Genomic DNA, 72,089 nt, shown 5'->3' on the forward strand with positions numbered 1-72,089 from the left:
GTGATCAGTTACAGCACCAGACGGACAGCTGTGATCAGTTAAAGCACCAGACGGACAGCTGTGATTAGTTACAGCACCAGACGGACAGCGGTGATCAGTTACAGCACCAGACGGACAGCCGTGATCAGTTACAGCACCAGACGGACAGCCGTGATCAGTTATAGCACCAGACGGACAGCTGTGATCAGTTACAGCACCAGACGGATAGTCGTGATCAGTCACAGCACCAGATGGATAGCCGTGATCAGTTACAGCACCAGACGGACAGCCGTGATCAGGCACAGCACCAGACGGACAGCTGTGATCAGATACAGCACCAGACGGACAGCTGTGATCAGTTACAGCACCAGACGAACAGCCGTGATCAGTTACAGCACCAGACCAACAGACGTGATCAGTTACAGCACCAGACCAACAGACGTGATCAGTTACAGCACCAGACGGACAGCTGTGATCAGTTACAGCACCAGACGGATAGCCGTGATCAGTTACAGCACCAAACGGACAGCCTGATCAGGCACAGCACCAGACGGACAGCTGTGATTAGTTATATCACCAGACGGACAACTGTGATCAGTTACAGCACCAGACGGATAGCCGTGATCAGTTACAGCACCAGATGGATAGCCGTGATCAGTTACAGCACCAGACGGACAGCCGTGATCAGGCACAGCACCAGACGGACAGCTGTGATTAGTTACAGCACCACACGGACAGCCGTGATCAGTTACAGCACCAGACGGACAGCCGTGATCAGTTACAGCACCAGACGGACAGCCGTGATCAGTCACAGCACCAGACGGACAGCCGTGATCAGTTACAGCACCAGACGGACAGCCGTGATCAGTTACAGCACCAGACGGACAGCCGTGATCAATTACACATGTACGGTTGTTGTTGTTGTTGCTGTTGTTGTTGTTGTTTTTGTTGTTGTTGTTGTTTCTGCTGCTGCCTTTGTGAAACAAAACAAAAACAAATGAAAAAATTATATCAAGACGAAACAAAACATGGTTCTCAGAGTTTTTAAGACAGTATGTGACTGATTCATGATAAAGAGTTTTCTCCGAGGACAATTGTAAACTGTGTGGTATTAGCTAGTCTTCGCTATCGTAACTGGGAAAGGACATTGTCAAAAAAATTGCATAACTAATTCGAAAAATAACATATCTAGATCTATACGATATCTTTAAAAACATAAATGAGGAATTTGTTAATTATACAGTTATACGATAAATAGTAGTACTATCATTTAGTTTACAAATATTTTATTCAATATTCAACCTTTTAACACATATACATGATACGTATGGAATTGAGTTAGGAGCGGCACAGCAGTTGACAAAATGGGAAGACAGCCACGGTTGATCTCGAGCATTTCCGTCCCTGCCTGCACAAATTTCATTCCTATTTTCGTAAAATGAAGAGCTGGAAACGCATTACTTTTGTGTGTGATATAACACACGTGTATGAATGCGATAGAGATAAACTCAGATCCTGACAACATTGAAGGAAGTGATGGATGTTATCGAACCGTACGGAATTATATTCCGTCTTTTACAAAGTCTCACACAAAGTAACCTGGTATGATAAGCAATACATGTAGCTCTGTATAACGATAAGACAGTATTATTGCCTGATAGCGGTATATATATATTAATAGATATATTCTCTTATTGTATATTTTCTTCGTCTACGAGTCTTTCCAATTGGTTTCATTAAAGTTTGTTTTAATTAAATCTAAAACAGTAAACAACGTAATACAGACATAAAAAAATGGTTTCTCTTTTTAAATTGTAAACGATTATTGATGGAATAAAAAAGGCTAATTTGTTTTACCTTAATATTCATGCTTTGGGAATTGTCGAAATAAATTGACTCAAGAGTTGGCAAAACTATATCACCAATAGGGGGAAAACCAGTCAACACAGCAGCGTTTTTTTGTGGTGAATGAAAACTGTGAAGTGAGGGTACGTGATTTCGCACACTTTTTGTACGTATTGATATATGATTTGATCTTTTTCGAAACGGTAAAGATTGTCTGGCAAGGTTAGATGTACATACACTCGGTAATATTTAAATACATAACCTGGTATACCATCGCATATCACTGTGTAAGTGTTATCAACCGGTGTTTACTTCATGGTATGAAGACAAGAGGCAACGTAATCTAGTACACCCATCTAGCCTCCTTATTTTTGTTGCTAAGCACAGTTTTCAAACTTTTTGTACTAAAAAAATTACATCCCAAACTTAGATTGAACAAAAAAGGCTTTTGAAACGTTAAAAGCCGATTTATTCCGTCGAATTTTAAAAAGTAATTTCACCGCCATTGCACTTTCTTTCATTAATGAAAACTAAAATTCATTCAAAATCTGTATTAATCTTATTTTATGTAGTTATATGGTATATATGCTATTGAAAATATAACGGTGAAAATGCTTAATGGCCCGTATTCTTTAATACTGACTGTTACCGAAGGAAGTATATGTGAAGCAGACGACAGGTCATGGGGCCTCGCCGTAATTAATTGTATTCAACTAATTTAAAATATTTTTTATAATGATCTGAGGAAACGACATATTCCCTTAATATTTGGAAATGTATAATCTAAAAGGTCTGTGAGATTATTTTTTGTTAAGGTCCATTTTCATTGCGGTTTCGTTTTCAAAACGAGGTTCTTTGAAAGTGCTATATTTAGAACAGCAAAAGCACGGCATAAATCTCGCCTAAATCGGCAAATAAACGGAAAAAACATAATCTACTGCTAGTGGAAGAAAAGGGACGAAAAATCACCGAGTGTGCAAAATTACGTACTGTGCGAAATTACATACCCTTGCTCTTCCACTGTAGCACATTGCAGGCCCATTTCAAGCATACTTCCTGCACAATATCACTACTAGATCTTTATCAATTTACAAAGTTTGCTCAAAAGCTGGTGAGATAGGAGAAATCCATTTTTTATGTGGAACAATTACGAGTAATAATTTCAGAAGCTCGGAGTAACAGTAATCAAGTAAAATTAATAGAAAACGTAAGTACATATAATGAGAGATCACATCATACACATGGTTGAAAATATAAGACGATAAACATACAAGGTAATTTACATCAGGATAGTTATAGTAACAAAACCCAAAGCTACAGGTATATTTCTTCGATATCGTTCCCTGATTTCTCGCATAATTTCTCACAGTCACCGTCTTTTTTTTTTAATTTTTATTAGAAGAGTCGTGATTTTTTAACGTGTTGTCTTCCAATCTGAGCATATTATCTCCCTTCAATCGTCAGAAAGAAAAAAAGGATGAAGTTACCTCCCTTGTTACATTCTGACACAAAAAAAAGAAATTAATTTATGTAACACAAAATTGCTATAAGATAGAAATATAAATGTAATTTATAATTATTTTAAATTGAAGTTTTATATATAGTAATATAATTTAAATCAAATATAATTTCTTTTACGTAATATAATTGAATATTATTTTCTGATATGTTAATTTTTAAATACCTGTATTTAGTAATCTTACTTTTAATTCATATATTGAACCCATAGCTCAAAAATTCATACTTACCTGGTACAGGGGATACCGTGATCAGCAAGGCGGTTCCCCCAGGTCGAGGCCCTTCCATTGCACTCCGGTCGGGCTGAACCCTGCGATAATCCCAAATGCGGATTACTCGGGTACGCTATTTTTTAGTGTGGGGGTCTGCGTTCGCGCTAACCCTCGACCATAAACAAAACAAAAATAAGAATTAACTCCACTCACGCTGTTAGATTGTGGATTCGCCATTCCCTTCAGGCCGTTTTAGCTTTATCATTACATGCTATCCCTTCATTCACTGCAGGTTAATTTAAGCATAACATAATCTAACCTTTTCGTAAGTGAATTCAGTGAGACAAGACTGTCTCTGTTTCTATTTAAAGCCCATGCTACATTATGTGCACGCGTAATTATTTATACAGATGAAGTGAGTAGAAACTTGATAATTGGAAGTACAAAATCTTATTTTGCTATAAACATCGCAGACTGATTAACCGTATAATGGAAAATTCAAGCAAGTTACACCATGTAAATACATTTCATTGCATAAATAAAGCAATCATATTGGACACAAGTTGTAACAACATTACAAAGACCCTTTCGTATCTGTAGGTTGATAAGTAGCATGATATTATCATAATTAATAGAACAAGTGTAAACTTGAAGGAAATAATGATACAGATAAATAATAAGAAGACTTAATTCATATGATTTAAAGTAAGCGTTTTGCTGGATAACTCGCAACGAATTTATATCGATTGAAGGGAGGCAACTCGTGTTAGCATACTCATTGAAAGGTACATTTTTGTCCATTCTTTGTGATTGAACCTGATCAAGTACTTAACTGATGTGACTTTTAAAATATTTATTCATCTGAATCTTCACAACTTTATCAGCATTTTCCGTTTGATAAGTTTCTTAAATTCTTAACAAAACTCGGCGCAATAATGCACGTTGGCCATGGATTTACATTGTACATGTGTTTGCGGATTCAAATCTTGTTTTTTTTTTTAATGTAGAAACATTGTGGAAGAATGGATGGGGAGGTGATATCAAATTTGCATCATGTTCATCTAATTGTAGGGGTATCGCAATTCTGTTTAAAAAATCGTTCGATTACGACGTGAATGGTTAATACAAGGACGCAGACGAGAATATTCTATTATTGTCTATGATGATATCAAATGTTAAATTAACCCTTTGTGTAAATAATGATACGCCGGCGTTTTGTCGTAATCTACGAGATAGAGTAGATATCATTCGCCCGTTATCAACATTGATGCTTGAAGATGATGATGCAAAATATTTTAAAAAGTCCTTATACACTTGTGTATTTGGTCGACATGTATGGGGGATGTTCAGGTCTAATAACAAATTTTGATAAGTCACATGCTGTATGGACTAGGGTAAAACGGGGCTGCGGGCAGGAGACAGAAACAGAGCATACTTACCTTGGAATCATCAAAGGAAATTTTAGCTTTTAGGAGTAAATTATGATTTATCAAAAGATGATATTAATGAAGATGATTTTCTAGAAAAACATAAGTCAGTGCAGTCATTTCTCCAAGACTGGTCTTTCAGGAATCGTTTTATAATTGTAGAGTGACTGTTATCAAGAGGTTAGATGTTCCTATTGTTGTAAAAATACTACCTGTAATCCATAGTCCACATGTTAAGATCATAAAAAAAATCAAATATGATTTTTCATCTTATATTGAATAGTATAATTGATGAATTTAAAACGAAGTTTTTAATTGGTGATTTTAAAGATGGAGGTTTGAAAGTACCAGATATTTTTTCTTATAGTAAATAATTAAAACTAGTGCTGATAAAGAAATGCTTGGATCCAAGTAATCATGCAGACTGGGAAAAATATTAATTAATGATATAGAACGATTGGAAGGAAATGAAATAGGGAGTTTAACAAAATGTGGATTAGAGGAAGTAAGTCGTAAAATGGTACAGTTTGGGAATTTCTGGAAGGAAATTAAGTCTATTTAAGGAAATATTTACGAACGCTACCCGGCAGCGCCCGAAAACTTTCTGTCTCAGTCTCTGTGGTTTAATAAAGGGAATAAAGTTCATAGACAAACTATCTTCTTCAAAAATCTGCAATGAAAGAATCTTTTATGTTAAAGACGTAGTAGACGAGCATGGAAATATTACGTCTTTGAATTGTTTTATTAAGAAATACCAAATAAATATCAATTTCATGTACTTTAATAGTATCATTAATGCAATATCGGTGGACTGGGAGAGAATGATAACTAATTATGGACGAAATACTGAACATGTTTTGCATAATAGTTTGAGGCAACTGAAAAAACATTGAAAAAACTGTCTCAGTATTTCTATCACAAACTATTATCCCTGTATTGACCTATTCTCAACATTCTAATGAAAGGTGGCAAAATGACTCAAACTATTCAGTTTACAATACAGAATTACTCACAGAATATTTTTCACAAATTCAATGTCATTTTAGAACATCAGGAATGTAGCTTTTGTAGTAGGGCACCTGAAATAATATATCACCTTTTTGGGATTGTACACATAGTATGTCACTCTGGACATGCTTTATAAATTCATTCTTTCCCAAATATAATGTTGTTTTGGAAAAGAAATCCGGCCACTTTCCTTTTTGGCATGGTCGAAAATGTTCAACTGTTAGGCTTGAACATATGCATATTGCTTATTAAGAAATACATTTCGCTGGTGCGACAAAGAAATAAAATTCCAAATTGGGAACCATGCGAGATATTTATTGAAAATTGCAGAAACCTTGATATATATTCGACCTATATGTTGACCCAAAATACAATGAACAAGATCCGGCAGTAATGGGAAAGTGTAAAATTTAGAAAGCGCTTATGTTTTACATCATGTTTTCCAGTGTTTTAACTTTTTCTATATTTACTGGGCACATTTCATTTACAATATGACAATTCAATAGATACAATATTTGGTAGATAAATACTTGCCTTTCACACTGCCGTATCCATGTAATCAGAGACATATATGACACATGTATATCTTTATAGTGTGTGCTTTCAGAAAGAACCTTTTGTCTTACCTTTACTTAATTTCCATGTGATTGTTTCAATAAAATTTAAAAAAACAACAACAACAACAAAAAACAAAAAAAAAACAAAAAAAAAAAAAAAAAAAAAAAAAAAAATCATCATATCCAGCCAATAGGCTTGTAAAACCGCATTCGATTCTACCTGTTGACCGCCACAACATGGACGGTGGGATATGTAGTAAAAAAAAATACATTAATTAACAAATTTCATAAACATTCGCATGTTAATTACATCAGAGATGTATATGTGTCATATATGTCTCTGTATACATGGATACGGCAGTACGGAAAAAGTGTGAAAGGCAAGTATTTATCTACCAAATATTGTGTCTATTGAATTGTCTTCTCCCCTTTAGATAATACATGATAACATGGTATTCCCGCGGTCTCTCTTACAGCAATGTAAAAGAGAAGCATCTATTTAACCACAACTGCAGATATAAAGTTCCATAAGCAAGATCGGAGGAATTTTAAGACCTCGTTCTTCCCTCTTTCCAATATCGTCTTGAACTTGCTTGGCGAGAAAACAACCGAGACCATTAAGGTCGGTGAGCTCCAGAAACAATATGAAGCAACAATATGCTTTACAAATACGCATGAGTTTTTTTCTATATTTTACACGTGTAATAATCAGAAAAAGGAAATGAGATCAAAGTCGACGATGACTTTGAATAAGATTTCTTGTCCCTTACACCAACGTATGGATGCAAGCAGGATTTTAACAGGACATGTAAGCTAACCATACAAAATTTTAAGAATAAATCAAGCTTTCAATTCAACAATTCACTGTTTCAGGTGGTAATATTAGATCGATGGCAATGGACTTCTTATTCTTTCAGGTCGGTGGCACAGGATGAAAAACTATGCCCGCATCACCGTCCACGTTATTGATTAAGTCATAAATTGTCGTGTCCCTCGCTGAAACAGAACTTATGTGCACTTAACGTTGTCAACTGTTGTAGCAACAGACCGCGTCACCAGCCGGCATATCCCTCCGCGCATTGAAATCGTAGATTTTCACTTTACATTATTGAATATGTTGAATTAACTGAAATTGTGGTGTTAAGATAAATGCTAGTGTTGAGAAGAACATATTATATTCATATAGAATTTCGATATGTTACCGCAAATGGCGCGCTCGTAGAACAGAACACTTTAAGTCGGCGGACGTGTCAACATCCGGTTCATGTGTTGTTTGGCACCATAACAGACGGGACAAGAGACAATATGAAGTTTTTGAGGAAAAGTTAAAATTGGTTGGTAAAAGTAGTTTGCATAACTTATTATCGATATATTCACTTATAATAACGCAGTATTATGTTCGTAATTCTTAATGACAAACAGATAAAATATGAAAGTACATTCATACGTTGTCACACAACACTGTTTTCAACAGAGAAGTTGACGGTCTTGCGAACGCCTAACTTATGTGCAAAAGCACCTGACATGTATATGAGAATTACATTCTTCTCAAGTCCAATTTTTAACCTGCAAAATATGTAACAGGTGAAACGATCGATTTCATTTCATCAATACGCTTGTTGGAATGCACCTGTAGTAAGCAATGCATTTGATTACATTTGTACATATATGGTACATGTATAATAAGTTATTCAACATGGGAAATACATTTTTAGCAGATTGACATATGCGTTTTCGACCAACAGCTATATCAAAGTGACATGTAATATATTTGACAGTAATTGTGTAATTGAGCATTCTATATTATAAAAAAAACTTATTGTCTCTAACTACAGTGTACACTTGAATTATTTGTTTGCTGTACATACATTTTGCACATCCAAGATAAACAAAAGTTTTACAATCTACAATGAATGTTTTTATTCCTTCAGTTTGTTCCAAATACCTATACATTTGAATTGATTAGATGTACTAATAAAATACATATAAATTAATTTCATCTCTAGTGGAGAGAACTTTGTATAAGTCAGATGGAATGTCAACCTGGTTCATGGATATGTCAGTCCCCAATGGTTGTACTGTCATGCATCTTTATTATGCCCTGCACAAACCTTACGCATGCAAAATTTTGGAAAATTACCTTCTTTCTTTCTTCTTTTGGACTATAGATTGCTCACAATAAATACATAAGTGTTAAAAGAAGAGGGAAAACAGACAACATTGACAGATATAAATGATCTATTTATAAAGCTGATTAGATTGATAGTTTCAAACTGTTATTGATAAAACTATCTAATGTTTCAGTTGAAAGACCATATATGGCAGACACAGAACAGGAGCCACCTGTTGTGGCTGATCCACCTGTTGTGGCTGACCCACCTGTGGCAACAGACTTACCTGTGATGGCAGATGCACCTGTTGTTTCAGAAGAAGGTGGTGCTGGAACTCTGAATGAAGACAGTGAACAGAAAATTAAACAGGATGAAACTGTCACTGAAAAAACAGAAAATGGAAAACCAGCAGAAGTGACAGAAGCAACAGACTCTGTTCCAGATGAACTACCCAACAAGCAATCAGATTCCGAACCAAAAAGTTCAGAAAGACCAAAGAGTAGTGGGTCTGGGGGAGTGTTTGTGTCGGCAAAGGGAAAGAGAAAGAAGAAAATAGTTGTAGATCCAGATGCTCATATTGTCACCATTACAGTGACTATATCAATGGCCGTCCCAACAGGTGAGTCTTATATGTCTATTTACAACATGCAGCATATCACTTGACAGCTAAAATAGCATGGTTTGATTATTTGAAAAAAGTAATTAATCAGCATATTTTAAAAAAAATTAACATCACTCATGGTTATTCAAAAAAGACAGTTTGATAACAAATGTAGGTGTTTAAGATTGAATTATGATAAATATGAAGACCATGATAATTTGTTTTTTCTAAAAGCATGCTTTTTTGAAAAAAAAATGTAAATAACCATAATATAAATAACAAGTAAAGGTTCCTCATTAATTAACCACTGATACGCATCAATGAAGCATGTCTGATATAGTGTTAATCTTCAAGTGTGTCACCAAATCCCATGTTGTGTACATGTTAACTGCATGTGAAAGTTTTATTCATATCTAATAACTAATCACTTTCATTTTTTCTTCATTCATTTTCAGCCATTCTTGTTCATGGTAGGTTTTCTGATATTTAAATTGTTTAAATTTCCTGGTTGTATGTTTCTGTATATTTTGGTGTAAATTCTCAATAGTGAGAATACATCATTACTTATCTTTTCTTACACTACCAGCCTGGATTATATAGATAACACCTTTATTTAGTTATTTACAATTTAGCTTAGTTAAGGCATCTTAAAATGATGTAGCTTATAGCCTTAGTTGATATTAAGTACTATACATGCTTTTAAAATATGTGTGTTTGATTAAGTTTTTTGTTTATTTCTTAATTAACCTTTGTCTATGCATATTAATATAACTAGTATCACCAATATCTATGATAGAGTTTTGTTAACATTTTCTTAGAGAAAATTCTGAAACAACATGCCATTTGGTGCATGCATTTTTTTACTGAATTTATGTGTCTTTGAAACTTTGAAATGAAACAAAATATGAATAAGGTATAAAGTTTTTTGTATTTTCACTCCATCGAATAATATTTTTAAATAGTGTAAGTGTTGATTTTTGGTAATATTTTTCCACTAGTGCCAAACAGTACTTCATTAACATTGATGTAAATACTGATTAGAAACAACAATGAATATAGAAATTACATACCCATGTGGTATACAACCTCAAATCACAAACTACATACCCATGTGGTATACAACCTGAAGTCACGAACTACATACCCATGTGGTATACAACCTGAAGTCACAATCTTCATACCCATGTGGTACACAACCTGAAGTCCCAATCTTCATACCCATGTGGTATACAACCTGAAGTCACAAACTACATACCCATGTGGTATACAACCTGAAGTCACGAACTACATACCCATGTGGTATACAACCTGAAGTCACAATCTTCATACCCATGTGGTATACAACCTGAAGTCACAAACTACATACCCATGTGGTATACAACCTGAAGTCACAAACTACATACCCATGTGGTATACAACCTGAAGTCACAATCTTCATACCCATGTGGTACACAACCTGAAGTCACAATCTTCATACCCATGTGGTATACAACCTGAAGTCACAATCTTCATACCCATGTGGTATACAACCTGAAGTCACAATCTACATACCTTGTGGTATACAACCTGAAGTCACAATCTTCATACCCATGTGGTACACAACCTCAAGTCACAAACTACATACCCATGTTGTATACAACCTCAAGTCACAATTTACACTCCCCCATAGTGTACAACCTGAAGTTACAATCTACATACCCCCATGGTATACAAACTGAAGTCACAATCTACATTCCCCCATGGTCAACCTGAAATCTGAAAATATTAAGTGATCTTCCCTTTAATTTTTCATTTTTGATATATTGTTTACTGTTTAGGAAAATACTTCTATAGTTTAGCAGATTATCCAGTATTTCTATGAGGACACTGACACATTTTGTTAGAATATTGAGGCATGCATCTTCATTTATTTGGTATAAATGGTATAAGTTGGTAGAAACCATTAATATTAGTCATCCTACACAAGGTATCTTCACTAACTAACCTTTATACAGCATGTACTTAGGACTACTTAGATAATCCTTTCCTAATTTATCATGTGACTGTCTTAATTGTTATTTAGTGAATAAGACATTTGATATACCTTGGTAGCCTGTTGTGATGTCAGGTTTAGATAGTGAGATACACATTTACAAATTATATTTTGAGCTAACAATGGAGACCATAGATAAATGGCCAAAATGACCTTAAGTTTGACGTGGAAAGGTCTGTTTTTTTTTACAATATTTGCCTGAATGATTGATCACTTGATAAAAAGGAAATTCAAAAAATTTGTTTCTATTAAATGTGTGAATTATGAAACTCATCACAAATTTTTCGTTTTAATGTGCCTTTAAAAAAATCTTTTGACTCCATTCATAAATCACAAATTGAAACTCGTGTAAGATTCTATGTTCACCAGGTATCCCCAAATTATCCTAGATATGACATTATTTCCCTTACCTGTACTGATCCCTGAGATATGGCATGTGCACTTGATTATTATGTGATATGATAATTGACACCCAATCATTACAGCTATTGCTGGGTATTCCCACCTGTACCACTGTTAACATTTATTGGTAATGATTGCTTGCATGCTGGGTAGGTATTAAAACTACGTCGAGTATCTGTAGGTGATCGACAGTACCAGTGGCTACAGTTCTCTGTAATACACAACATCAGTTTGCATGTCAGACTCCATTGTAATCTCATTAATCATTCATCAGAGAATACTGTTCAATCATTTTCCATTAAATGGCCATTATATTAACACACATATGCTCAGTTCAGCATTCATATTGATCTGCAGGAATTATCTGTAGAAAAAAAACCTGGGGAATGACAGGTACCTTGTGAAAAGTACCATATGATTTAATGTATCATTCTCACAGGATATAACATTTAAATAATTTGTGTTAGGGGTTGGGGCTGGAGTTTAATTTCAGTTGAGAAATGAAGACTGGGGGTAGGGGAGGTGAGAGTTTAATTTCTGTTGAGAGATCAAGACAGGGGGTAGGGGAGGTGAGAGTTTGATTTCAGTTGAGAGATCAAACCCAGAGGTGGGGTTGGGGTTAGGGGTTGGAGAATGGATTGGGAGGTTGGCATGGGAATAGAGTTAAATTTCAGTAGAGAGATGAAGACCAGGATGAGGGTGGTAGGATGAGATGTAGGGGGCTAGAATCTAATTTTGTTAGAGAGACAAAGACCAGGATGAGGGTGGATGGATGAGATGTAGGGGGCTAGAATCTAATTTTGTTAGAGAGACAGGATGGGAATGGAAGGATGGAGGTAGTGGACTAGATTTTAATTTTGTTGGAAAGATCAAGATAGAGACCAGGATGGGGATAGAAGGATAGGGGTAGAGGCTAGTGATGGAATCTAATTTTGTTAGAGAGACAAAGACCAGGATGAGGGTGGTAGGATGAGATGTAGGGGGCTAGAGTTTAATTTCAGTAGAGTGATAGAGACTTGGATGGGTTAATGTGTGGGTGGGTGGGGCTAGAGTTTGTTCAGTAAAGAGATCATGACTAGGACTTGGTTATTAGTAAATACAGTCACACTATTTGCTGATGACAATATAAGAAGATGCATATTGTCCAGTTTGACAGTAAAAGAGGGAACATTGTGTCAGTGAGGAGAGGTATTGGAACATTGTCAGTAAAAAAGGAAATGTTTAAACAGAGAAGTGTTTAGGTATTGTCAGTAAAAGGGGTGACTTAATGTCAGTGGGGAGAGGTGTTTAAACTGAGAGGTGTTAAATTATTGTCAGTAAAAGGGGAACTTGATATTAGTGGGGAGAGGTGTTTAAACTGAGAGGTGTTTAAAGTATTGTCAGTAAAAGGGGTGACTTAATGTCAGTGGGGAGAGGTGTTTAAACTGAGAGGTGTTAAATTATTGTCAGTAAAAGGGGAACTAGTGGGGAGAGGTGTTTAAACTGAGAGGTGTTTAAAGTATTGTCAGTAAAAGGGGTGACTTAATGTCAGTGGGGAGAGGTGTTTAAACTGAGAGGTGTTAAAATATTGTCAGTAAAAGGGGAACTTGATATTAGTGGGGAGAGGTGTTTAAACTGAGAGGTGTTAAAATATTGTCAGTAAAAGGGGAACTTGATATTAGTGGGGAGAGGTGTTTAAACTGAGAGGTGTTAAAATATTGTCAGTAAAAGGGGAACTTGATATTAGTGGGGAGAGGTGTTTAAACTGAGAGGTGTTAAAATATTGTCAGTAAAAGGGGAACTTGATATTAGTGGGGAGAGGTGTTTAAACTGAGAGGTGTTTAAAGTATTGTCAGTAAAAGGGGTGACTTAATGTCAGTGGGGAGAGGTGTTTAAACTGAGAGGTGTTTAAACTGAGAGGTGTTAAAATATTGTCAGTAAAAGGGGAACTTGATAAGTGGGGGAGGTGTTTAAACTGAGAGGTGTTTAAAGTATGTCAGTGGGGAGAGGTGGAGAGGTGTTAAAATATTGTCAGTAAAAGGGGAACTTGATATTAGTGGGGAGAGGTGTTTAAACTGAGAGGTGTTAAAGTATTGTCATTAAAATGGGGTGACTTAATGTCAGTGGGGAGAGGTGTTTAAACTGAGAGGTGTTTAAAGTATTGTCAGTAAAAGGGGTGACTTAATGTCAGTGGGGAGAGGTGTTTAAACTGAGAGGTGTTAAAATATTGTCAGTAAAAGGGGTGACTTAATGTCAGTGGGGAGAGGTGTTTAAACTGAGAGGTGTTAAAGTATTGTCAGTAAAAGGGGTGACTTAATGTCAGTGGGGAGAGGTGTTTAAACTGAGAGGTGTTAAAATATTGTCAGTAAAAGAGGAGGAGTCCTATTCAAATGATGAGGAAATTTCTGTCAGTAGAAGGATGATGTTTGAACTCCTGTGATTATGGTTACATCTAAAACACTTGGGTGTTAAAATGTGTGTGATAGGTGTTAGCTTAGAACTGTGTGTGACAGCCTCATCCAGCATCATGTGCCACATTAGAACAGTGGAAAACACATCAACAGTTTTGGATCTTCCGACATTATTCACAAATCAATACAGTAATTGCATTGGTAGCTTATTTGTATTCATATGGTGATCATGAACATTGATTTTTCTACAAGAACATTTCCTCTCATAGTGACATGCCATGCATATTGATTCCCCGGAATATCATTATCCGAATTGTCTGGGTATTGTCCTCTCTTCCCGGACACTTGTAAGCTATCTGTTACACAACATGACTGTTGCCACTTTCTGGAACATTTGACACCTCTGTCTTGGATTAAGCTGATTCTAACATGTCCTCCTTCTCACCAGGATCTGAGGGTGACCCACACCAAGGATCTTCAGGACTCTAACTATAACTGACTTTTGTGACACAATCATGACATTTCATTAAAGTTGGTAAAATTTTACAAAATCGAAGCAGTCCTTGTGTGACATAAAGTTGGACATGTTTGGATGTTCATTAGTATACACTGTTGTTTACCTTGTTCTTATTCGGGAACATGACATTACTTAACTTGGAGATTGACCAGGATTTACATGGTAGGTGTTGTCAATGAATCAGAAGAAACTTCCTTGTCTTATTCTCTGTGAACTTTTTCAGGAGGTTCGCATGTAAACATTTGCTCATATTTTTCCTCATTTCAGTGAATTTGATTGTGGTTTGTTTATTTGTTTGTATTTTCTTTATCGTTATTGCATAGATTTTGAGATTTTATTAATAGGAATAAGTGTTTTTTTCTATGATTGACATAGATTAATAGGATCTTTTCCTAGCTGGAGGGTAGTGAAATCTCTACCCGAGGAGGAGATTCTTGATTGTCGAACCAGAGGCTTTGCTGAGGGTTAGTCTGTCAAGAATTTCTTCTGAGGGTAGGGATTTCTCTGTCCTACCCTCAAAGTAGGGAATGATCCTTTTTCTACCCTTTTTTCCCCCTTAGAAATGAATAAACATATAAATATACATGTGACATTATAACCATCTGTAAAGTCATTTGTATTTGAGGCCAGAATGGCAGTTGTTTATGTCAATGACCCCAACTGACCCTAACACATCATAAAAATGAATACTAGGAGAGAACTCTTTAAGTTCCATTAGGTATCCATCCTAGGATCTGCCACCATCGAACAAATTGTTTTACAGTTGTCAAAATGATCAGTTTATAGTTATAGATTTGGATACATGCCTTATCAAGTTAATTTTCTTCAGTTTGTTAAATCTTAATCAATGAATTGAACATTTATATATCTATGATTAGATATCAATATTTTAAGGGTGATGTGTGTGACAGATGATATGAAAATGTGTACAAAATCTATTGAGAAATTAGGACACTATAACATTTAGTTTTTTTTTAAATCTTTTCTTTCAGGTTGTGTGATCTAAAACACTGTATTAATCAAAATTTCAACTACAAACTTGAAAAAATATCATTCAAATGTGCATGCCAATATGCGTGTTTCAGATGTAGAGTCTGAGTGCTCCAGTGTGGTGAATCCCACTCCAAGCACTACAGGGCCCTATAGTCGACTTTTACTACTGGCTAACTCTAAAAACACCATTGGTAGGCCTTCACTTCCCGTCTGTTGTCTTCACTGACATAATGTGATTGTCACAAGGAGCTATTTATTTTATTTCAATAGTTGGCTGCAATTGTCACATTTTGGCTGCATGTTCTAGTTGGTTGCATGTTACTTCCACTTGTATTGTCCTATCAGACTAAATTTGATTTTGACATTTTACATAGAAATTCTTTGTTTTCCTGATCATATATTTTTTATATTAGATGTGTTTGATGTGTTTTACATGTAAATTTTACATCATCAGGAAGTTTTTATTGACATTTAAAGTTCTTTTAATGACCAGTGTCAAATGTATTGTTAAACTAATCTCTTCTCTAGTGCCTTGAATTACTTATATCATTAATATCTTAATATCATATCAATATCATCTTAATGTATAGGCTGGTGTACCATTCTGTCCTTAGGCTGAGGTTAATATCAGGGTTTATCAACCCAGTCTCAGGTCAATATGATCTTGTCTTAGATTTAGAAATCTTGTAAGAGCCTTGTAATGGTGTTAACTTCAATTCCTGCGATAAATTCAAAGACTTTATTTTTCCAATGAGTCAGTGCTGTTGCTGTGTCTGTATGCTTGTGTGTTGTATTACTGTGTTATAGGCCGACAGGTTGTGTGTAACAATATCTCACTTACATTGTGTTTTTATCATTTTTGATGGATGTTTTTATCTAAATATCTCACTTGCCTGAGTCTCACCAGTCTAGTACAGATAATGTATAAAGGATGCTCAGTGTACGCTTCATTAGGAAAATATATTTTCTAGTTCTGAATTTTTATGAAACCAAGTCACAAATATATTTGTGAATTATTTGTTCCTAACTCTCTCAAATACTCTGTCCATGGTTAAGTGGTAAATCACCACCATGTTTTGTAAAAAAAGAGTAAAAGAGAATCAGTCTTTTTTGCAGAATTGTTGTAGATATCATCATTAGGTTTATTTGATGTTTTCAAAGGTCAAGGTCAGTGCAATAAGCCAAAGGTCAATACTAAACTAGATGAACTTCATATTTTTAGTAATATTACAATACAGATGCACCTTTATAAATATTTGATGTGTTTTGATACATTTGTTATGTACCCAATATGTCAAGGTCAAGGCAAATAATCAAAGGTCAAACTACATTTCATACTTTCTTGGATCTTCATAATAGTCTGATTACTATTAACTTCTTCAGTGAATTTTTTGCTACAAGTAATGGCTGGCATGATCAGATACAGTACACACATTCATGTGTACATGTGTATATGAAAAGTTCCTACCTTCTTTATTAGTTGGTCTGTATATTTGTATCATGGTAAGTTGAACTTGGTGACAATGGTATAAAACACATAGAAGTAACACATAGAGCAGATACAGTAGAAGTTTCACCATTTTTCACTTTTCTTTTATTTACATAGAAGTTGCTTAAATCCTCACACAGATATATATTTACGGAATGTATATACTTATCATTCAAAATATTAAAATGAGATGAATGACAAATTACTTTGTTTTTTCTAATAAACATTTTTATCATTAGATATCAAACATGTTTATAGATGTATTTATTGAGCTGTCTTTATTGATAAAATTTGAGATCTACGTATACAAGTTAACAGAATATTATACTAGATCTGCTCAGTCCTCAGAATGTGCAAGATGTTGTCAACAGTTTTACCATTATTCAAACTCATTCATATTTCATTAACCCATCTTTTACAAATTGTCGTAATCATCTACCACTACTTACAGAAAAAAAACATGTACCCTGTTATGTTTGTTTGTTCATCAAAAGTTTTCTGTCTCGTTGTTAGATTTTGTTCACCAAATGTTTTCTGTCTCGTTGTTAGATTTTGTTCATCAAATATTTTCTGTCTCGTTGTCAGATTTTGTTCAAATGTTTTCTGTCTCGTTATTAGATTTTGTTCATCAGATGTTTTCTGTCTCGTTATTAGATTTTGTTCATCAAATGTTTTCTGTCTCGTTGTTAGATTTTGTTCATCAAATGTTTTCTGTCTCGTTGTTAGATTTTGTTCATCAAATGTTTTCTTTCTCGTTGTTAGATTTTGTTCATCAAGTGTTTTCTGTCTTGTTGTTAGATTTTGTTCATCAAATGTTTTCTGTCTCGTTATTAGATTTTGTTCATCAAATGTTTTCTGTCTCATTGTTAGATTTTGTTCATCAAGTGTTTTCTGTCTTGTTGTTAGATTTTGTTCATCAAATGTTTTCTGTCTCGTTGTTAGATTTTGTTCATCAAATGTTTTCTGTCTTGTTGTTAGATTTTGTTCATCAAATGTTTTCTGTCTCGTTGTTAGACTTTGTTCATCAAATGTTTTCTGTCTCGTTGTTAGACTTTGTTCATCAATGTTTTTCTGTCTCCTTGTTAGACTTTGTTCATCAATGTTTTTCTGTCTCATTGGTTGATCATTCCATTTTTCTTTGAATTGTGAAAAATTCACTTTAAATTGTGTTCATTATATGTCCAACTTTAACATGAGTGAGTGTAATTCATAAAAAAAATTTGAATACCAGAGATAAATGAAACATTGTGTTAATCAGATGAAGATCAGCCAGACATGAAGGACATGGTAAAGAAGGAGAAGAGGATGATAGAGAAGCCACGTCCACAGAGATGGTACCACATAGAGTACTATCTCCTTCCTGATGAAGAAGAGCTTATCAAATCTGATGTAGTTTCCTATGGGCCTGCTGTAAAGATTTTCACAGAACATGACTCCAGGGTGCTGAGGACCTGGCAGGAAGGTGACCTCACATGGATAAGTTGGATTGAAAAGTATGTACTAGAAATTTTAAAGTTGTTGGGTGTCTGTTTTTGTATAACACTTTTAGAGACGTACAAAAATCATTTTTCATGTATGTTATTATTGGGTAGCAGACATTATAAGTTTTTTGTTACTATTTCAGTATCCATAGCATTAGTCAATGATTCCTGAGACAGCTGTGTAATTGTCGTTACTGTTTTAGTAATTAACACTGTCAATGTTCCTTGAGACAGCAGTGTCATGGATTTGTGACTGTTTAAGTAACACTAAATATTCCCTGAGACAGCAGTGTCATCGCTTTGTTACTGTTTAAGTAACACTGTAGATATTCCCTGAGACAGCAGTGTAACTGTTTTGTGACTGTTTAAGTAACGCTGTAAATATTCCCTGAGACAGCAGTGTCATTGCTTTGTTACTGTTTTAGTAACACTGTAGATATTCTCTAAGACAGCAGTGTAACTGTGTTGTGACTGTTTCAGTATAATCGTTAATGTTTCCTGGGGTAGTGACTGATTTTGTGACTTTTTCAGTATAATCGTTAATGTTTCCTGGGGTAGTGACTGATTTTGTGACTTTTTCAGTATAATCGTTAATGTTTCCTGGGGTAGTGACTGATTTTGTGACTTTTTCAGTATAATCTTTAATGTTTCCTTGGGTAGTGACTGATTTTGTGACTTTTTCAGTATAATCATTAATGTTTCCTGGGGTAGTGACTGATTTTGTGACTTTTTCAGTAACACAGTCAATGTTACTCGTGATCTCTTAATGAAGCTGTTCAACCACACTGTGGAGTTGCGGATTTGGGACGAGACGGATAAGATGAAGACAAACAGTAAAGTGAACACCAAACTCAGCACCAGTGCCAGGTGGGATCGACCTCTGAACTTCAAACTGCCCTCCACAAAACCAGGTAACATACATCACCATTTCCATGAATATCTGTCATCAGTTTACAATAACTAGGTTCCCTTCAGTAAAACCGAGTCATGATAACACTAACCTATATTACTTACAACAGTGATAACTAAAACTGCCGCTAGTGAAAAGTGTATATATCCTATAAAATTACTAGTAATCTCAGGTCAGCTTATATCCTCTCTGACAGAAATTCTCATATTAAGCTTTGGTTCATATCCTCAGTTTTTTTATTTTTAGCCCACCATCATCAGATTGTTCCTAGTGGTGCCCATTTGATTTTAAGACTGATAGAAAAAACAAGATGACCGACATGCAGCCAAGTTTTTTATTGCTATTTCTTGAGAAGTACAGGATGGATCTTTCTTAAATTTCATATGTAGGTTTCCCTTGGTGTCCAGTTGTGCCCATTTGATTTAGGATGTGATGAGAAAAACAAAATGGCCGAAAGGCGGCCAACTTGGATTTCGAGCTTGCAAGTTTGATAGCACTGTTTCTTGAGAAGTCTTTTATAGATCTTCCTCAAATTTCATGTGTATGTTCCTTAAAGTCCTTAGTTGTAGCGGTGTGAGTTTGGGACTGATCAGAAAAACAAAATGGCTGACAGGCAGCCATCTTGAATTTTGCATAGTAAAGATTTTTATTGCTATTTCTTAAGAAGTACTGAAGGATGTCTCTCAAATTTCATATGTATGTTCCTTTTGGTCTCTCCTTGTGCTCATTTGATTTTGGGACTGATCAGGAAAACAAAATGGCCACCAGACGGCTTGTTGCTATTTCTGCAAAGGAATGTTCAAATGTCTTATCAGTAAGAGCAAAAACAAAGAAGAGAGGAGAAAAGAAGGGAAAAGAGTCAACTTTCAAAGAGCATATAAAGATTAAGCAATCGTGGGTGCCAAGATCCCCCTTGGATCTCTTGTTAATAATTTTTGTTAATATTATGTGTATTATTGTGTAAAACTTTTTGTGTTTCCTAACAAACTTATCATAATTCTGTCATTAACATGATTTTATTTCAGAACAAGCAATGAGTTATGACGAAAAAGAAAATTTCTTGAAAATGAGTATGTTACATGTTTAGTTCTTGTGGTTTGTTAATGTTGATACACTACAGAGGAATCACGTGGCTCCTATCTCATTGTGACTATCTTAGCTCAAGTAGTTGTTTGCATGCTGTTTGTCACTCTGTTACATTGCATGTTCATCCTCTCTGGAAAAAAATAATGCACACATTTATTATTGTAGAGTTTTCAGTCACACCTAGAAATATTGAAAAATTGATTTGAATATCTTTTCATGGCTTACGTTTACTTTTTGTGAATAAAGGATTTTGATAAACTAGACACTGAGCCATTACCGATGGTCCAACATAAATTGCAGTCTGTGTGAAATAAAAAAAAAAGAAAAGTTTTTTGAATCAGAGTGACACATGTTAATTTGTACCTTAGTGGTATACTTCAGTTTTCCATTAATAGTAATGTGCCAACAAAAATAGAAATTATCGTTATCAATGTCTTAATGTCTGTTATGTCCTAGGTGAATGTCTGTTATGTCCTAGGTGAATGTCTGTATGACCTAGGTGAATGTCTGTTATGTCCTAGGTGAATGTCTAAGATAATTTTGATGAATATTTTGGATATTCTCAGCAAATGTCTGGGATGTTTTTTGGTGAATGTTTGGGATATCCTTGGTGAATGTCTGAGATATCATTATTGGTGAATGCCAGGGATTATCCTAGTGAATGTCTGGGACGTTCTTGGTGAATATCTGGGATATCATTATTGGTGAATGTCTGGGATATCATTATTGGTGAATGTATGAGATATCATTATTGGTGAATATCTGGGATATCATTATTGGTGAATATCTGGGATATCATTATTGGTGAATATCTGGGATATCATTATTGGTGAATATCTGGGATATCATTATTGGTGAATATCTGGGATATCATTATTGGTGAATGTCTGGGATATCATTATTGGTGAATGTCTGGGATATCATTATTGGTGAATATCTGGGATATCATTATTGGTGAATGTCTGGGATATCATTATTGGTGAATGTCTGGGATATCATTATTGGTGAATATCTGGGATATCATTATTGGTGAATATCTGGGATATCATTATTGGTGAATATCAGGGTTTATTCTAGTGAATGTCTTGGGTTTTGTTTTGTATCAGCTATAGTACATGTAGTAGTGAAACTGCTTGTATTGATTACAGTAGATGGTGATCACTATCAGTTATTTGTGCATGGTAATGTGATGTATTTTGTAGATATTGAGTGATAACATGTCTCTTGTTGTTAATTTATGCACTGTAATATAAAGAGTAAGAAGTCTACCAGCAGTCACTACTGTTATACAAGACAATTTTTCTTTACATTGTACGATATGAAAAGTATTAATGATTGATTCTATTTATAAAATGTTGTGATGCATGAAATCTATTTACATTTATATAATATAAACCAATCATCATGAAATCTATTTACATTTATATAATATAAACCAATCATCATGAAGCTTTTGATCAAGACTGTAGACTGTCTTGATTTTAGAGATGCCTACCAGAGTTTTGCATTTTAAAACCATTCTGCTAAGTTATAAACCCTTTTCCTCCAGAGTTAGAAATCACCTCCCCAAATTCAGAAAACATTTCCCAAAAGTAAAAAAATGCCTCAAGGTTCAGTTAGACAACCCCTTCCTGATTCGGAAAACCTTTCCCAAAAGTAAAAAGATGCCCCCAAGGTTCAGTTAGACAACCCCTTCCTGATTCGGAAAACCTTTCCCAAAAGTAAAAAGATGCCCCCAAGGTTCAGTTAGACAACCCCTTCCAGTCGGTTGCTGGGTCATGCAACACTTTATTGTAACAAAAGATATAATTGTTACATTATGATTTTTATTAGGTGAGGAGGAGAAGAAAGGTGTGAAGGGGATAGTTTTACGTCAGTCCAAGAGCTACACGAAGATGCAGCCCAAGAAGTGCCAAGATACCCGTGCCATTCCAACTCAAGTAACATTTTCCACCAGACGGAAAGAAGGTTTGTATCTGATTTTTTGGAGACTTATATTGCCATAGAGTATGATGTGGAATCATGGTCTATCATGACATGTAGCCCTGTTAAAATACTAGCTGCTATTCACTGTCTATAATGCATGTATAACATGTGTTATTAAGTCCTCCAAAGTTTGCTTGTGTGTCATTCTACAGTTTTTGAGATTGTAAGCGAGACTATCGTGAATTTTAGTCCGGAAGTTTTGCTATAATCTGCATGTCACGTTTTCATTCATTCAAGTGACATTGTTCAGAACATACACTTTTACTTTATATTTTTTTTTATCATTTAATATTGAAGTTGATGAAAATGATAGAATTCCAGGGTTAGTGCCCCTCCTGGATTTTGACATTTCTTATGCCCATGTTTGTTCTTCCTTCTCTCCCCTTGACGGGTGAAACAGCTGTATGATAAAGTTCTAAAGCTGTATGATAAAGTTCTAATTCAACAATTTAGGTTATTAGCATTGCTGATGAATCCTTGACGGGTGAATCAGCTGTATGATAAAGTTCTAAAGCTGTATGATAAAGTTCTAATTCAACAATTTAGGTTATTAGCATTGCTGATGAATCCTTGACGGGTGAATCAGCTGTATGATCAAGTTCTAATTCAACAATTTAGGTTATTAGCATTGCTGATGAGTCCTTGACGGGTGAATCAGCTGTATGATAAAGTTCTAATTCAACAATTTAGGTTATTAGCATTGCTGATGAATCCTTGACGGGTGAATCAGCTGTATGATAAAGTTCTAAAGCTGTATGATAAAGTTCTAATTCAACAATTTAGGTTATTAGCATTGCTGATGAGTCCTTGACGGGTGAATCAGCTGTATGATAAAGTTCTAATTCAACAATTTAGGTTATTAGCATTGCTGATGAGTCCTTGACGGGTGAATCAGCTGTATGATAAAGTTCTAATTCAACAATTTAGGTTATTAGCATTGCTGATGAGTCCTTGACGGGTGAATCAGCTGTATGATAAAGTTCTAATTCAACAATTTAGGTTATTAGCATTGCTGATGAATCCTTGACGGGTGAATCAGCTGTATGATAAAGTTCTAATTCAACAATTTAGGTTATTAGCATTGCTGATGAGTCCTTGACGGGTGAATCAGCTGTATGATAAAGTTCTAATTCAACAATTTAGGTTATTAGCATTGCTGATGAATCCTTGACGGGTGAATCAGCTGTATGATAAAGTTCTAAAGCTGTATGATAAAGTTCTAAAGCTGTATGATAAAGTTCTAAAGCTGTATGATAAAGTTCTAAAGCTGTATGATAAAGTTCTAAAGCTGTATGATAAAGTTCTAAAGCTGTATGATAAAGTTCTAAAGCTGTATGATAAAGTTCTAAAGCTGTATGATAAAGTTCTAATTCAACAGTTTAGGTTATTAGCATTGCTGATGAATCCTTGACGAGTGAATCAGCTGTATGATAAAGTTCTAAAGCTGTATGATAAAGTTCTAAAGCTGTATGATAAAGTTCTAAAGCTGTATGATAAAGTTCTAAAGCTGTATGATAAAGTTCTAATTCAACAGTTTAGGTTATTAGCATTGCTGATGAGTCCTTGACGGGTGAAACAGCTGTATGATAAAGTTCTAAAGCTGTATGATAAAGTTCTAAAGCTGTATGATAAAGTTCTAATTCAACAGTTTAGGTTATTAGCATTGCTGATGAGTCCTTGACGGGTGAAACAGCTGTATGATAAAGTTCTAAAGCTGTATGATAAAGTTCTAAAGCTGTATGATAAAGTTCTAAAGCTGTATGATAAAGTTCTAAAGCTGTATGATAAAGTTCTAAAGCTGTATGATAAAGTTCTAATTCAACAATTTAGGTTATTAGCATTGCTGATGAATCCTTGACGGTTGAATCAGCTGTATGATAAAGTTCTAATTCAACAATTTAGGTTATTAGCATTGCTGATGAATCCTTGACGGTTGAATCAGCTGTATGATAAAGTTCTAAAGCTGTATGATAAAGTTCTAATTCAACAGTTTAGGTTATTAGCATTGCTGATGAATCCTTGACGGGTGAATCAGCTGTATGATCAAGTTCTAAAGCTGTATGATAAAGTTCTAAAGCTGTATGATAAAGTTCTAAAGCTGTATGATAAAGTTCTAAAGCTGTATGATAAAGTTCTAATTCAACAGTTTAGGTTATTAGCATTGCTGATGAATCCTTGACGGGTGAATCAGCTGTATGATAAAGTTCTAATTCAACAATTTAGGTTATTAGCATTGCTGATGAATCCTTGACGGTTGAATCAGCTGTATGATAAAGTTCTAAAGCTGTATGATAAAGTTCTAATTCAACAATTTAGGTTATTAGCATTGCTGATGAATCCTTGACGGGTGAATCAGCTGTATGATCAAGTTCTAATTCTAAATTTGTATTGAAAGGTGCTATTCTCCTGTGTGTATTTTGTACAGTGTTCAAGTTAAGTTTGATTTTCCTCGTAGCACATTATGTTTATTTTCACACTTTGGGTCCTTTTGTACAAACCTTGTCTATAGATTTAAACTCCTAGTAGATAAGTATGCATTTAAAAGAATGGGATATATTTTATTATTTGATATAACTGACAAGCATTCTTTGAAACCATTGAGTACTTAACATTACAAGATGGTCAAAGAAGAAAAAAGCACAAGACACAGCAGGCTGATAACTTGGATCTGAATCTCTCTTGAAATATTTTTGTATTTGTTGCAGAAAAGAAAGAACCCGAGAAGCCAGCATCTCCAAAGGGTAGAGCTGAGTCGCCAACCCCTAAAACTCTAGTGGGTGTATCCAATAAGAAACTTGACTCACAAGATGGCAGGTAGGATTCAGACTTATGTTATTCCGTATATAATGACTTTGGCAAACAATAGAAAGTGTGGTAACTTTGTGTTATTTGAATTTTAGAGGAGCAAGGGATCCATTGCTCAATACCAATATAATGATTTTTTTTCCTTACAGAGGGTCCTTCAGTCGACTAGGGCGACTAGCAGGAGCCGACCCTGCGCCTGCTTCCTCCCCAAGAGGTAGGGACTCAGTGCACAGCAAGATGAGCTCTGACAAGATGAGTCAAAAATCACATTCTTCCAAACAAAAAGCAAAAGAGGAAAAGAATGCATCACCTTCTGGACGAAATGCCAAGTCAGCTGAATCAGTTGGTATGTCATAGGTCAGGGCAGAGATACTACATCATATAAACATATGGTCAGAGGATATTAAGGGTCAGAGTTCAGAGTAGGTGAAAGGTAAAGAAGGAATTGTAATGTTTTCTTTTGGCTATAAATTTAAATACTTTATGGAAATAAACCTTGACTAACTTTTTGGTCAAAAAATTCTACTGTCATTATATACAAGCATGGTACACTACTGATGTCAGTGTTACTGGTGACAATACACCACAGGTCCAGGGACTTTCATGGGTTACCCTTATAACCCAACAAGTACCGCAGAAGTCAAAATAGCTCAGTCAGCAGAGCGTTAGACTGAGACATTCTCAGGTAAAATGTCCAAGGTTTGTGGTGTAATCCATACCAATGAGTTTGTGTTTCTGAGAGAGCTGTTACATCACAGACTGTCCTTTGTTTTTGTGGTTGTACATTACATACATGCATCAACTAGTTGGTATACCTCAACTGTCCAGAATAGCAAGTTATGTGCCTCCCACATGATGTTCAGGGAGATAGCCACCAGCTACTACTATGAGACTCTAATTAATCTAGCTGTTCAGGAGGTGACTGATATCATGTATTTCTCTATCAGTCCAGATGTCCTTATGGTTTACGTACAAAACATAACAGAATCTCATTTTCTGAAGTTCAGTATGATACACCTCAATTTAAACTACAGTGCTTCTAAGGTAAGACTGATTTTCAGTTATTGTGTTACAATTGTTGCTAAAAAACAAAAAATGATGACAAGAAATAAACATTCCTTTTGATTTAAACATATTTTATTATCAGTATTAGATAAGTGGGTCAGAAGCAAGTTCTAGCAACTTACAAAACATTCGTTTTAACATGTTACAGGATCAAAGGTTGAGGCATTGAAGGAAATCCAGAGGCTTAAGCGACAAAAGAAATCCGACGCTGCCCAACTGGCCGCCCAGCAGGCTGCTGACCTCATATTCAAGTTTGGAACATGCATGATTCCTGTCAGAATGGCCAACTTCTTCACAGGTACTTCAGAACAAACACTTCTATTGTATATCAAGAATCCTGAATTTGCATATCATGTAGAATTAACTTCAATCTATGTTAACTGTATCAGTGAGCTGGACATTGTGTTAAACGGTAAAGTTCTGGAACTAACATGCTCATACTGTGTAATCCCAGTACATTTATTTGTCCATCTGTTTGTCCATCTGTCTGCGTAGTCATCTCAGAATCCAGGTGTCTAAAATTCCTGAAATTGGACACATGATGATAAATTGTTACATGTAAGATGTGCAATATCTGTCTAACAAGTGCCCAAGGTCAAGGTCATTAATGTTAACTTTAGAGATACCTTATATGGTGAACTGTGTTTACAGGTGTAAAGAGTCTAACAAGCCGTCTTGCTGAGCCTGTACTAGGAGTAGAAGATTGCTTTATTAGCCTTAAGGTGGATGGACCCATCATGTCGGAGAAACAGAAAATGGAACTGAATCCAATGATAATCAAAATTCATTCATGTACCAACCTCCCCGACTCTCCAATTAGCTATCCTGAACTCAAAATGAGGTGAGCCATGCAACCATGTTATTGCTTTCACTAGTGTCACATCACAAGTTATCACTGTGATGGTGTGTAAGAAATCAGTTTTTTAATTGACATGTCAGAATGTTAGTGGATTACCGAATGAAAATCTGCTGAATTTTCTGTTCAGATGTGTGTGAAACTACAGCAGAAGAGGCTGTTGTATTGCTTCAGCTTTGCTATATGTACACTGGATAAAGATTAGATTCTTTCTATAACTGGTTTTCTGAGCAGTTTTTATCAGATAAAAACATAAAACATTAAAATTGTAATGCCCAGTCATTTAAAATCGTTCTATCAGTCGTTATGTGATAAGATAACAGTGTCAAACATTACCTTATGGATTCCAATGCTTCTGCAAAAAATAATCCTTTTTGGATGGAAAAATATCATTATTCTCAGTAGAATACTTTTGTATATATTTCTCTAACACTACTGATTACTGAATAGTACTGCAGTAAAATTTTCTCCAGTATAAAATTGAGCTGTATTTGGAAATGAGTGAAGGAGAAGTATCAATCAAGGTTTATAGACAGTAGCAAATTCAAACAAAGACATGTCATGACCAATTCTGAGACACTTTGATATAATTCTGAAGTTTTTTTTCCAATAGTCTCTTGAACATTTCATTTGCTTGTTTCCTCAGATAACAACTAGGTCATTTGGAATACTTTGGAAAAAATCAGAACTTATAAACATTAAATTGAATTGCTGTTATTTTCTTTTCAGATGTAAACCTGTTTACTGTAAATACGAATTCTTTAAACAGCCTGTTCATATGAGTGCGGGGCGGGAACATAGCCAGAACATCTACTGGGATGACGTCAATGTTGTACTTACTGGTGGGTTTACTCATCATAACAGGCCTTTGTAGTGGATTTTTTTGTTGTTTTTTTTTTAATTTTTGTGAACTTTTAAATCTTTTTATTTATTTGTGCAATGATAAAATAAACATCATTTTGGACACTTACTTGAAGGAAGCATAGAGGTACAGCTAAACATTTTATTTTGTCACACCTCATGCATCACATTTAAACAGCCATAGATCTCTCCATGATAATATATTTGTGTTCAAAGTATTTCACACTCTTATATCAAATTTAGTTTATCGAATATGCATGTATTTGATCGTAGTAGTATTTTCTACCTTAGATTAAATTTTAAGGTCATCCAAGTCAGGGTTAAAACGTTAGATTGTATGTAGTTTGCAGATGTTGGGACAGGGATATCATTCTGTACCTGTTAAAGGTGATCAAAGTTTGTCAGATTAGGAGTCTATTCTAAACTCACCTGGTTTGATACAGGTACTCTTGATCCATCTGAGCTTCGCCAATACTTGAATGGACCCCCACTTGAGATTGAGGTACATGACCGAGATCGCCGTGAGGAGGATGTCCGTCTCAAACCAACGCTGTTTGGAGATGATTTGGAAGATGAAAAAATAAGCAATGTCGGCACCATTACAAGTAAGTCAAGGGGAGGTTACTCTAACAATCTTTAGAGTCATCGCCTGCATCACATTATGATGTAGAATTTCCAAAATATTGTTTTCAACACTTTTGCTTGTTGAAATTTATAACATTCTTTTTTGAAGCTTTATTTAGATATAATATATTGCCAATTTATGTAACAAATATCACAAGAGGATGCCTTAGCTGTCAGGAAGAAAATTACCAGTAAGCACTGTACTCCCATCAAACACAATCTCAATTCTGGTGGAATAATTTGATAAATAAGACAATAAGAATGATGGTCTCTGTTTCATTAGAAAACAACATTACCTCTGTCAGAGTTGGTTTGTTTAACTGATGTGTACTTTGCTATCAAAGACAATAACATTAAGCTTACATTGATTGCCAGGTCGAAGGACCCTGCACAATCCATTCACGGGTAGGAACAAACCATGGGATCCTTATGGTACAACAAAGGTGGACCTGTCTGAACTCTTACTTGGTCACAAGTATCTTCATATCAAAGTTCCAATACACAACTGTGGTATCCCTGATGTTCTCGGCTCCAAGGAAGGTGGTGACGGCAAGCTGGTCGGCTTCCCAGGAGCTGTAGATGGGCCAGGTATGCAATCTTTATTGTTTGGAGTTCACTTTTTGTATCATAGTAAGCAGTTTCTCTTCAAGACGTTTACCAATGACTAAACTCAAATTGATCATTTTGACAAGTGATATGTATATTTTCAGATAGTCAGTCATAAAGGTTAAAAAATTTGTTGGTGAATGTCTAATTGTGATCTTAATCTAGTTACTACTGTACTTGTAGTGGACAGACCTATATCAGCTGGTCACTATGTTAGCTCCAACACGATGATGAAAATTAAGGTAGAGCTTGCCCATCCCCTCACCAATCCTGACAAAGTGGCTATTCGGGAACCCATCGAGTCTACACGAGAGGTAAAATATCTGATATTGGTTAGATTTTATCAATATAGATGTTTTTTGCTCTATAATTAGTCAATTTATATTCAGGAGTATTTTCATATTTGATCATTGGTAATTTTTACAACAGACATATCATTTGCTGTCAAAGGTTATGCTCTATTATAAGTAAATTAAATACTGCACAAATACAGATATGGACCTTGTTTTAGGCAGATATGAATATTTGCATATCAGGTATGTCATCATTTACAAGAAACATTTTTTGGTTCAGTTTTTCTTTTCTTTCCAGAGATTGCAATTCTGTAATCATATTTTCCTGCACACCTGTAAACATGTTTTCCTTTACACACATGTAGTCATATTTTCCTGCACACCTGTAAACATGTTTTCCTTTACACACATGTAATCATATTTTCCTGCATATCTGTAAACATGTTTTCCTGTACACACATGTAGTCATATTTTCCTGCACACCTGTAAACATGTTTTCCTGTACACACATGTAATCATATTTCCCTGCACGCCTGTAAACATGTTTTCCTACAGACACACATGTAATCAAGTCTTTCTGTACACACCTGTAAACATGTTTTCCTGTACACACACATGTAATCAAGTCTTTCTGTACACACCTGTAAACATGTTTTCCTGTACACACACATGTAATCAAGTCTTTCCGTACACACCTGTAAACATGTTTTCCTGTACACACACATTTTATCTATTCTTTCATCTCACACCTGTAAACATGTTTTCCTGTACACACACATGTAATCAAGTCTTTCCGTACACACCTGTAAACATGTTTTCCTGTACACACACATGTAATCAAGTCTTTCTGTACACACCTGTAAACATGTTTTCACTGTACACACACATGTAATCAAGTACACACTTTCCGTACACACCTGTAAACATGTTTTCCTGTACACACACATGTAATCAAGTCTTTCCGTACACACCTGTAAACATGTTTTCCTGTACACACACATGTAATCAAGTCTTTCTGTACACACCTGTAAACATGTTTTCCTGTACACACACATGTAATCAAGTCTTTCCGTACACACCTGTAAACATGTTTTCCTGTACTCACACATGTAATCAAGTCTTTCTGTACACACATGCACATACATTTTCCTGTACACATGTAATCAAGTCTTTCTGTACACATGTAATCAAGTCTTTCTGTACACACATGTAATCAAGTCTTTCTGTACACACATGTAATCAAGTCTTTCTGTACACACATGTACATACATTTTCCTGTACACATGTAATTAAGTCTTTCTGTACACACATGTAATCAAGTCTTTCTGTACACACATGTAATCAAGTCTTTCTGTACACACATGTAATCAAGTCTTTCTGTACACACATGTAATCAAGTCTTTCTGTACACACATGTAATCAAGTCTTTCTGTACACACATGTACATACATTTTCCTGTACACATGTAATTAAGTCTTTCTGTACACACATGTAATCAAGTCTTTCTGTACACACATGTAATCAAGTCTTTCTGTACACACATGTAATCAAGTCTTTCTGTACACACATGTAATCAAGTCTTTCTGTACACATATGTACATACATTTTTCTGTACTTGATTGTAGTGTCCATTTGGAAGGATTGTATTCATATTTGACTACAAGAACACGACCCTGCTCCACCAGCTACAGAACTTAGTTACTGAGGTCAACGCTCAAGCTTTGGAGCTAGATGACATGCCGCAGCACGTCATTAATGCAGCACTTTCAACTTACAAATTGTCTCTGTAAGTACACTTTGTAATACAATTATATTTCTACTTCTATGGTGTAAAATCAAATTTTTCTGGTTTCTTAGTTACCAGGTTAAGAGAGGGCTGGTGAGGTAACGTACAATATCTTCTGTCCTCAGAGAACAGCAAAAGAGCAGGACACTGAACATTGTGACAGGGTTTCAGGTAATGGATGGCGTGATGCACTTGTTCATGTTAGAGGGCCTTCATCAACGTGCTATTAAGACGCTTTGGAACTCTCTACCGAGGCCAGAGAAATCTGGTAAGTGGTGGGGATGCACAGTGGCAGGGTCAAGTCTGGTCAATAATGAGGTCAAATTAGGTCATGGATACGGTCAGGACGTTAAGAGGGTTGTGGTCAGTGTTGTAGGATAGACCAGAGTATGATAAAAAAAAAAACATCTGATTGGATCAGTTTATAGAGTTAAACAAAATCAAAACAAACAAAGAAAAAAATGGAGCTTTTATTGATCTTCTCTTAAGTCTATTTGAAATTGATTACATATTACTTCAGCTCTTTTCATAGAAAACTTTTTCTCTGTTTATTATTTTTTTACATAATTCCTTTGTTTTGTTGGATCAGATGTTAAAGTACTCTATAACTCGGACATGAACTTCAGTGAGCGACTGTACGGACCATTAGATGTTGATCTATGTCGGGTCAAACTCCATGAATCACTAACTCAGATTATCCAGCAGCCTCTTCTATACGTGAGGGACATGGTCCCAAAGGCATGTTTTGAGGCACTCATCAGGATCTACGAGGTGCGACCATACTCCTAATTTTTACTACTTTAACATTCAATGATTAATGAATTGATCATTTTCTTTTTTATAGATGGTATATGCAAATATCCGTTGTAAATTTAGTTGAGAAATTTGAACTGTTTTACAGTTGACTAAGTTGGACCAGATGAGGAATGTTGTGAGAAATGATCTGTTTCCTAATGCTGACATGATCATCTCTATGAGTAAAGAGTTTGGTGTTCCTCTCACTCAAGCAGACTTTGAAGGTAGGTTCTAACACTAGAGGGAGCCACAAGTTAACCTAGGATTTTTGAAGTGTTTACAAGACTGTATGAAACAAGCCTTAGAAGTTTTTATTTCTGTGAGCTTTGGCGAGACAAGTTCCATGAAATTTCATGTAAAAAATGAAAACAGATTTGAGATACTTTTTATCACCAAACTCAGAAAAGTTATATTTTGACAGATTTTAAATTATTATGATGTATGTCCTTCTGAAAGCTAAGGCAAGAGAATTTTGAGAGTTTCTAGAAAATACTGGAATGTATTGACTGTAAAATGCACAATTGTCACAGATCGAGTCTATGTATGGCACACTTGTATATTTTGCTATTTTTGTTGTATTTGAGATGACTAGCCAATACTTTTCTGATTTGCTTATTTGTTTAAAATGTTGTCTTGTGTACAGAACTTCTGCCAGAAGAAGAGAAACAGCGAGAGCCGGAGGTGCAGGTAACACACTACGACTCGTTCATCAGAGAGACAAGTCGACTCTGGACACCAATTGATAATTACAACAAGGAATATGTGGAGCGTTTGGGAACCCGTGAACAACACCACAACTTTATACATGAAAATAAGGTAAAGTTATACAACACCACAACTTTATACATGAAAATAAGGTAAAGTTATACAACACCACAACTTTATACATGAAAATAAGGTAAAGTTATACAACACCACAACTGTACACATGAAAATAAGGTAAAGTTATACAACACCACAACTTTATACATGAAAATAAGGTAAAGTTATACAACACCACAACTGTACACATGAAAATAAGGTAAAGTTATACAACACCACAACTGTACACATGAAAATAAGGTAAAGTTATACAACACCACAACTTTATACATGAAAATAAGGTAAAGTTATACAACACCACAACTTTATACATGAAAATAAGGTAAAGTTATATAACACCACAACTTTATACATGAAAATAAGGTAAAGTTATATAACACCACAACTTTATACATGAAAATAAGGTAAAGTTATACAACACCACAACTTTATACATGAAAATAAGGTAAAGTTATACAACACCACAACTTTATACATGAAAATAAGGTAAAGTTATATAACACCACAACTTTACACATGAAAATAAGGTAAAGTTATATAACACCACAACTTTATACATGAAAATAAGGTAAAGTTATATAACACCACAACTGTACACATGAAAATAAGGTAAAGTTATACAACACCACAACTTTACACATGAAAATAAGGTAAAGTTATATAACACCACAACTTTACACATGAAAATAAGGTAAAGTTATACAACACCACAACTTTATACATGAAAATAAGGTAAAGTTATACAACACCACAACTTTATACATGAAAATAAGGTAAAGTTATACAACACCACAACTTTATACATGAAAATAAGGTAAAGTTATATAACACCACAACTTTACACATGAAAATAAGGTAAAGTTATATAACACCACAACTTTACACATGAAAATAAGGTAAAGTTATATAACACCACAACTTTACACATGAAAATAAGGTAAAGTTATACAACACCACAACTTTATACATGAAAATAAGGTAAAGTTATACAACACCACAACTGTACACATGAAAATAAGGTAAAGTTATATAACACCACAACTGTACACATGAAAATAAGGTAAAGTTATACAACACCACAACTTTATACATGAAAATAAGGTAAAGTTATACAACATCACAACTTTATACATGAAAATAAGGTAAAGTTATACAACACCACAACTTTATACATGAAAATAAGGTAAAGTTATACAACATCACAACTTTATACATGAAAATAAGGTAAAGTTATACAACACCACAACTTTATACATGAAAATAAGGTAAAGTTATACAACACCACAACTTTACACATGAAAATAAGGTAAAGTTATACAACACCACAACTGTACACATGAAAATAAGGTAAAGTTATATAACACCACAACTTTACACATGAAAATAAGGTAAAGTTATACAACACCACAACTTTATACATGAAAATAAGGTAAAGTTATACAACACCACCACTTTATACATGAAAATAAGGTAAAGTTATATAACACCACAACTTTATACATGAAAATAAGGTAAAGTTATACAACACCACAACTTTATACATGAAAATAAGGTAAAGTTATACAACACCACAACTGTACACATGAAAATAAGGTAAAGTTATACAACACCACAACTGTACACATGAAAATAAGGTAAAGTTATACAACACCACAACTGTACACATGAAAATAAGGTAAAGTTATACAACACCACAACTTTATACATGAAAATAAGGTAAAGTTATACAACACCACAACTTTATACATGAAAATAAGGTAAAGTTATACAACACCACAACTTTATACATGAAAATAAGATAAAGACATTAGGTAGCAGGAAACAGTTAATTTACATTTTTCTTGAAATCTTTGAGATGTACAGGTATGGCAGATTTGTTAATACAAATACATCCTTGCATATATATATATTTATAAACTATATTATTATTACATTAACAGTAGAGGAATAAAATTTGTGTAAATCAAAATTTTCCCTCTGATTTCTGACATGTGATTGCCATGGTTACCAACTCAAGATATGCTAAAAATGCAAAAGTACTACTAATTCCAACCTTACACTACAACTTTATAGAAGAAATTTATTTCTTAACACATATGTAAGGAAGGGAATAGGGAAATGGGTGGAAAGATCATTCACAAGCTCTTAAAATCAACAACACTGTCATGGTAACAAAGTACTTACATTTCAGCAAATTCCGACTTGGGAAATCCTTCACAACATGACCATGTGTAAACACTATGAAAATTTCACTTCTTGCTAGCTTTCGTTGTGTAGACAAAGATTCAAGACAGCCCAAATAGTTTTCTCTAACACAATGCAAAAACATGATACTAAGAAAACACCCACACCCATGACTACACTGAGAAACTCTGGACTACTACCTTCAGATTGTAGAAACAGTAACTAAAACCAAACTTGTAATATCACTGCCTTCTTGCTTTAAATTTTTCTTGCAGTAGGAATCTAAATGACAACAACTTTTGTTTATTGTAACAGGAAGACATCAGAAATGCCAGCGAGATAAATAAAAAGGAGAGAGAAATGAATAAAATTCCAACAATCCATGCAGATGTGAAAGTCGCTCATAACTACAGTTCTCAGACACTCAACTCTACAGAACTGGCCAAGGAGAAGCTACGACAGATGTTGGCAGAGGTAAGGCTTTCTTCCCTTCACTTTTTTAAAAATCTTTGTGAACAAGGATACACCATTTTGTAAATATCTGAACAGAAATCACCATAAATGATGCTTTAAACATTTTAATTTTAACATTCATAATATCATTTTATCAGTGATATAAGAAGTATATATGAAGAGGGTATGAATCAAAATATACACACGTGTTACCGATAAGGTGGGTGTTTACTTATTTGTTGACTAGTTTCATCTTTTGTTGCAGAGGCTTCATCAGGACAAGATTCAAACAAATTTCCTCACTTCAGTTCAGTTTTAACTGTTATGTAAGGGACAATTAAAAGATATGTGTCACTTGTGTGTACACATTACTACACTAATTGTATCGTAACATACTAGCTATGATTATATGTCTTACAGTTTGATATATATATATAGATATGTTTATTCATTTCAGCATCCTGACACACGATACACCTATTGTCAAGACTATCATCATTCTATGACTGTTGTCCCGGTCAACGTGGAGGCATTAAGGAAACAGGCCCAAGAGGAATCAAAACGACGCTGGAAAACAGAAACAGGCTGGATCTACCCTGGCATGAAGACTATGCAGGAGTGTAATGTACACCCAGGACGTCCAGACACAGCCAGGGTCGAGGAATTGACAGAGGTATGTAAGAAACGACCAATCATGTAGGGTTACGTAGGGAAAGGGATAGGGAAGTGCGTGGAGAGATAATTCACAAGGTACATGATAAGATTGAAGAATGGCGCAATGGGAGTAAAATTATTGAAATCATCAATGGCATAGTGTTATCTGGAAATATTTTATAGAGATAAGTACATTGTACTTACCTACATTTATACCCAACTTATCCATAGTCTTGTTACACGCGATGCATGCTCTGGTGAAGGAAGTGTTAAATCAGTGTTTGTTGACATTAGTAACCAACTCTAGATTTTGTCATTAGTGTGGTTTTAAACTAAAACATCATCATATTGTACAAATTTGATTTATATCTTGTTGTATGAATGATTGATGTCATTGTCTTGGTTTCCTGTGGTGTGTAGTTATTGCTGTTGTACTGAATTGTGACTGTGACGAATGATGTTGATGTATTACTGTCATTTGTACATTACAGAGAATTCAAATTCATGTTATATGGGTAAATACACTAGTACAGTTATATACTAGAGATGTGGCCATCATACCACACATCCAGCTTCTAATTCTTTTATAATTTTGTAATATAAACATTGCTTTACACCTCTAAATTGTTTGTCAGGAATTAAGACTTTATATGTTATATAGTCATTGATACACTGTAAACATACTCATTCTAGCAGTAACTTGGGATTTAGGAAGGAAGGGATTCATTGTCAAATTATTCTATTTTGAAACCAACAAAAAATGACCTTTTCCTGAACCCATCCTCTGAACTAAGTGCCAAACATGATGTATCTCAGAAGAGGGAAACATTTCTTTAACATAATTCATTATACAAGGCAGTTTCCTCTAAACAAGTCTCTAACATCAGGTTCTTCCAAAGATGGAGACTCTTATCAAACTTTTCTTAAACACCATTCTAAACACATCTCTAGACAAAGAGGGAAACATTTTCCTCTGAACACATCCCTTAAACATAGAGGAAAAATATTTCTCTCTGAACACATCCTTAAACACAGCAGAAAATATTTCTTTCTGAACACATCCTTAAACACAGCAGAAAATATTTATCTCTGAACACATCCCTTAAACAAACAGAGAAAAATTTCTCTCTGAATACATCTCTTAAACACAGAGGGAGAAAATTCTCTCTGAACACATCCCTTAAACAAAGACGGAAATATTTCTTGAACATAATTCATCATACAAGGCATTTTCCTCTTAACAAGATGGAAACTCTTATCAAATTTATCTTAAATACCTTTCTGAAAACATCCTTTAAACACAGAAGAAAATATTTCTCTCTGAACACATCCTTAAACACAGCAGAAAATATTTCTCTCTGAACACATCCTTAAACACAGAGGAAATTATTTCCCTCTGAACACATCCTTAAACACAGAGGAAAAAAATTCTCTCTGAACAAATCTCTTCAACAAAGAGGAAAATATTTATCTCTGAATACATCCTTAAACACAGAGGAAAATATTTCCCTCTGAACACATCTCTTCAACACAGAGGAAAAAATTTCTCTCTGAACACATCCTTAAACACAGAGGAAAATATTTATCTCTGAATACATCCCTTAAACACAGAGGAAAATATTTATCTCTGAATACATCCTTAAACACAGAGGAAAATATTTCCCTCTGAACACATCCTTCAACACAGAGGGAGAAAATTTCTTTCTGAACACATCCTTAAACACAGAGGAAAATATTTCCCTCTGAACACATCCTTCAACACAGAGGGAGAAAATTTCTTTCTGAACACAACCTTAAACACAGAGGGAAATATTTCCCTCTGAACACATCCTTCAATACAGAGGGAGAAAATTTCTTTCTGAACACATCCTTAAACACAGAGAGAAATATTTCCCTCTGAACACATCCTTCAACACAGAGGGAGAAAATTTCTTTCTGAACACATCCTTAAACACAGAGGGAAATATTTCCCTCTGAACACATCCTTCAACACAGAGGGAGAAAATTTCTTTCTGAACACATCCTTAAACACAGAGGGAAATATTTCCCTCTGAACACATCCTTCAACACAGAGGGAGAAAATTTCTTTCTGAACACATCCTTAAACACAGAGGAAAATATTTCCCTCTGAACACATCCTTCAACACAGAGGAAAATATTTCCCTCTGATCACATCCTTAAACACAGAGGGAAATATTTCTCTCTGAACATATCTCTTAAACACAGAGGAAAAAAAATTCTTTCTGAACACATCCTTAAACACAGAGGAACATATTTCCCTCTGAACACATCCTTCAACACAGAGGAAAAAAATTCTCTCTGAACACATCCTTCAACACAGAGGGAAAAATTTCTCTCTGAGCACATCTCCTAAAACAGAGGAAAATATTTCTTTCTGAACACATCCTTAAACACAGAGGAAAATATTTCTTTCTAAACACATCCTTAAACACAGCAGAAAATATTTATCTCTGAACACATCCCTTAAACAAAGAGAGAAAAATTTCTCTCTGAACACATCCTTAAACACAGAGGAAAATATTTATCTCTGAACACATCCCTTAAACACAGAGGGAAATATTTCTCTCTGAACACATCCTTAAACACAGAGGGAAATATTTCTCTCTGAACACATCCTTAAACAAAGAGAGAAAAATTTCTCTCTGAACACATCCTTAAACACAGAGGAAAATATTTATCTCTGAACACATCCCTTAAACACAGAGGGAAATATTTCTCTCTGAACACATCCTTAAACACAGAGGGAAATATTTCTCTCTGAACACATTGGTAAATGTCACATATCTCTACAGTTGTATAACTCTCACTGCAAGCCCATACACTGCCATCTTTGATGTTTTAAAACATCAGGGTTTATTTAATTGTCATGTAGACTTGAATGAGTCATCTATGGAAATTTTCACTGCTAATACAGGTATTTTTACAGTGCATTAATAACCACGTAAGGATTTAAGCATGACTGTCAGTTTTAAATGCTATTGACTAAATATCAAGGTAAGGTAATAAATAGGATGGTTAATAGCCTTTAACCCAAGAAACTAAGTCCTTTTCTGTCAAGACAGCTTTATAAACACACAGACCTTGGAAAATATTTACACTCAACAAAGTGCCAATTAAATTGTCAAAGTTTTCGGTATAAATTACTACCAGATTGTGATGTGTTTTAGTACTTATCAATGGTATTGATAAGAATGCATGTTTGACTCAAGTACTCAACCCTACCTCCACTAATACAGTGTGTTAAACAGTCTTAATACCTAATCATGATTGACACCATGGAAACCTTGTATGCAATGGCACTTCAGTGTCACAGAATATCTAGTTTACTATCTCCTACAATTTTTTTTCTGTACAAGATGTGAGACAAGACTGCCTCCTGTATTGATGGAGTCTAGGTGGAAGTACTGTGGAAGAATACCTATAGTATAGAATTCCAGTCCAAGTTTTCCCCGTACATGAGACAGAGAAATCTCATGTGCTACCCATTGCTAGATTTTTCTATCATGTCCAATATGTTATAACTTTGTGGTATTTGGCGCCAGGTGATGTGATAAGTAAAACGTCATTTAATTGTCTTTCTGACATTAAACAGAAATTGCAGAAAATCTTGACAAACTTAAAAATTTGGGAAACGAAAGTTTGATACATTTTTTACAAAACTGTATGAGAAATTGAATCTTTTACCCATATATATGTTCAAGATTAACTTATCTCTGCCTCGGGCTGACATCTGTAATATCACTTTCTCAGCTTAGCCAGAAATGATATTTTTGTTAAAGAATGTCGGCCCTTGACCAAGATAATAGGATCCTGAACACATACTGGTGACAGATTCTGTTATTCTGTCCAGCAATCAGTCCCTCTGCATGGTCCCTTTCTAACATATCAGAAATAGATGATGATGTGAATTATGTTTTTCACAAATGGCTATACAGGACAAAGCAATCATCTGGATGGATTTGAAAAGTCATTGAATAAGATGTTGAACTTAAACATACCAATGTTCAAGAAGTCATCAGATGTTTACGTAATTTGTCTTTTTTCTGTATTAACTATCAATGAAGAAGAGAAAATCAACATGGTAGTTCACTGACAGATGTACAACATATTACATGTTAAACCTACTATAATTATATGCAGGAATGCTTGTTTCTAGTATAAAACAATGTTATCGTCAACAGTAACTGGAGTCAACTTTTGATGTTAGCAATAAATAAAGATGTTATTTTATTTAACTCTGATGTTATATAAGTCTTCTTAAATTCATCCTGTTTGTTCTGTCCTGTATTTCCCTAGATTTTTACTTTTTTTGACAATATATGATAGATACTGTACATGTCGAGCCTTTCAAGGGAGGCGGGGAAGGGAGAGATTAACTATATCCTATGTGTTTATATGTAATATGGTTTTAAGGTAAGTTTACTTGTGGTAACTAATGTGCCGAGAAATATGTCTGAAAGGTGTTGTATGTTTTTATTTATATCTACCATCCCAGTATATATGTAGTATATATGTAGTATGTTCCCTGTAGTGTCAGTCAGTACAAATTTCTCCTCAATTACTCTAATACATGTATTCTTTATAACTTGTCACCACCTCAGACTAGGTTCCATATCCACAGTAGTAATTTCTCTATAGTCAACAAGGATTTCATTGTCATTTGATCAATGTTTATTTCTTGTGATAAGCTGATATGACAGATTTCAAATTTAGTCCCAGAATTTACCTTTCATTTTTAATTTTGTAAGACAAGGATTAGCTAAGTTTATCACTTTGTTACATTTATCTGATAAGTGTTATCTTGAATGTTTTTAGTACATAACATGATATCATGTCCACTTACCAAAACAAGTAAAGGGGATAAGAATAACTCGATGAGTGTTTTTATCAGAGGGAGTTGATGAGTGAATAGAATAATAATCCTCTGTTATCATTGTAGCCATGGCGAGAGAACATTCTACATGTAGGGATGCTGCAGCCACCACTGGAGCGTGACTGCTTTCCTTGGGAAGTACGTCACCATGACATGGAGTTGTATCGCCGACCTAAGTCTGTGTTTGGAGATGAGCCAGTCACCATCCACCTGGCTGGCCAGAAACTAAAGAAGGAGCGCCTCGATGCATTACGGAAAGATTTTGAGAAGTGGCGGTCAAAGCAGGTGGTGGACGATACTAGGCAATACTTTCATCGCTGCCTCATGGAGACAGAACTCAATGACAAGGGTCAAAACCAGATAGATAAGTTACGAGGATTACTGAAGGACAGTCCGAATAAGTTGTCCCTCCGTAAACCAGGTCTTCATCTCAGGGATGTACCACCTCTCAATGTGGTTCTGAACCCCAGTGTTGACACAGAGGCTAGACTCGCTGGCCTTTCCACTCATCCTGCTGTTGAGGGTGAGGGTTATGAGAAAATCAAGGGGTTCAAACCTGGTCCGTTTGAGTCACATAGCTGGAACCTGGAGAGAAACAAGATACCAGCGTATGATTATGATCATAACCAATTTGCAGAGAAAAAAGGATTTGACTTTAAGTGAGTATGATCTATTTTCTGATTTTTTTTTCAACGAAGCATTTTAGTTTCATTCCCACAAAGAAATAGATGCAATCTTAAAGTTTTATCTTTTTGTCTGCGTGTACACCAACATTAAGAAGTTGTTTTTCAAAACCTATGTGTACTGCAACAACCAATTTTTGGTAACCTAAATAATATTGCTAGGCTAGGCGTGGTGATGCTGTTACCCAAGTCACTAACACAGGACTTAGGGTATTGAAAGTATTGTTTGTTTTCAGGAATTTGATTGGAAATTTTTAAAATAAATATGTTTCTGTTATCTTTAAGTCCTAGATACAAGGAGAGGGGTACACTGTGGAAGAGGTCAATTAATCCATTGAAGGACGAGGAGCGCGACAATCATCTGTTTCGTATTCCAGATGACTACCAAAGATTCGGCAAGCCACGACCCGTATTTGACGTTGATCCAATACCCCCAACTATCACTGAAACCAAGTCCATCCTCAAAAATCCTGGCAGAAACAACAATCAAAATGGTGTGACCATGTCTGCCGATGCTGTGTATCACCGATCTCCCTTACAGTCATCGTCAGCCATGTTAACCTCTAATCCTACCCTACCCAAAGTTGTCCAGCAGTCTAAACAGATGGAAACATTAGTAAACTGATAAGTTATCTCAGAATGGTCACGTAAAGGTCATAAAATTGTTTGGTTTTTTAGCAAAATGAAGTGCTAATTGATAGTATGACTATCAGAACCACTCTATACAGTGGCACCTATATTGGATGGTATGTTCTTTATTACTATTTTGGTTAGTTAATGTTGTTCTACTGTAAATTAAGAGGGTCAGACAGGTTTATAGGAGACAAGGTGAAGTTGAGACACATCCCCCTCACCACCTCCACCTCACCTTTAATCTGGTGACCCTCAATATTGAGATAGACTGACAGTAACTGGCTACCCAGCAAATGTGTTTGAGGAAATTTCCCAATATCAAGAAAAATGAAGAATTGAATTTTTTTTTTTCTTTTATTACTTTTTAATTTATATGATAACATTTCTATTTAAACAGAATTGTTCTTGTCATCCTGAAATGAAATAGCTCTTAACAACAGGGTATAGATCCAGTCAAGAAGACAGATATGAATGACATCAATTTTTTCTTAATTTGGTGTTCAAAATTTCAAAGCAATACATTCCATAATGATGGTGCATGTTGCTGTCTACAATGCCAAGCTGCCAATATAGACAATAACCATGTGGTATCACAATCCAGTTTCCTACTGGAGTAGGTTTTATTCCGAGGTGAAATATAAAGCCATGCAGTGCCAATGTTGAGCATTATAGTCTATACACTGATATTTATTTCCAGATAAAGTTAAGTTTATGGTTTTTACAGAATTTAAAGAAAGAAAAATAGCACTCAAACTTCATTGAATTTTTGTTTTAATCTCTATAAAGATAAAAATTGTTATTAATTTTATACATTCCTTTTGAGTTTCAATATTAGATGGTATTGGTTTTAGCTTAAAAGTCTTCAGTTCCTGTTACTATATATCAATTCACAGAATATATTGAATTATTTTGAATTTTTGCTCAGTCTTTCATTGAATGTTTACTTGTTGAAGAAATCTGTGTTTGTGACGCTGATGAGTCCAATAGAAGTATGTGTATTGGTTAGGAAGTCTGTGATACCTATATTGCTACTTATTTTCTGTAATCATATGATAAAAAGTGCATTATGTAAATATATAAACCTACATTACAAATATGTATAAAATATGCCTGTACAAAGTTCTCAGTATTACACAAGCAGATGACATTTAAGCTATGGACCTTTTAAAATATATAGTATATATTATTTAAATCTGTGCAAGAGATCCAGCATTTACATTTAAGAACTGGTTTTCTACCATTCAGCATTGAAATATTAGATATATATATGTTCAAAAATATCATTTCCTATATTTTTTGGATTTTTTTTCTCAAAATGTTTAAAATTTAAAATAGCAATTCTGTAAGGAACAATTTACACTTGTTTTCCCTTGCTGATGTCATTGTTCAATATTCTCTACATTTTATGAAAATATGTTGTTCCAAATCGGTGGAAGTAAACTGCTGTCTGTAAAAAGTTTGATTATTATTAATGACTTTTTTTAAAGTTTTGTTGATTTTATCAATTGGTGTAGTAATATACACTGCTGATGCAAATTAGTGGGGTCAAACTGCTGTCTGTACATAAAACTGGTCTTCTGAACATATTCAGGCTAGTGGGGTCAAATATTTATATTATTATGTATATTAGAATAAGTTGGATCAAACTGCTGTCTGTATAAAAACTAGTATTTTATCATATTCAAGTTTGTAGTGTCAAGAATAAATATGCATGTTTAATACTTGGCATTCAAATCAGTGAGGTCATACTGCTGTCTGTACATACAAACTCCAATTAGGAGATGTTTTATTTACATATATTTATATCTATATATAAATCAGTATTGAGATTTTTAGAGGTGTGAGCTTGTTTATCACTGGTTTGATATCATTACACATTAGTATAAATATACCTACTGTGTTTAGGTGTATACTGATGTATTGCCTTTACACTTCCTCCAAATCTAGCACAATGACAATAGTATTCATTGATTAAGTTTGAATCATGCAGAGACATGTTACATACAACATTGTGTTTTACTGGAGACAATGAATGCAGTGTTTAAAAAGACTGTGTACTTTGTCAATAGAAATGTGATATCCTGTTTAATGTGAATGTTTTATCTGGCTAGAATATTGTGATACTTTATTGTTTGTTTGATGCCTTGATGTCAGTGTTGCTGCTCTGTATGTTAAAGGGGTGCCTGTAGCTGAGTTGGTAGAGTGTTGGTCCACACAACTTCTGAGGATGATCTGAAGGGTATGGTATGGCACTTTCTCTGACCCTACAGGTACTTGTGGTAGTTGTAGCTTTTTGGAAGCTTAGAAATGGACAAGTCCATGTTGTCGAAGTTGTGTTGTTGGGCAAAACATAAATTGCTGTAGATGGCAAACAGTGAGGTAGCCACCAGCTATAAGAAGGAGACCTTGCTGCTAAATAATTGCCAGGTCTGGTGTAGTACGCCATGTACTGGTCTTTTTTGATTATCTGTACAGACAACAAACTGGGAATCAGGGACCATCAGACTGGGAACTTGGGCATCATTAAGGATATCGGATTGATTTATTTTGATATTTTGTAGATCTGAGGTAAAAAAAACAAAACAGAAAATCTTCACCTGTACATAGAGTTAAAATTGAAAATGAAAAATTGAAAATTAGTTGCATATTATAGACAAAAGACATTTACCAGGCAAAGCTAAAACTATCTGTGATATGTGATTGTGACCTTGTTTTGTTCAGAGAATGTCTGAAATCTTTTGTTATATCTTTGCGGTTAATGCTGAATAAAGCGTCATTGACCAATTCATATTTATTTGTGTTATCATTAAGAACTGTGTAATATAACTGACAATTAAATGACAGCTGGAAACTTATACAATGTATGGTATACTTCATGTACTCACAAAGCAGCATTCAAGTCAACTTTCTCAGTTTGCCGTTTTGAATCTCAAAGATCAAAGCTGATTATTCACAAAGAGGATGTTGATCACTCTGGAGCACCTTTGTACATTGTTCAGATATCTTAAGGATTCTTTTATCCATGACTTGAAATTAAGACATTAGAAAAGCACAACATTTTAATAAGGAATATATTGAAACACACGTGAGTAGATATTAAAAATAGCCTTGATTTTACAGATGGAAAAAAAGTATCTCCCATAAAAAACACTCTACCATGAATAACATCTTCATAATGCATGCTCTAATTTCTTACTGTTTGTCATCTGGTAAAAAACTTTATTGTACATTTGTCAATTTCCGTAAGGCTTTCGATACAGTGTGGAGAACGGGACTTTGGAAATTGAATAGCAGCAGAATAAGTGGTAAATGTTTTAGTTATCTATGATATGTATTACAGTATAAAATCTTGTGTGAGCTTTCATTCAGAAACCTCAGACTTTTTCCCCTGTCTGATCGGTGTCAGGCAAGGGGAAAATGTGTCCCCGTTTTTGTTTTCCATTTTTTTTAAATGACCTGGAACAGTATATGTTATCAATAGACAGTGCCCCTCTTGAAAATTTAAGTGAAATAATTTTGAGTGAACTTTGGATTCACATAGTTATTTATACTTTTGTATGCTGATGATAGAGTTATTTTTTCTGAATCCTGGGATGAAATGCAAAAATCATTGAATAATTTTCAGCAACATTGTAAATTATGGAAACTGGATGTTAACGTAAGTAAAACAAAGGTCATGATATTTAGTAAAAGAAAGAACAGACAGAATCATTGTTTTGTATTAAATGACAACACGTTAGATAATGTAGATTTCTTTACATACTTAGGTATAACTTTTAAGTTTAATGGATGTTTTCATAGTGCTAGAAAAGGACTTATTGAATGAGCACAAAAGTCTATTTTCTCTATTTTTAGAAAAATACAGAATCAAGCAATACCTGTTGATCTACAGCTGAGGCTCTTTGATTCACTGGTCGTACCTATCTTATTATACGGTTAAGAAATATGGGGATCTAATGATTTAAAACTTCTTGAACAAATACATCTAAAAATTTTTTTTTTTAATTTTAAATTGTTTGGAAATTTTCTGATTTTTGATGAAATATTTTGTGAACATTGTGTAAAGATGTGTTAAATCTACTCACCAGTAGAGTTTACCTGTGTACCTGTTGGCCTTACTTGGACAGTGCTGGACAGGTAAAGGCACTATTTACTGGAACTTGTGTGTATGATTACAGACCATTCTGATGAGTGTGAAACATCTTGATGAATTCCTTCAAAATACACATGATGGTTCCAGTGACAAGCCAACAAGGACTGTGAGAACACCTATTCTTCTAACGGATAGCAATGGCCTTCCTAATGTTTGTGATACAAATAACTTCCCATTCAAAAAGTGGTTTGAGGCTAGTTACAGAGCTGAGACACTAGTGGATATTTCAAAATCAGGTTTGAGGAGAGCAGTTGAGAATAATGGCTGTGTACTTGTATACATGTGGAGTGAAACTTGTGATTTCCATGTGAAGTCCTTGCACTGTAAAGTTGACACTGTAGTTCATGAATATTAAGGTAGTTTCAGTCGGCTCAAACTTTCGTTGAAACTCAGTCTAAGGCATTTATAAAATTTGTAGACTGCCCTCATATTTCAATAAAAAAAATGCAAGGAGTATAAATGTGTCCCTGACAAGAACGACAATGCTGATGATAATGAGCTGCAACGTCAATGGATCTGTTGCTATTACTTTTGCCTCCCTCCGCGTTTATAAAACGTATTTTACCTACATTCATTTCCGGGGTCTGCAGAACATTGCTTTATGTACCGTAATTGTCTGAATAAACGCACTTCCTCGTTAAAATGTAATATTATATACATACCTCCGGGAATGGTGACGATGTCTGTGTCATACTGCTTGAAGATCTCAAGGGTAGACGGACAGGTGTGTGGACGGTAACTGTCCAGAGTGAGCAGTCTGCGGACATCGTCAGTGTTCGGGCCCCACACTCGTCGAATCCAGCGTTGCACCTCGGCAGTCGTCATCCATCCGTTCTGGGAAGCGGATACTCGAACATTAGGAGGAATCCGAAGTGAAGCCTGGATCCGGGACGACAGCTCACCAGATTTCTCCTGCAATAATAATAATAATAATAATAAATAAATAAATGAAAAATACCTGGTAATTATAGCGTATTGTTTATACAGGGAATCATATCATTAGTTCCTGTTTTATGTACGGTAAATATAAATAACACAAGACTACTCAATTATTTACTAATGTCCAATTATAGGTATATAAATAAAATTATCTATTTAATCTATTTAATTGTTTTAATTGGAAATCAGTATTGTATAAGATTGTCATGGTAAAATACATTTTAATACATACCTTGAAGATAAGGTAAGCTGGGAATTTGTGACCAGACGCTGTGGCTGACAGTGCTACGGTACAACCCTTCTTGGCCCCGCCGCTGTTCGTGATACGGACAGTCTTCTCGCCGATCGTGGAGTTGGTCGTGGTGAATGGCGTGTCAAATCGGACCATGGTCTGATCCATGTTGGCAATGTTGTAAGCGGTATAGTCGTTGGCCTGGCGGAGGTGGCGGATGGCGTCGTGGAAGGCGGCGATCTTCTCCTGATAATCTGATGGCAGTTTCTGTGCGTCGTTGGTCCCGCGGCGAATCCCGACAGAAAAGCGCTTCTTCCATCTGCGTAGCCAGCCGTTGGATGCGATGAAACCATCAACTCGAAGCTGGCTGGCGAAGATGCGGCCCTGAGCTTGTAGCATATAATTAGTCACGGCTCGTCCCTCGGCCCTCTCCTCCACGAACCATTCAAACACGGCGTTGTCAAGCTCCATAGACCTTGGTGGCGTCGCTGCACCAATCTTCTTTAGGGATCCTGTCTTCCCACCGGAGTTCATAAGTAGCTTGTCGTAATCGTGGTTCCATGTTCTGATGAGTTTCCGGTCAACTCCAAACTCCCTCTGTGTGGCGGAATAGTTCGAGCCGTTCCCTCGAAACCAGTGGACGATGTCGATCTTGTCCTTCACTGTGTAGCGCTTACGACTAAGAGGCATGATGCTGTAGAATGATGAAAGCAAGACACCTCTCCTTATTTATCCCATTACGGCACTTTTGATCTCAAGATGTCTAGCTCTTACTCAAAGTGTCAAATACTGATGTTATTTTAGGTGTCATTAGGCGCCATTGTTATAGCGACACCCGACTTCAACGGGCATGGCCTTTATATTTACTTGACTGTAACTGTTTTCCTAAAGCGCGTGTTATACTCGTCCAGTGACCACGCTGATCAATTAGCCACCTTTGTTTCACACACGCACTATTCGTACACTACGAAAACATACCAGGTATTATAGCCAGGGTAGTTTATACCTTTAATTATGGTAACCTGGCCACCCGTCAATGTGCTTGTGTATACACAGATGTACACGCATGACTGCGTCGATGAACATCGGCAGACGACTTTCTGGGTTAATGTATTCATACAAAACTTGACCGTTTTTTTTTATGATGCAACAATCTTACAAACACCAGCACAATACAAAACAAGACTGTATTTTTTATTCATATGATGCAACAAACACGACAGAAATTCTATGAGAAGTCTTTCAATCATCGACAGAATAACAGTTCAGTTTGCTCAGTTCATTCTCCCGATCGGTAAGTCTTCCGACCGGGACAGGTCGGCTGAGGTCAAAAATGGGGGTGGGCTTAATACCGGACATCCCCCCTGTGCATGGGAGTTGGCAGAAAGGGGGAGTGGGCTTATTACCGAGCATGGGCTTATTGCCGGAGAAATACGGTAAATTCTTACATCGTCACTCTAAACTCAAACTTAGTGGAAACCACTGTGAGAGTGAATAACTGTACAAAAAAAGTAAAGGTGGAAATCGAGTGAGGACGTGGTCCAAAATTAGCAGAATCTTAGATAAAGATTTTCAGAAGAGACATTGGAAGGAGTTGGGAAATTCCAGAACATGATATTTTCAATTGGATACCGACGAAGATACAGAGAATATTTAGTCTCTGGTTTGATTTTTTAATTACCTAGCTAAGTCTATCAAGTTCTTGGTCATATACACATATATTCTGACCATATTAAGACATTATTGCTTGAATATATGAGACATTTTATAATGAAAAAATGATATTATTGCGCATAAAACTGAAATGAATATGGAAGTGGTCTAACTAAACAATTACTGTATAAAATGAAATAGAATATAAGTTAGTGCATTAGATCAGAACTGTGTTTAGGATATTCCTTTAAGGAGAAAATAAAATATACTACATACAACATTAAATTAAATAGTTGTTCTTACCTCCATCATTCTCTCATTACATCTACAGAGCAAATTTGGCTGGCATGGTAACCGTTCTGTCCAATGCGTTGTTACTACACACTAAGACTTAGGCAGGGATCTTTTGTTTACAGTGACAGGCATGATAACCGTGCTGTCCAAGGCATTGTTACTACACACTAAGACTTAGGCAGGGATCTTTTGTTTACAGTGACAGGCATGGTAACCGTGCTAGTCTATAGGCCTATATAGATATATGTCTACACAAACAATTCATACACATGTGCATATTTAATACGTATACTGCTTGACCAGACAACTTGTGAGTTTCTTACAGACCGGCATGGTAACCGTGCTAGTTCACTGCAGTTGAGTGATTGACCTCTTAAATTGTAAAACTTTGTTGGCACTTGACCGGCATGGTAACCGTGCTAGTTCACTGCAGTTGAGTGATTGACCTCTTAAATTGTAAAACTTTGTTGGCACTTGACCGGCATGGTAACCGTGCTAGTTCACTGCAGTTGAGTGATTGACCTCTTAAATTGTAAAACTTTGTTGGCACTTGACCGGCATGGAAACCGTGCTAGTTCACTGCTAATTGAAAGTATTCATTTGTTTTACTGCTAGTCAATTTTGATATTAAAATGATGTTATCTTGATAGTTATTTCCTCCACTACCTACTGTACATATGACTGGCATGGTAACCATGCTAATCCAGATACTATAGTATACTGTGAGAATTGGTCCTAAAGATTGAATCGCGATGGCAGATCAGTATACTTGTAAGAAGAAAAAGGCTCCGTCAGATGATGTTTGCTCAAGATGCGATGGGGAACTTGTTTCCAGAATGTTCATAACATGCAATGGTTGTCATTTGAATTTCTGTCCTGCCTGTGCTAATGTGAAGGAAAATATTGTCAGTTACTAGCTGAAGGTGAACTGTCGAGCTTCAGATGGACATGCCTCTCTTGTGAAAATATTCTACCCACACTGGAAAACATCAGTAGAACTCTCTCAGATGTCAAACATACCAACGATAAAAGACTTGCTAATCTTGAAAAGAAAACACAGAAGCTGGATGCTAAAGTAGAAAATCTTAAATCAGATCATGATGATAAGTTAGCAAATCTTTCAAAAGACATCAAGGAAGTACATGTAACAGCTGTGGAAGAAATCAAGGCAGGTATTGAAAACGTTATAGATGAAAGAGTAAGAGAACTTGATGATCGAAGGAGGAGAAACACAAACATTGTCATATTCAACATACATGAAAAAATTAATGGTGATGGCAAGCAAAAGCAAATGGAAGATGAAGAGGACATCAGACCGATAACAACAAAACTTGAAGTACCCAACTTGGAAATTATAACACATTTTAGAATTAGTAGATACGCTGAAGCCAAAAGTCGTACTAAGCAATAAACAACAAAGGAAACAAAACCTTGAAAATGTGACCAACATTGCTAAGAAATGTCCCACTCGTCTCCAGAAAGTAGCTATAAAACGTGACTTAACAAAGCAACAACAAGAATAGCTCAAAGATAAAAGGAGCAAGAAAAACCAACTTCCGATAGCAGCCAATCAGCAACCAAGGAACATTACGAAGACTCCGACAACGATTCTGTACACGCAATGAATACAACATCCTTCTTGTCAAGTATCCCATTATTTAGTCCTATTGGAGCTTTTAGACATCTCGTACACAGGAATCGACATTCAGAATCACAGTACTATGATACGAAAATGCTTGAATATTTTTATCCCGATCAGACAATATTAAGCGGTGTCCCAAACCTGCAACTCTTTGCTGGGACCCATGGAGATAAATCAGAATAGGACATAAGCTTTACATCTGTAAATAGTGATTCTCTTAGCAACCTCCTCGTTTTTTTATTCAAATGTGGATGTCCTGACCACAAACAAGTTAGAAGAACTCAAAACACTTGTGATAGAGAAATCCCCAAGCACGATATTGTTAACTGAAATTCACCCAAAGAACAAATCATTACCACTGGACGTAAGCTTTTATAATATACCAGGCTTTAAATGTTTTATTAACAAGGATAATGGACGTGGAGTAGCTATTTATACTGTCGAACATCTAACAGTGGAAAAGGTGACATATGCCACAACATTTTATGAACATCTGTCTGTAAAGCTAAGACTAAATAACGGAAATAAGCTTCTTGTGGCTAACATCTACCGCAGTCCTAATACCACACACGAAAATTTTATACAACTACTTAGCCTTTTGAGGGAAATCTCATCTAGGAATGCCAGCTACCTCCTGATTACCAGGGATTTCAGCTTTCCAGAAATTGATTAGTCTGAATGGACCACCAGCGTTTCTGAAGCACACAAGGCAACGCTTTTTCTGGAATGTATCCGAGACACCTTTCTATACCAACATATACAGAGTCCAACACGATACAGGGAAGGTAAGTATCCCACAGTCCTTGACTTAGTATTTAGTAATGAGGAAGGGATGATTGAATAAGTGGACTACTTACCTAGCATAGGAAGAAGTGACCATATTTTACTTGGTTTAAATAGTGTATTTCACATGAAGGGACACCAAACAAGCCAGAAAGGAGAAACTATTACAAAGGTAACTATGATGCCATTAATGAGGAACTTACATCCACCAACTGGCAAAATACTCTACAAGGTGGCGACATGACATTAAACCAGTCTTGGAGTGTCCTTGTTGAAACCTTAACCAAACTAGTAGATGATAAAAAATACCCGTGAACAAGGCAACCCAAAATCGTGTACGATGGAAATCACATCTTGATATAAAGGCCAAGCAGTCGATTCGCCGCACGAGGCGAAAGTGGATTCGTTATCTGCATTGCAAAACTGAAAGGAGCTTACCAGAGAGCTAGAAATGCTGCTACACACCAAATCAGACGTTCCCACTACATATGTGAAAAGAAATCGGCTCATAACATTAAAGAAAACAGTAAACTCTTCTGGAATTATGTTCGAGAAAAAACACGAACAGGTATGTCTGTAATCAACGTGGAAAAAGCTGACGGCAGTAAAACCAATAATATCCGGGAAACCTCCAATGAACTGAACAACTACTTTGGAACAGTCTTCAATCCTCCTGACATCGATGAAGCACTAAACTTTCCTCATAGACTGTACCAAACTGATCTTTCAGATATTGAAATCAATCAAAACATAATTTCAAAAGTGTCCCATAAACACCTCTTGAAAAAATTAGAAGCCTACAGCATCATTGGAAAAGCTTTGATGTGGATTGAAGACTTTCTTACTAACCTAAAACAACAAGTAGCTATCAACGGCGAGAAGTCTGGTTTAGTGGATGTGACAAGCGGTGTACTTGGTTCTGTTCTATTTCTGATCTGTATCAATGACCTTCCCTGACGTAACACAACGCAGCACTATGAAATTGTTCGCTGACGACTCCAAACTTTTCAAAAGCAACATTAACTCATCTGAATCACAAGAACTCCAATCAGACATTGACAACATCATCAAGTAGACAATAGACTGGAAAATGTCTTTGAACTCAAAGAAATGCAAACACCTGAACATCGGCAACATTGATCAGAACACAAAATATTATTTTCAAATAGAATAGGTTAACAAAGAAAAAGATTTAGGTGTAGTGTTCGACAACAAATTAAAATTTAATGAACATGTGAGTCAAGTAGTTAACAAAGGGAATCGTGTTGCTCGATTAATCTTTAGAACTTTTGTCTTCATGGACATTGCTATGTTTTTAAACTTATACAAAAGTTTAATACGCCCCAATATAGAGTATGCTACTCAGGTATGGTCACCTGTCTTAGTAAAAGATCAGATTGCAATAGAGAATGTTCAGCGCAGGGTCACTAAGAGAGTACACCCCATAGAGAACTTACCATATCATGCCAGGTTGAAAAAGCTAGGTCTTCCAACTAGAGAATAGACGTAGAAGAAACGATATGGTTGGGGTATATAAAATCCTAAACAACATTGACAAACTTGACAAAGACAAACTATTAACTATGTCCACAGTCTCTACCAGAGGTAATAGTAAGAAAAATTTCAAGAAGCATAGCAGGACAAATGTCACTAAAGGGACTTTTAGTTGACGTTAGTGGATCTTTAGAAATCTCTTCCAAACACCGTAATAGAAGCCCCTACCCTAAACACTTTAAAGTCTTTTGAACAAGCACTGACAACAAGTACCGTTCAAGTTTTATCCTATGTTTTATGTGGCACAACCGGACAACAACGAGTTGACTCAACAAAATACGCATTAATTAGCTGAGATAAGCTAACGAGTGGTGTCTATGAAGAGGTAACAGGATATGCCGCCGAAAATCATCACAATAACCCAACCAAATTTGTCATACTGGGCTACACAGCAGTCTGCGAAGAATTCTTTCCAACGTCGCCATACTTGCTGCTTCCTATTGTCCATCAAACAAATCGCCGGAAGAGTCATCGTGGGTGTCACAGAGGCCGATCAGGGCGATTGGTGTGATGACGTCGTCTAAGGACGGGGCCTAAAGCCTGGGCCTCCTCGACCACATTCGGTGATGTCTCACCCTGTTACAGATAGTCTAGCTGCTTAGACGGTCGGATGCTGCAGCAGGTTCAGTCTGTCTTCGCGAGGGATGGTAACCCATGGTCGACCTCTTGTTGGACGGTCGGATGCTGCAGCAGGTTCAGTCTGTCTTCGCGAGGGATGGTAACCCATGGTCGACCTCTTGTTGGACGGTCGGATGCTGCAGCAGGTTTAGTCTGTCTTCGCGAGGGATGGTAACCCATGGTCGACCTCTTGTTGGACAGTCGGATGCTGAAGTGGTAATGTTAAAACGTTGTCATAGATGACGTATCGCCTTTTGACTGTACGTAAATCGTCATGCAACCTCGCGTTGTGTTACACTTACTTTGAGCATGTCATAGCCCTTCTGTTTTCTTTCGACATAATCGGCATGGCGTAGAGCTATACAAGTTAAAACCAGTTGATGATTGATCTAATGATAAAGGGTTTGAGACAGTGCAGAAAGCGTTTCACGAAATTCAACTTAAGAAATCATTAGTTAAATGAAGGATTTGTTTTATTCTATGAGATAATCTTTGAATTTCACACCTGACTGATTTTGCTAAAAATGTACATGTAAGCAACAAATCCAGTGATTTCTACAAAAAACTTTAGTATCCGGAAATATCGGTAGCATCAATGATTTTGTTGACAAAAAGTAACTTGATAACCTTTCCGTAAATGTTCAGTATATGTATTGGACAAAACTCAGTATCGATGCAGACAAGTCTGTTTTTGTTTAAAGTCTTGTTAAAGTACACGTCCCTTTATTTATAAGTACTTTATGAAAATATGCTAAATATGCCTGTGTATGTTCCCAGAAGAGGAAGTGGTTTAACTGGAAGTTTTGCCAGTTGCTGATTTTTTGTTTCATGAAGAAAAAGTATTCGGAAAATGACAAACTTTTCATCTCATCGAAGACAAAGATTTTTCATTCATAACATGTATCTACAATAAAACGTCAACATTTTTCGATTTTTGTATCTGACAAAGGGAGATTATTATCATGAAAGTAGATATTCATAGATTTGTTATACTTAACGAGTATACGATTTACATTTGAAGAAGGTTTATAAAATTTCGTAGAATGTACAAAAAAAACCCGCAGAATGAAAATTACGTTGCGAAATAGTTTTATCGACAGAAAGTAGTACGCGTCGAATTATAGTTCAACATTCAAAATGCATTGCCGTTTAAAAATATTCATCATTATCTACTTTCACTACAATCTTATCAAGAACTACCCATTTTCATTTTTTGGGAAATTATCAGAAATCGGGATGCTTTGCCTAAACACGCGATCTGATGTCTCACTACGTCACGTACTGAAATACCCGCGGGAACGTGTTTACATAAGGCTGTATATCTAAATCTCGCATTTTCCCCTGTATTCCTACTTAGCCCACATTTGATTTTAACAGGTGAAAAATGGGGGCTAGAAGGGACTGGTGTGTGTTAAAGAACAATGGATTTTAATTGCTCTAAAAGTATAGTCGCTTTCATAAAAATCAGTATAGTTTACATGATATATGTATATAAGGGTGAATTTCTGATATTTTCTTATGTATTTTTTAACGTAAATGCAATGCACAGATATTTCAACAAAAGATAAATGCAATATTGAAATAAAAAGCACAGTAAAACAATATACAAAATTTTTATACTCATCCTTTTTATTTCAATATCAAAATATAAAAATTCATGACAAACAAAGAATGTTTACTCATCGTATTTTATTTAAATATCAAAATATATAAATGGTTGGTTGTTCTTGCGCCGTCATTGTCAAAATGATTAAATTCTGTGCGATCAGTCTCCACCCAGGTCTCTGTGACATAGTCAGTGAATCGGATGACTCCTGGTCGGTCGTCATCCAAGTCTTCCAGTGCTGCAAACCACACATCCTCAACTTGGTGCACAGGTACTAACGGTAGCACTGCTGCTCGTCTTACTAATGTCTTGATGTTCTCCTCCTCTCTTTCAATCAATTAAAGGTAAGTCTGTTTGTGGCCCCAAAAGTATTACAATTCCCACGCTACCTGTTGCCCTAGTAGCCTATTTATAAATTGGCCAGGTATCGCGAGGAATCCGTCTTATAGTCATCCATCAAAACAGGTGTCTCCTCACACGTCGTGTTCAATAAAACGAAAATTTATCGGGCCTGTGCTCTTGTATTTGTTTTATTGTTGTTAATTAATGTATTTATTTATTCTTTATTTTTACAACATGGCTTGCATATAAAATTCAGAAATTTGATTTGACCCCGAGAGACCTGGGGATGGGCAGGACCCCAAAAGGGGAAATTAGACAATTTTTTGCTGCAAAACTCTTCTCTTTCTTAGTGTTTAAAGCCATTTCAACGAAAAATGGCATGAAATATCATTGTTGTTGGATAATCATTTCTTATGTTAACAAAGTTGATTCGACCCCTAGGGACTTGGAGGTGGGGCCCTTTGTTTCATAACGCTACTTGTTCTTAATGCCTGGGTAAATTTCAACGAAATTTGGTCTGAAACATTATCAAAGGTTTGTTATCATTTTCATAAATTCAGAAAGAGGATTCCACTTCTAGGGATATGGGGCGGGCGGGGTCCCGGGCGGGGACCCGGGCGGGGTCCCGGGCGGGGTCCCGGGCGGGGTCCAGGGCGGGGTCCAAATGGGAAACATTTTACTTCAAATGAGTTTCTGACCGTTATGTTTGTCAGGGCGGCAAGGATTAGGGACAACACATTTCCAAAGGTGGGAAGGAACAGATCACAAGGAGAAAAGAACAATGGTACAGGGAGAGATTCGTAGAGAGGAAGAAGAAGGAAAGCAAGAGCAGTAGAAATGGGGTCACAAGGGGCATGGACAAGATGGAAGCTGCCGGAGCGGAAACTGACATGGACAGACCTGTGGCGCTATGAACCATTGAGGATCCAGTTCCTGCTGCGGTCGGTATATGACACCCTACCATCGCCAGCGAACCTCCATCAGTGGGAACTAGTTGAAGAGCCAAAATGTCAGCTTTGCCAAGAACGTGGGACCATGAGTCATATCCTTTCAGCGTGCAAGACAACACTGACTCAGGGACGATACCGATGGAGGCATGACCAGGTGCTTAGGGAAATGGCAGAAGTTCTCGAGGTGGAGAGGAAACGGAAAAGTCCGCCACGAAAGCACAAATCATCCTTCATCCGGTTTGTGAAAGCAGGGGATAAGGGGACTAGGACAACACCAGGCATCACAGGCATTATTGGAGGGGCAGAGACATGGGAGATGAGAGTGGACCTGGGGAAAAAGTTGGTGTTTCCGGACGTGGTACAAACAACACTACGTCCTGATGTGGTGATATGGTCTGCCGAATCCAGGCAGATCGTAGTCATCGAGCTGACTGTACCCTGGGAAGAGCGATGTGACCAGGCAAACGAGAGAAAGAGAGCCAAATATGCAGACCTCATGGAGCAGTGCAGGGAACGAGGGTGGCGAACTTGGCTGTTCCCTATAGAGGTCGGCTGTAGAGGGTTCCCGGCACGCTCAGTCTGGTCGGGAGGACACGAAAGATGGTGGCGCGCAGACTAGCGGAGGCTGCGGAACGCGCATCATGCTGGCTGTGGAGCAGACGGGAGGAGAAAGACTGGAAGCCATCCATTGACAGGCAGTGAGTTGATCGGCACTGTCGACCCACCATCACGAGGACGTTCCGGGACAGGGGTTGAAACGTCCATAGACTGATGGACCCGGCTGATGATGTCAATGGATTAGCAGTGTATAGGTTCATACTAAACAGTCAAACTACTACTGCGGTTACCTCCTATAATGGTATATATTCAAATTTCTAAATAAACATATGATTGGACGTTACAAAATATTCGTTTACAGTACTTTCAGTAATTTGATTTTTATATCCGATCATCGAACGTTAACTTGCTCATGAGTAAATCATAGATATGTATCAAATATTAATTTGTCAGTTTCAGATAATTAGGCTGAGTAACCAGAAACTGATGCTGTACCTCTACACCAAAGTAACCAGAAACTGATGCTGTACCTCTACACCAAAGTAACCAGAAACTGATGCTGTACCTCTACACCAAAGTAACCAGAAACTGATGCTGTACCTCTGCACCACAATTTCTTGTATATTTTGTGTAGACTTAAACTTTATCTAGACATTCCAAATATTTTCTACCAAGAGACTTTGTTTCATTGCAGATCAGAAATAGCTTATTTTCTTTCAATGTATGCAACATATGTCAAATATAATTTTCAAATAACAAGATATCTGAATCAGTCAGTTGTGTTATAGTTATACACATAAGTCAAGTTCGGCATTGAATTGGCTTCTAATTGATTTTAAGAATTACAAAATATTTTATCAAGATTCAAAGATGTCTTTGAGTAAATTCAAATTTCCTTTTCAGTTGTTAATTTTATTTAATGGGTATATACACTATTTAGATATAAAGTAACACAAAAAGATTACGTATTAAAATTTCCATAAGTTACAGCATTGCATAAGCATTTCACCAGATTAAAATAAATATTATTATTAACATAAACGTTTAAAGCCTTGGCGATGCGGATTGTATTTTTTACAAAGGATATCATTTCATATTGTCCCAATCCTTCTGCATTCTTGATGTAACTGTATTCTCGGAAGGATTTTTTTCCAACGAGTGAGACGGATACATCCTCTGAGTATCATGGCCACCAATATATTAGGTAAAACAGCATTGTACACATTTGTTTACATTGTACATATTTGTTTACATTGTACATATTTGTTTACATTGTACACATTTTTTTACGTTGTACACATTTGTTTACATTGTACATGTTTGTTTACATTGTACATATTTGTTTTCATTGTACACATTTGTTTACATTGCACACATTTGTTTACATTGTACATATTTGATAACATTGTACATATTTGTTTACATTGTATACATTTGTTTACAAGGTACATATTGTCATTGTTTATAATATATCATGGACTGATTAAGTTACAACACGATTAAAGAGGAAGTCGTTTGGATATCAAGAAGAGCTGAAAGAGTGAAACTTTTGATTCAGCCGGTAAAATATGACACACTTTAGTCTATATTTCATGAAATGATCCAAATAATTTAGAATAGCGACGGATACCGGGTTAAACTTAACACACACCTGGAGAGGAAAGGTTTTCAGTGAAATTATACATCAACACAACTGTGTGATGCAATTTGTATTTATAACTAATTCGTTTGATTATAAAATGTTATCAAAATGTACTTTTCACTTCAGATTGAAAGTATTTAATCATGCTACTTGACTATTAATCTATACTTAGGTCTGAGACTGTGTGGGGGTGTGTATGTATGTGACTGTGAGGGGGTGTGGTGTATGTATGTGACTGTGAGGGTGTGTTGTATGTATGTGACTGTGAGGGTGTGGTGTATGTATGTGACTGTGAGGGTGTGGTGTATGTATGTGACTGTGAGGGTGTGGTGTATGTATGTGACTGTGAGGGTGTGGTGTATGTATGTGACTGTGAGGGTGTCGTTGTATGTATGTGACTGTGAGGGTGTCGTTGTATGTATGTGACTGTGAGGGTGTGTTGTATGTATGTGACTGTGAGGGTGTGGTGTATGTATGTGACTGTGAGGGTGAGGTGTATGTATGTGACTGTGAGGGTGTGGTGTATGTATGTGACTGTGAGGGTGTCGTTGTATGTATGTGACTGTGAGGGTGTCGTTATATGTATGTGACTGTGAGGGTGTGTTGTATGTATGTGACTGTGAGGGTGTGGTGTATGTATGTGACTGTGAGGGTGTGTTGTTTTTTGTTTGTGGCTGTGAGGGTGTGTCGTTGTATATTTGTGGCTGTGAGGGTGTGTCGTTGTATGTATGTGACTGTGAGGGTGTGTTGTATGTATGTGGCTGTGAGGGTGTGGTGTATGTATGAGACTGTTAGGGTGTGTCGTTGTATGTATGTGGCTGTGAGGGTGTGTTGTATGTATGTGGCTGTGAGGGTGTGTTGTATGTATGTGGCTGTGAGGGTGTGGTGTATGTATGTGACTGTGAGGGTGTGTTGTATGTATGAGACTGTGAGGGTGTGTTGTATGTGTGTGACTGTGAGGGTGTGTTGTTTTATGTATGTGGCTGTGAGGGTGTGGTGTATGTATGTGACTGTGAGGGTGTGTCGGTGTATGTATGTGGCTGTGAGGGTGTGTTGTATGTATGTGACTGTGAGGATGTGTTGTTGTATGTATATGACTGTGAGGGTGTGTTGTATGTATGTGGCTGTGAGGGTGTGGTGTATGTATGAGACTTTTAGGGTATGTTGTATGTATGTGGCTGTGAGGGTGTGGTGTATGTATGAGACTGTGAGGGTGTGGTGTATGTATGTGGCTATGAGGGTGTGGTGTATGTATGTGACTGTGAGGGTGTGTTGTATGTATGAGACTGTGAGGGTGTGTTGTATGTATGTGACTGTGAGGGTGTGTTGTTTTATGTATGTGGCTGTGAGGGTGTGGTGTATGTATGTGACTGTGAGGGTGTGTCGTTGTATGTATGTGGCTGTGAGGGTGTGTTGTATGTATGTGACTGTGAGGATGTGTTGTTGTATGTATGTGACTGTGAGGGTGTGTTGTATGTATGTGGCTGTGAGGGTGTGGTGTATGTATGAGACTGTTAGGGTGTGTCGTTGTATGTATGTGGCTGTGAGGGTGTGTTGTATGTATGTGGCTGTGAGGGTGTGTTGTATGTATGTGACTGTGAGGGTGTGGTGTATGTATGTGACTGTGAGGGTGTGGTGTATGTATGTGACTGTGAGGATGTGGTGTATTTATGTGACTGTGAGGGTGTGTTGTATGTATGTGACTGTGAGGGTGTGTTGTTTTATGTATGTGGCTGTGATGGTGTGTTGTATGTATGTGGCTGTGAGGGTGTGTTGTATGTAAGTGACTGTGAGGGTGTGTTGTTTGTATGTGACTGTGAGGGTGTGGTGTATATATGTGACTGTGAGGGTGTGATGTATGTATGTGACTGTGAGGATGTGGTGTATTTATGTGACTGTGAGGGTGTGTTGTATGTATGTGACTGTGAGGGTGTGTTGTTTTATGTATGTGGCTGTGATGGTGTGTTGTATGTTTGTGACTGTAGGGATGTGGAGTATGTAAGTGACTATGAGGGTATGTTGTATGTATTTGACTGTGAGAATGTGTTTTATGTATGTGACTGTGAGGGTGTGTCGTATGTATGTGGATGTGAGGCTGTGTTGTATGTATGTGACTGTGAGGCTGTGTTGTTGGATGTTGCTGTGAGAGTGTGTTGTTGTATGTGACTGTGAGGGTGTGTTGTAGGTATGTGACTGTGATTGTGTGTTGTTGTATGTATGTGACTGTGAGAGTGTTGTTGTATATGACTGTGAGGGTATGTTGTTGTATGTGACTGTGATGGTGTGTTGTTGTATGTGACTCTGACGTAGTGTTGTTGTATGTATGTGAATATGATATAAATAAAGTACATTGCAGCAGTGGGACCTACATTGAAGCAATGGGACCTACATTGAGACAGTGGAACCTACACTGAGGCAGTGGCACCTACTATTAGACAGTTGGACCTACATTGAGATAGGAGGACCTACATTGCTTTGTGCCATAGTGATTCATTGAAGTTTTTCATATATCTGCCACAACACAGTGACGTTATATATAGGTCAGTCTGTTTATAGATAAAATACTAGACTTATCTGAACTTACAAACGAAAGTATGGCAAACAGGACATATTTGATAACATTGTACATATTTGTTTACATTGTATACATTTGTTTACAAGGTACATATTGTCATTGTTTATAATATATCATGGACTGATTAAGTTACAACACGATTAAAGAGGAAGTCGTTTGGATATCAAGAAGAGCTGAAAGAGTGAAACTTTTGATTCAGCCGGTAAAATATGACACACTTTAGTCTATATTTCATGAAATGTTCCAAATAATTTAGAATAGCGACGGATACCGGGTTAAACTTAACACACACGTGGAGAGGAAAGGTTTTCAGTGAAATTATACATCAACACAACTGTGTGATGCAATTTGTATTTATAACTAATTCGTTTGATTATAAAATGTTATCAAAATGTACTTTTCACTTCAGATTGAAAGTGTTTAATCATGCTACTTGACTATTAATCTATACTTAGGTCTGAGACTGTGTGGGGGTGTGGTGTATGTATGTGACTGTGAGGGGGTGTGGTGTATGTATGTGACTGTGAGGGTGTGTTGTTTTTTGTTTGTGGCTGTGAGGGTGTGTTCTTGTATATTTGTGGCTGTGAGGGTGTGTCGTTGTATGTATGTGACTGTGAGGGTGTGTTGTATGTATGTGGCTGTGAGGGTGTGTTGTATGTAAGTGACTGTGAGGGTGTTGTTGTATGTATGTGACTGTGAGGGTGTGTTGTTTTTTGTTTGTGGCTGTGAGGGTGTGTTCTTGTATATTTGTGGCTGTGAGGGTGTGTCGTTGTATGTATGTGACTGTGAGGGTGTGTTGTATGTATGTGGCTGTGAGGGTGTGTTGTATGTAAGTGACTGTGAGGGTGTGTTGTATGTATGTGACTGTGAGGGTGTGGTGTATATATGTGACTGTGAGGGTGTGGTGTATGTATGTGACTGTGAGGGTGTGTTGTATGTATGTGACTGTGAGGGTGTGTTTTTTTTGTTGGTGGCTGTGAGGGTGTGTTGTTGTATATTTGTGGCTGTGAGGGTGTGTCGTTGTATGTATGTGACTGTGAGGGTGTGTTGTATGTATGTGGCTGTGAGGGTGTGTTGTATGTATGTGACTGTGAGGGTGTTGTATGTATGTGGCTGTGAGGGTGTGGTGTATGTATGTGACTGTGAGGGTGTGGTGTATGTATGAGACTGTGAGGGTGTGTTGTATGTATGTGACTGTGAGGGTGTGTTGTTTTATGTATGTGGCTGTGAGGGTGTGGTGTATGTATGTGACTGTTTGGGTGTGTCGTTGTATGTATGTGGCTGTGAGGGTTTGTTGTATGTATGTGACTGTGTGGGTGTGTTGTATGTATGTGACTGTGAGGGTGTGTTGTGTATGTAAGTGACTGTGAGGGTGTGTTGTATGTATGTGACTGTGAGGGTGTGGTGTATATATGTGACTGTGAGGATGTGGTGTATTTATGTGACTGTGAGGGTGTGTTGTATGTATGTGACTGTGAGGGTGTGTTGTTTTATGTATGTGGCTGTGAGGGTGTTGTGTTTGTATGTGACTGTAAGGGTGTGGTGTATGTATGTGACTGTGAGGGTGTATTGTATGTTTGTGACTGTAGGGGTGTGGTGTATGTAAGTGACTGTGAGGGTATGTTGTATGTATTTGACTGTGAGAATGTGTTTTATGTATGTGACTGTGAGGGTGTGTTGTAGGTATGTGACTGTGAGGGTGTGTTGTTGTATGTATGTGACTGTGAGAGTGTTGTTGTATGTGACTGTGAGGGTGTGTTGTTGTAGGTATGTGACTGTGAGATGTATGTAAGTGACTGTGAGGGTGTGTTGTATGTATTTGACTGTGAGAATGTGTTTTATGTATGTGACTGTGTGGGTGTGTCGTATGTATGTGGATGTGAGGCTGTGTTGTATGTATGTGACTGTGAGGGTGTGTTGTTGGATGTTGCTGTGAGAGTGTGTTGTTGTATGTGACTGTAAGGGTGTGTTGTAGGTATGTGACTGTGACTGTGTGTTGTTGTATGTGTGTGACTGTGAGAGTGTTGTTGTATGTGACTGTGAGGGTGTGTTGTTGTAGGTATGTGACTGTGAGGTGTATGTATGTGACTGTGAGGGTGTGTTGTTTTATGTATGTGACTGTGAGAGTGTTGTTGTATATGACTGTGAGGGTATGTTGTTGTATGTGGCTGTGAGGGTGTGTTGTATGTATGTGGCTGTGAGGGTGTGGTGTATGTATGTGACTGTGAGGGTGTGTTGTATGTATGAGACTGTGAGGGTGTGTTGTATGTGTGTGACTGTGAGGGTGTGTTGTTTTATGTATGTGGCTGTGAGGGTGTGGTGTATGTATGTGACTGTGAGGATGTGTCGGTGTATGTATGTGGCTGTGAGGGTGTGTTGTATGTATGTGACTGTGAGGATGTGTTGTTGTATGTATATGACTGTGAGGGTGTGTTGTATGTATGTGGCTGTGAGGGTGTGGTGTATGTATGAGACTTTTAGGGTATGTTGAATGTATGTGGCTGTGAGGGTGTGGTGTATGTATGAGACTGTGAGGGTGTGGTGTATGTATGTGGCTATGAGGGTGTGGTGTATGTATGTGACTGTGAGGGTGTGTTGTATGTATGAGACTGTGAGGGTGTGTTGTATGTATGTGACTGTGAGGGTGTGTTGTTTTATGTATGTGGCTGTGAGGGTGTGGTGTATGTATGTGACTGTGAGGGTGTGTCGTTGTATGTATGTGGCTGTGAGGGTGTGTTGTATGTATGTGACTGTGAGGATGTGTTGTTGTATGTATGTGGCTGTGAGGGTGTGGTGTATGTATGAGACTGTTAGGGTGTGTCGTTGTATGTATGTGGCTGTGAGGGTGTGTTGTATGTATGTGGCTGTGAGGGTGTGTTGTATGTATGTGACTGTGAGGGTGTGGTGTATGTATGTGACTGTGAGGGTGTGGTGTATGTATGTGACTGTGAGGATGTGGTGTATTTATGTGACTGTGAGGGTGTGTTGTATGTATGTGACTGTGAGGGTGTGTTGTTTTATGTATGTGGCTGTGATGGTGTGTTGTATGTATATGGCTGTGAGGGTGTGTTGTATGTAAGTGACTGTGAGGGTGTGTTGTATGTATGTGACTGTGAGGGTGTGGTGTATATATGTGACTGTGAGGGTGTGATGTATGTATGTGACTGTGAGGATGTGGTGTATTTATGTGACTGTGAGGGTGTGTTGTATGTATGTGACTGTGAGGGTGTGTTGTTTTATGTATGTGGCTGTGATGGTGTGTTGTATGTATGTGACTGTAGGGATGTGGAGTATGTAAGTGACTGTGAGGGTGTGTTGTTTTTTGTTTGTGGCTGTGAGGGTGTGTTCTTGTATATTTGTGGCTGTGAGGGTGTGTCGTTGTATGTATGTGACTGTGAGAGTGTGTTGTATGTATGTGGCTGTGAGGGTGTGTTGTATGTAAGTGACTGTGAGGGTGTTGTTGTATGTATGTGACTGTGAGGATGTGTTGTTGTATGTATATGACTGTGAGGGTGTGTTGTATGTATGTGGCTGTGAGGGTGTGGTGTATGTATGAGACTTTTAGGGTATGTTGAATGTATGTGGCTGTGAGGGTGTGGTGTATGTATGAGACTGTGAGGGTGTGGTGTATGTATGTGGCTATGAGGGTGTGGTGTATGTATGTGACTGTGAGGGTGTGTTGTATGTATGAGACTGTGAGGGTGTGTTGTATGTATGTGACTGTGAGGGTGTGTTGTTTTATGTATGTGGCTGTGAGGGTGTGGTGTATGTATGTGACTGTGAGGGTGTGTCGTTGTATGTATGTGGCTGTGAGTGTGTGTCGTTGTATGTATGTGACTGTGAGGGTGTGTTGTATGTATGTGGCTGTGAGGGTGTGGTGTATGTATGAGACTGTTAGGGTGTGTCGTTGTATGTATGTGGCTGTGAGGGTGTGTTGTATGTATGTGGCTGTGAGGGTGTGTTGTATGTATGTGACTGTGAGGGTGTGGTGTATGTATGTGACTGTGAGGGTGTGGTGTATGTATGTGACTGTGAGGATGTGGTGTATTTATGTGACTGTGAGGGTGTGTTGTATGTATGTGACTGTGAGGGTGTGTTGTTTTATGTATGTGGCTGTGATGGTGTGTTGTATGTATATGGCTGTGAGGGTGTGTTGTATGTAAGTGACTGTGAGGGTGTGTTGTATGTATGTGACTGTGAGGGTGTGGTGTATATGTGACTGTGAGGGTGTGATGTATGTATGTGACTGTGAGGATGTGGTGTATTTATGTGACTGTGAGGGTGTGTTGTATGTATGTGACTGTGAGGGTGTGTTGTTTTATGTATGTGGCTGTGATGGTGTGTTGTATGTATGTGACTGTAGGGATGTGGAGTATGTAAGTGACTGTGAGGGTGTGTTGTTTTTTGTTTGTGGCTGTGAGGGTGTGTTCTTGTATATTTGTGGCTGTGAGGGTGTGTCGTTGTATGTATGTGACTGTGAGAGTGTGTTGTATGTATGTGGCTGTGAGGGTGTGTTGTATGTAAGTGACTGTGAGGGTGTTGTTGTATGTATGTGACTGTGAGGGTGTGTTGTTTTTTGTTTGTGGCTGTGAGGGTGTGTTCTTGTATATTTGTGGCTGTGAGGGTGTGTCGTTGTATGTATGTGACTGTGAGGGTGTGTTGTATGTATGTGGCTGTGAGGGTGTGTTGTATGTAAGTGACTGTGAGGGTGTGTTGTATGTATGTGACTGTGAGGGTGTGGTGTATATATGTGACTGTGAGGGTGTGGTGTATGTATGTGACTGTGAGGGTGTGTTGTATGTATGTGACTGTGAGGGTGTGTTGTTTTTTGTTGGTGGCTGTGAGGGTGTGTTGTTGTATATTTGTGGCTGTGAGGGTGTGTCGTTGTATGTATGTGACTGTGAGGGTGTGTTGTATGTATGTGGCTGTGAGGGTGTGTTGTATGTATGTGACTGTGAGGGTGTTGTATGTATGTGGCTGTGAGGGTGTGGTGTATGTATGTGACTGTGAGGGTGTGGTGTATGTATGAGACTGTGAGGGTGTGTTGTATGTATGTGACTGTGAGGGTGTGTTGTTTTATGTATGTGGCTGTGAGGGTGTGGTGTATGTATGTGACTGTGAGGGTGTGTCGTATGTATGTGGCTGTGAGTGTGTGTTGTATGTATGTGACTGTGAGGATGTGTTGTTGTATGTATGTGACTGTGTGGGTGTGTTGTATGTATGTGACTGTGAGGGTGTGTTGTGTATGTAAGTGACTGTGAGGGTGTGTTGTATGTATGTGACTGTGAGGGTGTGGTGTATATATGTGACTGTGAGGATGTGGTGTATTTATGTGACTGTGAGGGTGTGTTGTATGTATGTGACTGTGAGGGTGTGTTGTTTTATGTATGTGGCTGTGAGGGTGTTGTGTTTGTATGTGACTGTAAGGGTGTGGTGTATGTATGTGACTGTGAGGGTGTATTGTATGTTTGTGACTGTAGGGGTGTGGTGTATGTAAGTGACTGTGAGGGTATGTTGTATGTATTTGACTGTGAGAATGTGTTTTATGTATGTGACTGTGAGGGTGTGTCGTATGTATGTGAATGTGAGGCTGTGTTGTATGTATGTGACTGTGAGGCTGTGTTGTTGGATGTTGCTGTGAGAGTGTGTTGTTGTATGTGACTGTGAGGGTGTGTTGTAGGTATGTGACTGTGAGGGTGTGTTGTTGTATGTATGTGACTGTGAGAGTGTTGTTGTATGTGACTGTGAGGGTGTGTTGTTGTAGGTATGTGACTGTGAGATGTATGTAAGTGACTGTGAGGGTGTGTTGTATGTATTTGACTGTGAGAATGTGTTTTATGTATGTGACTGTGAGGGTGTGTCGTATGTATGTGGATGTGAGGCTGTGTTGTATGTATGTGACTGTGAGGGTGTGTTGTTGGATGTTGCTGTGAGAGTGTGTTGTTGTATGTGACTGTGAGGGTGTGTTGTAGGTATGTGACTGTGATTGTGTGTTGTTGTATGTGTGTGACTGTGAGAGTGTTGTTGTATGTGACTGTGAGGGTGTGTTGTTGTAGGTATGTGACTGTGAGGTGTATGTATGTGGCTGTGAGGGTGTGTTGTTTTATGTATGTGACTGTGAGAGTGTTGTTGTATATGACTGTGAGGGTATGTTGTTGTATGTGGCTGTGATGGTGTGTTGTTGTATGTGACTCTGACGTAGTGTTGTTGTATGTATGTGAATATGATATAAATAAAGTACATTGCAGCAGTGGGACCTACATTGAAGCAATGGGACCTACATTGAGACAGTGGAACCTACACTGAGGCAGTGGCACCTACTATTAGACAGTTGGACCTACATTGAGATAGGAGGACCTACATTGCTTTGTGCCATAGTGATTCATTGAAGTTTTTCATATATCTGCTACAACACAGTGACGTTATATATAGGTCAGTCTGTTTATAGATAAAATACTAGACTTATCTGAACTTACAAACGAAAGTATGACAAACAGGATCATTCCTTTTTCCGGGTACTGATGACACGTACTTGTCACCACATTCTGTACAGATTAAACTATACCCGAAATGTGATTAAGTAAATCTCGCTGTCATATTTCCAAATAGTATAGCCAGGCATGTTTGCTGATTATTTAATGTGTAAAACAAAGATAACGGGTATATGGCATGATAACCATCTTAATAGTGTGCCGTCAGTTGGCAACAATGTCTATAGTGTACCGGAAGTTTATAACAATGTCTTTAGTGTACCGGAAGTTTATAACAATGTCTATAGTGTACCGGAAGTTTATAACAATGTCTTTAGTGTACCGGAAGTTTATAACAATGTCTATAGCGTACCGGAAGTTTATAACAATGTCTATAGTGTACCGGAAGTTTACAAAAGTGTTTACGGTATCCATAGGGAAAGTATTGTTGTATAGAAGGATACATCATGATCTCTAATTCTGAAGAAGTAGGTCACATATGTTTATATGGTGACCTTTGGCCTTAATAAGTCCAATCACTTACATATATCGTGTGTGATCTTCCATACTGACTTGATAACATCTTGGTCAATCAGTATTTCGAGTAACAGAAATAGGTCACTGCGACTGGCTTGTTTCGTGGTATCATGTAGTATTATAGACATACAATATATATACACACACCCCCAATCCCACTGCCCCCATACCCCCCCCCCCCCCCACACACACACACATACACACACTCTCTCTCTCATTACCCCCTCTCTCTCTCTCTCTCTCTCTCTCTCTCTCTCTCTCTCTCTCTCTCTCTCTCTCTCTCTCTCTCTCTCTCTCTCTCTCACTTCCAGAATTCGAAAATTTAACAAACTCGTTTTGTATATTTACTCTTTTATTCCGTATTTAACTAGAAAAAAGTAAAAGATATATGCTAACATCATTACCATGACGTGACGACGACGACGACGATGATGATGATGATGATGATAATGGATATGGTGATATCCAATTGTAAAGAGCAATGCTACTACAAAGTACATAAAAAATACTGAGGATCAGCATGGGTATACTTGAGAAATGTCCGCCATGCAAACACTATGGGGACCAAGAGTGATTAGAGCTATGGTTTGAATAAGACGCTATAAAGGAAAATTACTGGTCAATATTGTCTAGCTTGCTTGTTTGGTTTTAAGAACGTGCATCACAGTAGAACTGAAATATAGATTCTAACATTATTCTACGAATTTTGTCCCTGTATTTTGATGATTATTCGACGAGGTGTAATCTAGATTCAAAAGTACAGTCAATTATATAACATCTCGGCTCAAGTTATGAAGACATGTATTCATTTTATAGGATCGCACTTTTTCGCTCTGGTACTAAAATATCGTGCCATTTTTGCTGCTCCAATGTCTATACTAAAGCTAAATCAGTTCGGATGTCAAATCAGCCTTCATAATAAAGCACGTCATCGAAAGGTAGGGTCCTTAGAACAACGATCTGTTGAGTTCGATGGCTTTGTTTGACACAAAAGATGTACCAAGTATCTTAGAGAAAGAAACCATCAATGGCATATATACCAATATAAAACGTATTTCATATGTATTGTATTTAATGAATTGAGATTGTATGAATAAACATACTGACTGTCTGTAATTCTGGAAGTTGAGTAGAACTTATATATCAGCGATACCTGTAGTGAACATGAATCTGTCTGACACCAGTTTTGCGTAAAGCTGCAGTTCTTGTAACACTCTCAACTTTATTTCCAATCAGAAGTTAGATTATAAACCTTTATAGACCCTGTTATTACTTTAACACGATTAAATATTAATTGTTCATATATATTTTTATACCATATCAAGCATAAACGGTCGTCTTATAACTCCCACCGTTCACCAAATAGATCTAACTCGGCGGAACGCGAGGTGTCTCCTTGTTGCCCTCGAATCCAAAGTTCACGTTGCCGTCCGAAGTCACCTGGGTATACGATGGCGGAGGGGCGTAATGCCCTTGATTAACTTGTGGTTGTTGTGGGCCATTTTCGGGGGCAGTGGGATAGTAGGCAACTGTGGCATTGGTCTGGATGGTACCTGATGGTGGATCATTAACATATATCGTCAAAGCATGTAGTCACTATTATTGATATACATAGTGTTCAAAAACTCTTATATACAATACAATGACAGTAACTAAGATCACACCAGCACATCTAGTTACATCACATTTGACAACAACTTTCAGTTTATTATATCTTCTTCTACTTTCGAATTTATGTTAAATATATATATTAATCTTTGAAAGATATTTATCGCAGGAAGCAGCGATGAGCGTTTCACAGTATTGTGTAGAGAAATCTGATGTGGTAAAAACCAGTTAACTGCATATGATGCGAACATTTGTTCACGGTTCTATAATCCTTTTGTACAATCATCAGAGGCGGAATGAACCTGAGGCGAATTTGTGTAAAATGACACGAGGTGGAAAATAACCTGGAGAGGAAATATACCTGCATGCACATTCGTCTGTATTTACATAATAAAGTCTTTATCCTACAAGTCGCCATTGTTGTGTTGTTTGCAGAGTATTGCGAAGATAGAGCAGGGGGTGGGGTTCACTTCACTGATAGAGCAGGGGGTGGGGTTCACTTCACTGATAGAGCAGGGGGTGGGGTTCACTTCACTGATAGAGCAGGGGGTGGGGTTCACTTCACTGATAGAGCAGGGGGTGGGGTTCACTTCACTGATAGAGCAGGGGGTGGGGTTCACTTCACCGTGACCAGACATAGTTTTTGTTATTCATGTCTTTCTTTAATTGAATAAGGGCGATGAGAAAAAAAATGGCGGAAAAAGGTGAATTAGTAGGAAAATACTTTACCATGGTTGTATTAAGGGTACCAAAAATGAAGTTTTACTTACTGCCAGCTGGCGGTGTGACATTGTATTAAGGGTACCAAAAATGAAGTTTTACTTACTGCCAGCTGGCGGTGTGACATTGTATTAAGGGTACCAAAAATGAGGTTTTACTTACTGCCAGCTGGCGGTGTGACATTGTATTAAGGGTTCAATAACTAATGTTTTCACCATCTGGTGGCGGACTAAGTTGGACTGTATTAAGGATACAGTAAGTTGAGGTGGAGTTTTTTTCGGGTACAGTAAATGAGGTTTTACTTACTAACGGCGGGGTATGCGGGTTGTGTTCCAATGACCTGCCCAGCCTGTGATCTGTTCCGTCGCTGTCCACAACAGCATACACAACACAGAATGATACCGCCGACTAACAGGGCTACAGCAATCAGAGATCCAATCACTATACCTGCTATCACACCTGCGGATCTAATCACAAATCGTACACTTAAGTTGTTCATCCGACAAAAGTAAACTTTATTTGTATCATTTTACTACAGACATATATATGTCTATGGTTGTACTCGTGTAACACTGTGGGATATCGTGATATCAATACCATGTAGGTATTTTTCTATTTAGTAAAACTAACCAGAGTCTATGCGGTGTAGTAATAT

At 36.8% G+C, this 72,089-nt stretch overlaps 2 protein-coding genes and 1 non-coding gene across 3 annotated transcripts in view; 2 read left to right on the forward strand and 1 right to left on the reverse strand.

Annotated features, from left to right (window-relative positions):
* Positions 1-230: 230 nt before the first annotated feature.
* LOC132544259 (uncharacterized) lies at positions 231-42,664 on the forward strand. Its single transcript, XM_060207830.1, has 25 exons — positions 231-885; positions 8,851-9,276; positions 9,714-9,728; positions 18,340-18,574; positions 19,298-19,473; positions 20,498-20,542; positions 22,392-22,526; positions 25,250-25,358; positions 25,499-25,695; positions 26,563-26,712; positions 27,066-27,255; positions 28,000-28,112; positions 28,575-28,736; positions 29,131-29,343; positions 29,545-29,675; positions 31,280-31,440; positions 31,566-31,708; positions 32,030-32,211; positions 32,342-32,459; positions 32,879-33,051; positions 35,557-35,715; positions 36,152-36,367; positions 36,840-36,863; positions 41,309-41,901; positions 42,211-42,664. The coding sequence occupies exons 1-25, from the start codon at positions 231-233 to the stop codon at positions 42,548-42,550; spliced, it is 5,061 nt and encodes a 1,686-aa protein (XP_060063813.1). The 3' UTR covers positions 42,551-42,664.
* On the forward strand, positions 3,565-3,728 carry LOC132544279 (U1 spliceosomal RNA). The gene has a single exon (XR_009553993.1). It is a non-coding gene; the product is annotated as a U1 spliceosomal RNA (small nuclear RNA).
* A 27,710-nt stretch (positions 42,665-70,374) lies between the features above and the next one.
* Positions 70,375-72,089, reverse strand: part of LOC132544260 (uncharacterized) — a 30,125-nt gene continuing 28,410 nt past the window's right edge. Inside the window, exons 4-5 of the mRNA XM_060207832.1 lie at positions 71,741-71,901; positions 70,375-70,659 (exon numbers count right to left, since the gene is read on the reverse strand). Of these exons, the coding sequence (XP_060063815.1) occupies positions 70,475-70,659; positions 71,741-71,901 (346 nt within the window). The 3' untranslated portion in view covers positions 70,375-70,474. The remainder of the gene's footprint in view (positions 70,660-71,740; positions 71,902-72,089) is intronic.

The sequence above is a fragment of the Ylistrum balloti genome, unplaced genomic scaffold, assembly GCF_031769215.1.
Source record: "Ylistrum balloti isolate Yb309-2 unplaced genomic scaffold, AGI_CSIRO_Ybal_v1 Utg369788, whole genome shotgun sequence".
Taxonomy (NCBI): Eukaryota; Metazoa; Mollusca; class Bivalvia; order Pectinida; family Pectinidae; genus Ylistrum; species Ylistrum balloti.

Coding starts and splice junctions, on each gene's coding strand:
- LOC132544259 (XM_060207830.1), top strand. CDS start 231: ATGGATAGCCGTGATCAGTTACAGCACCAGACGGACAGCCGTGATCAG. Junction 886..8,850: donor AGCCGTGATCAATTACACAT/GTACGGTTGTTG, acceptor CTAATGTTTCAG/TTGAAAGACCATATATGGCA. Junction 29,344..29,544: donor AGGAGCTGTAGATGGGCCAG/GTATGCAATCTT, acceptor CTGTACTTGTAG/TGGACAGACCTATATCAGCT.